The sequence below is a fragment of the Girardinichthys multiradiatus genome, chromosome 20 (assembly GCF_021462225.1).
Source record: "Girardinichthys multiradiatus isolate DD_20200921_A chromosome 20, DD_fGirMul_XY1, whole genome shotgun sequence".
Lineage (NCBI taxonomy): Eukaryota > Metazoa > Chordata > Actinopteri > Cyprinodontiformes > Goodeidae > Girardinichthys > Girardinichthys multiradiatus.
In genome coordinates, this window is record NC_061812.1 from 43,468,495 (window position 1) to 43,529,442 (window position 60,948).

Below are 60,948 nucleotides of genomic sequence, written 5' to 3' on the forward strand. Positions count from 1 at the left end.
CACCAGTTAAGAAAGGACAATATGGTTTGCAATTAGATGAATCCACAGATATATGAAACTCTGCCCAGCTTCTTGTTTTCGTCAGATACAGTTTTAATGGCAAACTTTTGAGGACCTGCAGTTTTGGACCCCGGTGGAGGTAAGGTGCACATGTAAGGATATTCTCATAAAACTTGACAATAAACTAAAAGGACTGTGTAGTGATGAATGTATAATCATGTGCTGCATCCATGCTAGGGGGAAAAAAAGGAACTAAAAGCAAGAACTTTTCCAGTGGCGACCCACGTAAACTTTACACACGCTCAACCCAGAGCCCAAAGCTGTTCTTGATATTGTAATAAAAAAAAGTCAATTACAAAAAATCACATCAGAAAAGCTTGCAGAGTTCTGGATTTTCAGTCAAAGAGAATATCAACAGTTACCCAAGGCTGTGATGGATGTATTGATGCTGTCTTTATATTAAAAATAAGTACAGATCTTGCTAAACGTGGAGGATGATGTCCGAGTGGCCATCTCCACCTGCTGTGCTCCACCCATCTCATTAGGATGGTGAGATTAACCATCCTAATGAAACATTATAGTAATTCTTCAAATGTTAATTTACCACAACAACAGGGTTCACATGTTTAATCAGTGTCAGAGTGTATGATATCACTTTGGTTGGTATATTGTTACGCTGATATGGAAATGAAAGTATTGTGTCATATATGTTCACTTGTAAGTGATTCCTCTGACTGTTTTTCCCAGTTGCTCTATGTAAAAATCACATCATATTCTCTGTTCTTTGATGTTGTGGTTAAGACTGTGTTTTTTTTTGTGCAAGCATTCTGTGTGAACATTTTCATTATGTTTCAGTCAAATGTGGGGCTAGAGGGGGTCGCCAATCTCAGGCATGATTACTTTGGGGGTCATAGGCTGAAATTTTAGGAAACTCACGATTTAGATCACAGCATAATCATGCATTAGGATGGCCAAGTCAAAGTCCAGGCCTGAATTCAATGGGGAATATGTGGTGAGACTTAAAAAAGTATTTTCACAGTCTTTCAATTGCCCCCATTACATCCAGCAGGGTCGCGGGGGCACGGTGGCGCAGTTGGTAGCACTGTTGCCTTGCAGCAAGAAGGTCCCGGGTTTGATTCCCGGCCTGGGGTCTTTCTGCATGGAGTTTGCATGTTCTCCCCGTGCATGCGTGGGTTCTCACCAGGTACTCTGGCTTCCTCCCATAGTCCAAAGACATGCCTGTTAGGTTAATTGGTCACTCTAAATTGCCCTTAGGTGTATGAATGAGTGTGTGCATGGTTGTTTGTGTTTTGCCCTGCGATGGACTGGCGACCTGTCCAGGGTGTACCCCGCCTCTCGCCCATAGACTGCTGGAGATAGGCACCAGCTCCCCGTGACCCACTATGGAATGAGCGGTAGAAAATGACTGACTGACATCCAGCAGGACCACTGGTGCTGTCAAGTTAACCACATGTACAACACTGAAACTGCCCATCTATCCATGTCACAGATGCTTTCTGCCATCCGGTACAAAAATAACTCCTGGCCACGGTTTCAATCCCAGATTAGCTTGTTTGTGGGCTCCACCACTCCCACTCTTCATTCTTTATTGTAGTCTTTAGGCTGACAACAGACTGCCAATCTGGAGATAGTCAAAAAGAAATCAAGAAAAACGATAAAACATCATTTAAAACAATTTCCACTCAGCTTCTCCTAAGTCAACCTAAAGTTTGTCAGCATTAAGTGACCAGATCAGCTGTAAACGCAGCCTTGTGAAAGACAAATTACTTCTGAGGAAAACTGATGACTAAACTAATTTATTTCTCTTTTCCTCTGCGCTCTAACTTAATCATATTGTTTTTGACAAATAACATTTTGCACTTGCGCTACGTGACTTTGGTACAGCTTTTGATGTCACCTCATGCAGGTGTCTACCTCAAGACAAACTGTGAAACACATCAGGAAGCAGAACACAAGCAGGATTAGATAATCTAACAAAACAGAACAAAGCAGAAACATCTCTCACACCATTCAGAAACAGTAACAGTGAAATGATGGTGCACTTTTAAATTGTTTAATTGTGAAACTATGATTAATTCCTCACTGTTTCTTATACAAGTTATATTTTTGAGTTGGTGTGTGTTTAGCCTACAGAGTTCACGGTTGAATAAACTGGTTCATGAGAAATGAGTCCTGTGTATTCAGTCGGGTTCTTACTCAACTAACTTTCTCTCACTTTGTCTCTGAAAGTGCTAGCAAGATAAAAAAAAAAAAAAAACACATTAAGGTGTCTTGCAACAGCAAACAGCATGCAGGCGATTCCCGCTCTTCTATTCATTACACCAAACCCGTGGCGGTAAGGTTACGGCAGAGGAACAGCAAAGTGATGTTTTCCACTCACAAATTTCCTCCCAACCATTTGAACTCACCACTGGCTTTGTGTTACAGATGTTTGTTCTGCTGGAGGATTTGGTAGTTTGCAGGGTCTGTGTGAGCCACTGCAGCTTTTCCCTCTTATCTACAAGGGACTTTACAGACATCTGGGCCTACAATGCTCAGCCACTATGTGAAAGCTACAGATGTCTTGGGCCTCACAGGGGTCTTTGGGTGGATTTTAATTTCACGCTCATGTATTACTTCCTTAAACAACATAGGAGCTTAGATAAATGCTGACAAAGATGTCATCAAAACATTTTTAAAATCATTAGAAGGTGCAGAGAAGTCAAAGCTATGCCAAAGAAGTTCCTAACCCAGGTTGAGCCAGAAAACTGGCCAAAAATAATCACGAATGAAAAAACAAAGAGCAAATCCTGTTAATTATTTGGAATAGCTGAAACCTAAAAAGAATCAGCAGGTTGAAGCATTGCAAAACAGGAAAACAACCAATCAAACAAAATTTAAAATAAAACCAGAAATCTCTCTAATTACAAAAACAGCAACTTTCAGAGAATAACTAGATAAATAAAGTAATATGTGAATGTTTGCTTACATATAATGTCTGAAACTGTATGAACAAAAAAGCCTGAAGCAAATGAAAAGATCTGAAATTCCCTTTATTCACAAAAGAACAACAGAGTTAATGCAGCCACCACATGCTGCACATGGTTGGTCCCATCTGCTTCAGCACATTATTTTGTCCAAGGCTCATCTATTGACCCAAATGATAACCAAGACAAACAAACAAACAAAACTAAAAAAACAACTCCAGAGAAAATAACCATCTCTAACTGGGTGGTATGGGAATGAAGCCCCGCCCTGTTTACAACACTAAGAACAAAAACAAACTCCCTCAAAGGAGCCGAGTCAAATGCAAGTCACACATTCTGAGCAGTACAGCCAAACAACAACAATGTCTGAGGCTCCACTGGGAGCGCAGGCTTTCAAACAACAGCAACCCGCGCACAAACAAGGTGTGCATCCCTGTGTGTTAGCAGGAGTCCACAGGAGAGTGAGAGAAACGTTAGTGAAAGACGGAGAGAGAGAGAGAGAGAGAGAGAAAGCGAGAGTTGGTGTGAAAGTGGAATTGGATTGCAACCAAAAGTCAAATACCACCCGCGCCACCCCGGTCTCAGGTCAACTGAATCATCAGAAGTCAGGGAAGATACCGTCACCACCTTCCACGAATAGCTCACAAAACCACATCAGAATGACTTCACTGTTGCTACACGGTACTCTGAGAACATTCTAGCTCAATATCCAGGGCACTGGGAGAGAAGAAGTCATGAATCTTAGTTAACAAGGCCATTATCAGTGCAGGAGCAACATCATCTGGGGGGACTTCAGATTCACAAATCTCTTACATCCAATGGCCTTTTATTGTTGCTTCTAACTGCTCAGGCATGCTGTTAACAACTTTACAAAAAAAGGAAAAAGAAAGTGCTTAGATAAAAGCATCATGAGTTTAATCTCATGCAGTGCATCATCTTAGTAAACAATGAGGCTGAATAAGGGACGCAGGCCCAATTAGCCATCTCTGCTCTTACGTAGCTGCCAAGTGTTTTAACAACTCACATCGGATGAGAAGAGTAGCCTGCAGACTTTCATCTGTGCTCCACCCTCATCAGCATGGCAGCACCTTTGCCTAAACACAGCTCTTCTGCATCTTGGGTAATTACTGCATCCCAATTACCTCCCAGCTTGTAAACATATATCAAATAAACAGGCAGTAACCCGTCAATTAGGAGCAGCCTTTCACAATGGGGCTTTAAAACGATGCTTTATGTACAAACACGGGAAAGCAGCAGTGAGAGAAGGAAGCGCTGAACTTCAAAGTGAACTATTTATTATATGCTGACTGTGGTTAGGAGCACATCTGAAAATAACAGGTTACATCTAGAAATGGACCAATTGTTAAGCAACAGATCGGAATCGGACAGTTTTTCCTTGATCGGCTCTGGCCTGATCGGCGGGTCATACAAACCTATCAAACCAGAACTTCTTTTTTTTACGAATTAAACATCAAAATGGAGGAATCTCACCATTTTAGGTCTACTTTATAAACACATCACACAACAGCGTCTGCTCTGATGTACTTTGTGTCAGTTTAAGCTAAAATCAAATCAAGGTTTGGGACGAATGGTTGGATGGATAAAATAACTTGGTGGTTTAGATGCTGAAGCTCACAGAGTGTTGGGAACATTGTCTAATAGCAAAGAAAGAAAAGCATCAGGAAAATGTGAATTCATCTAGATCATCATCACAGTTTGTAGCAGCAGCATTGGAATTAAATATTTTCTCCATAAAGTGCAGGCCAAACCCAAAACTACTGCTTTGGTCAAGGAACCTGGCATTCCAATCGCTGCCTTTTATCCATTAAAATCCTTAGAACAAAAATAATAAATCTGAATCTGTTGAAATTAAAAATCGGCAGGTCAGACTCAAACAAAAACTGGAAATTGTTACGGGCCAGAAAAGGCCTGATCAGAGCAGCCCCAGATTTAATAAAAACAGAAAGGAGACTGGTTCCTGGCAGATGTTGGCAGGACAGACATAAACAAATAACATCTTCATCCTGGCTTTCAAGGACTAGGCTTTAATGTAGCTAATGCCAATTTCTGGTTTTCTTTAAAGGTCTGACCTTCCAATTTCTTTATCCAATTTAGCTCATGGTTATAACACACAAAAGAAAAAATAATGAAGATGATCTCAATTCATGCATCACAACATGTGTCCTTAACCTATCTGATTGTTTTGACATCAAAGAAGTTGCTGTTGGCTCATGTGTTTACAGACTGAAAATCGTTTCAGTTCTCAGTTTAATTCATATTTTAAATCAGGGTGAAAAAACTTTCTAGTGTTTGACCTGCAAAGAACCGATCAAAACCGACCGAGGGAAAACGGCCAGTTCCGATTTTTGGCCAATTGATTGGTGCATCTCCAATAATCTTGTAAGTCATTCATTTTTACTACCTATAACAAACACAACCTTTCTTTCTTTAAAGTATTACAACTCTTTGGACAAATAAAAATTTGTCCCAAGTGGAATCGGGAGGTCAGACAATAAAGACAACTGGAGATCGGAATTAGCAAGGAAAAGCCACATCCATGCATTTCTAATTAAATCACGTGTGTATTGAGGAAGGTAATGTGTGCTCTGAATTAAAAGTGTTGTGAATGCCAACAGGTCAAACTGCATAACGCTGGAGCCGAGCTTGATACCAAGATAGGGGTTTCTTTTTTCTTTCACAGATGAGTGAAGAGGGACAGCAAGATTGTTGAATTCAAAGGCAAAAAGAAAGCAGCTGCAGTAAGAGTCTGTCAACAAAATCTGCATTGCTGTTCTCTCCTCGTCTCCATTACGCTCTCCTGTCTCTCCTCAAGCCAGCCTGAGATCTGAGTGCTCTGATGGCTTATCACATAGCGAGCAGCGAGCTAAGCCGGAGTGATGCGCCCAAAAGACATGATCAAAGCACGCCAACTTTCCAGCCAGCAACGATGATAGAAGAGCAGGCCCTGCCATGTTGTGTTTCTTATTAGGCTGCGACTGCCAACCGGAAAACAGCCAAGAAGTCAAGGATGAAGGCCCTAAAAATGTCTGCTACAACTTTAATTTACATTACGCCGCCTTCTACGTTTATCAGGGCTTAAGTGATAGTTCATATTAGTAAATGTCAGTTTTTGCTCCTCTCGTTATCCCATTACTCCGATAAAGCAAAGTAATGATTTAATCTTTCAGCCAGGCCACACAGGCTTACAATTTCAAGTGCTTGACATCCAGCTCTGAGCAGCTTTTAAGATCTGAACACTTTGATATAATTGAAGTCTGCTTTTTGTAGCGTGAACAGAAGAACCTGTGAGATAGCGCGAGAAGCCACCACAGCAGAAGAGAGAAAGAACAAAGTAGCAGCGAAAAAGAGGCATAAACAGACAAATGTTTCACAGATCTAACCACACCAGTTCGAGTGACGTGATGGCTGCCAGTGGCAGCACAAAAATATCAAAACCACACAACTTGTTATGAGAGGATCAAAAAAATGTGTTTAATTACTCCAAACTAGGATTTCTGCATGTGCTGTTACATGATTGCTAATTGGTTGACCTCTTGTTAACCTCCATACAACCATCGTGTTAAGCTATGGACTCAATAATTAGTCCATAAAACTGGGCAACACATCATATGCTATTCTAAGTCAGATTTTTTTCTTTAAAAACAGCAAAAAGAAGAGACAAAGGAGAATAAAAAAGTATTGTTTTCTTTTTTCACAACAAATCTCTGACTCTGACATGTGTTATTAAAGCAGCATTACACTTTCCTTAGCAGTAATGGCTTTTCCCCCTCTCCCTGACTGTGGCATGTGTAGTTCAGTTCAACTAGGTTTTTATTCTCGGATGAACCCTTTACATCGTTCAAGCTAATCCACTGTTCTTTAGCTTTAATACATTCAGGACAGAAACTTCACCCAAGTCACCTAATATCCATTCTCTATCACTAAAATCTCAGCTTTGATTTAGATAATGACTGGAATCAGGCGACGAGTGACCTGGAGATCCTGCTTTTGAAAGAATCCAAGTTGAGGGCGTGGTGCAGTGGTAGAGTGTGTGACCCATATACACGATGCAGCAGGTTTACCAGGTTCGAGTCCTGAACTGGAGACCACTGAGGCATGTCTTTCCCCCCTTCCCCACCCCACTTCCTGTCCGTCTACTTTTTTAGGTCTATGTTTGCACAGTTGTAAAGTGGGTACTGCCCGTTAGTTGTAAATGGATTTGCACCAATCAATCAGCCAAAGATTGAAGTCAGCCAATTTTCCCTTGATCAGCTCTGCTCGTTGATCGGCAGCTAAAATGATAAAGGCTGATGTTTTCTTGTTCTATTCATTAAATGCATTAAAAGTAAGAACTCCCACTATTTTCAGTCTATAAAGGCATCAACTAACAGCATGTACTTTGTTGTACCTTTTCTCACATTAATTAAAAAAGTCTGATACTCAAGCATAAATGGGCACTAAGATGTAATTTCTTCATTTCCTAATACATTTGAAACTACTACAAATACAAAAGCAACCAGCAGCACTTTTTGTTCCTTTTTATGCATTTTAGTCTTATTCCATTTTAGTGGAATCTGTCAAAATTAAACCAAAAAAGTGGTGTAGGGAAGACAAAAGGCCTGTAGGTGCTTTTCACTTGTAGAACATCTTATCTTTGGTGTGACCGAGGAACACCGTTAGCGATTACCTTTTCTCTGTAAGGTGTTTGAAAAAAGGCGTGAGTACAGAAGGCACAAGTGGCCACTATGTGACATTGTTTTACCATTTTAATGGTTATTACCTGTCAAACTCTACATGTAAAGTTAAAGTAAAATGATTTAACAAGCTAACAGAAGAGTTTGTGGCTTTATTTCCTACTTAAACATTACTGCAGACACTGCTGCCTTTATTTATAATTTCAGATTAAAGCCTTGTTGTAAGGGTTGTTGGTCCTGCAATCTGCAGCACGTCTGTCATTTCAGGCGCAGACAAAACAAAATGTGACGAAAATATTCAAGCTCTATGGTGTGGTTTATACATGCCAATATATTTAAGTTACAGTTGTCCAGCAACCTGTCTTGTGAAAGTTTATTAAAGTTATTTAAGGTAAACAATTTACAATAAGCTCAGTCAAATTTCTAATTCAAGCAGAATGTGAGACAGATTATATTTTTCACTCTTAGAGAGATATTGAAATTGGCCAAAAGATTAAGATCAGAAGTTCAGAGCTTTACTAGATTTGGAAAAAAAACTCCAATCAGTGCATCTCGTCTCAGGAGCTCAGTGGTTTCCATCAAACCACTTTTTGCTTCTTCTGATGTAAAGTGCCAAGAGGAAGAATTAAATACTGAACACTGTAAAGCTGAAGAAAAACAAAAAACATCACAGTCTATGTTGTAACATAGGTGACCAAATAACTACAGACCTTTATGTCACCACAGAGGCTTAAACAGAAAGAGATCACTCACAGTTCTGATGATGCCAACTACCACAATGGGCTTCAGATTGTTCTCAGCACCACTTCCTCTCCATGTTGTCCTACAATGACAAAAAAACAACGCATCAGAATCCTGAAGAAAAACAGTTTGGTTTCATTGTAAATAACACACTGAAAGAGAGGGAAAATCCCATATAAAATAACTCCGGCTCATCGGTCACATAACACACACACACACACACACACTGGACAGCTGATGCAAACAGGTGCTGAGGTTTCATCTGGCAGCTGAGCACAGCTTGTAGCATATGTCTCGGTCCCAAGTGTCTAGAGGCCTACCAGCATTCTTCTAGAAACAGATAAGAGCTGAGCTGGTTCAAAAATGGTGGGTTTTCAAAGCGCGAGTCGGGGTGTTAATGAAGTCAATTTAAAGCAGTAAACTGTATATATTAGTAACTCCTTGGATGGGGCAAAAGAAAGTAAAGGGTAACAGAACGCTGTACATTATTTTTCATTTTTATTGGTTGGATCATGTTTTTTAAGGACATTTTGAGCAAATCTGGAAATTTATGGGGGGGGGGCAATAGGAAAAGATGAGATTCAATTAGTTATAACATTTATTTCTTTATACATTTGTCACCTTTTTGTCCTTTACAGTGGGTCATTTTTGAATGACCACCTTCTACACAACTGGAAGTCTATTATTGCTTTTGGGTGTGGTGTGCCTCACCAAGATCTTCAGTGACCTCTATCTGGACAAGCTTATGAAAACTTTCGCACTTGATAAATAATGAGCTTCACTAGAGTCTCGAGACTGTCTCCAGTTGTTCTTATTTTGTTTGGAGAGAAGTCCATTAGCAACATAATGCATTTAAACTGAAATTGGTAACGATTCAGAGTTTCCTTTGAGTTCCACCTGTAACACATAGAAGTTGGAGGTTCTTTGATATAGCTGGTAGCTTTGAATCCAACAGAAAATGAAGGAATTAAAAGATTAACCCCATGTATGCATCCAATCATACGTTCCCAAAGTAATGTCATGATGCTAGTTGAGGCTTTTATAAAATCACAATAAATTAAAAGGGAAAATTGGCCGATTTCTATCTCTGCATCTCTAGAAAACACAATTATTGAAGTTTAGAGAAATAAAGAGAAATAAATATGTTTCTACTGAGATATCTTAAAGCCGGGTTGAAAAAAAGGAACATGAACATTTTTGTATTATTTCACTGGTCCAAATGTCATATTACTAATACAACAGCAATGCAACATTTACTTGAAAACAAAAGTTAATGAGCACTCCAGCAGGTCAACGCTATACCTTTATCATTCCAAGCATTGTGTTTTAATGTTGTGCACTGTTTATGAAACAGCAGCTGAAGTAAATTCATTTTCTAACTCAAGTTAGGTGATTGTAAGTGCATGCTCCCTCTTGGTGTGAAAGTTCTTGCCTGTATCCTTCCCTTTATTGAGGACAGATGACGTTAGGAGACAATAATTAATGGCTGCTTGAGCTAATGTCCGTCCTGAGCATCCGACCAGCCCCGCAGGGCACACAGCTCACCTGAAGCTGTCCGCTGTCTGACCGATCGCCTTCTCTGGCCAGGAGGAACGTCTGTCAGGGTGCGCCACGGGGGCCCGGACACACTAACCTTTTACCCTGGAAATATTGTTCAGCTTTCCTTTGTTATCGCGTCCATTTATGTAATGAAGCAATAATAAGCGTGTTGCTTTGGTGTTAATACTGTGGGCACGTTTCCTCCCTTTTTTGTGGTCTGAATCAAACGTGCAAAAAATAAATTAATAAATAAATACTACCACAAATTAATTTAGCTGAAAATGTCCTTTATTCATCCATCGCTTGTCTTGCTTTCGATACTATGTTGAAAGCGTGCGGTCTGAGGGTACTGCGTCTCTCAAGTCAAATGAAGAGTGAATGAAATAAACCCAAAAAGAAACAATTGAGCAAATGAGGCACCTTATTCCCACACTGGGCCCAAAATAACTCCCTTTTATCTGCAAGCAGGGGTGCTCAGCCAGTTTACAGCCCCTCGGTACCCAGCACAGGGTATTTCAATGTGTGTTCACAAATACTGAGCAGTCAGATGAAAGAGAGAGCAGCTCCACTCAGGGATGGGAGTCCACTCACTGAATGCATGAGTGACTGATTACTTTCTTAGCTGCTCAACCTGAGCTTTGTACAAAGAAGAGCCTTAGCCTGAGAAGGCTGAAGAGGCCAAACTAGACATAAGGGCTTTCCAAATAACACAGAAATCACAGATCTTGTGTCGTAACAGTGCGCTTACTCAAAGTTCAAGATCTTCCTTCCTTTCCACTGCTCCACAGCCAGCTTAGTATATATTCATTTAGCGAGGAAAAACAGCATAATTATCTCGAGGGACAAAGCTAAGTCATCTACATCTGAAACAGGAAAGCCTGTATGTGAGCGTGTAACATCCATGTCAAACTGCAGGCCAGGAAAAGTTGCGAAGAAAACCCATCCTGCACCCTAGAACCTGGGTCAGCATTTGTGAAGGTCCGTTTCTGCATAAGTGAGCACACAAAACCCGAGCGCCTGTTCAAATAGTCTCTCTCTCTCTCTTGCAGCTCATGACAACAGCCCAGCAGCAGCACTGTTTGATCTCCAATGTTTTCCTTAATCTGGGTTGTCAAGGTTCGCTTGTTTGAGGCTGTTTACTTTACTTCTCCTACAAAAAAGTGTCTTTTTTTTTTCTTCCTCCCCTTCAGACAATGACTAATCCCAAGAACCAAGAAGGAGGGTGCACCGCCAGCAAAAGTTGTTAAAGCTGCAGTTTCTCTTTTGCAATGTTTCCAGTGGTTCACGTTTACTGTATGAAACACTGGAACAATTGTTTAATTTCTGCATGTACAATGTTCTAAATAAAACAAATATATTTGCTTATTTCAATTTACAGGTAATATAATAATCATTTCTGCTGCAAATGCATGTCAGATTTTGGTTAGGTTAATATAAATTCTGTATTAGACAGTGTAATAAATATTTAGGAGGTCCATGAGCAATAAACCTGTGAAACATCTGAGAATAAGCATTTGTCTTCTACAGTGAAAAGAAAAGAATAACATTACTCCGAATGGTGGAGGCACATGGCCATTATATCATGAAAAACTGCTTACAGAGCTTTAATTAATTACTGTGATATTTTCTTTAATTTTTTAATATATATTCATAAGAATAAGAAAGTCCATAATTTAACTTGGTAAATAATATCCACATGGTGAAACTTTTTACAACCAAATGCAAAGTAGTCACAAAATATACATAGTTAAAAAAAAACAATGTTGAGGTTTAAATGTTACACTATAAAAAGGAATTTTGGTGGGCATGAAAATATCAAGCATTAAAATTATTTCAGCGTTTTTTAATCAATCACATTAGTCTGCAGTTGTAATGTTCAATTATAGTTTCATTCTAACATCAATTTATTTTGGTAATAAATCCTACTTAAAAGTTTGGAACTGAATTTACCTGAAGATTTAGCAAGGTCAGCTGTTATTCTCTAACAGTAAGGCTGAAATGTTTGGATGGGTGGTGATACTTCAAAAAACTGTAAAATATGATTCATATTTTAAAGTAGATATTCTACATATTTAAGAGCTAAATAAGCCAAACTCCAACCAGCTTTTAAAATGTACTTAGCTGAATTAGCTCAAAACTGACAAATTATTGCTATGTTTTGCTAATCTGGCTTGTCCTCCAATGCTACAAACTACCTAAATTAATGGAACTGACAATACATTTTTTTAATCTATTTTGATAAGGTGGCATTTTACCTTTTTCCTCAACAACCACACAGAAGAAGTTCATCATGCTTGTTTTCAGGGCTCTTGTTAAACTAATTAAAACTGAAAAAAAAAAACATAGTTCTCTCGTTCCAAGACAAAATCTTTCTCAATCCCAAGTCTTATAACAGTTTTTCATTTTTACCAATACAGCTCATAGAAACATATCAGCCCCAACATTAAAAATTGGAACCGCAGTGACTGAATCAACCTCTTCAGGTAAATTCTAATCAAAATGTTTAGATTGGATGAGCTAATGTTGTTCAAAAGTAACTATTATTGAACATTGCATTTACAAACAAAAATGCCAAGAAAAAAATATTTTTCTAAACTGGTAACGTTTATTAATACCTCATAAAATTCCGTTTTTTTTAGTACAAGAATGAATATGTCAACATAGTGAAAGTAAGGAACTGTCATGAAACTTGTGGTCGAGAGATTTTATGGATCAGAGCAAGAACTGAAGTTTGTATCCACTTGCAGCTTGTTTAGCAATAGTGCTAATGCTAAGGTTAAACTTGCTAGCAAGCTCAGCTTCTTAACCCTGAGGCAGTGGTTGCCAATGAATAGCATGTTAGCTCTGGATTTCAGTGGAAAGACTGACATGGTACCTTGTTAGAATAGAATGTTCATTGCTATGTTAGTAACATTGTATACCCTAATCACAGAACAAATCTCGTTTTGTTTCTATTGACAACAGGAGGATAGAGTAGATTAGAAAAATTATCTTAATAATTAGTTAGAATGTACTTAACTTATTTGAGTAGGAACATTTAAAAAAAAAGGTGGTTTCAATTTATTATATTTAGTAAAATATTTATTAGCTGTTAAATTCACATATTAAAATCCATCTACACTAATTTGATTGGTAAAATCTATCTGTGGAAATTTTCATTGGTTTTATTTGGTTGAAAAGTTGACAATGAAGCGAATATCCGCTTTAGAACTGTGCGTAGTCTTATGCCTAGTAGACACGCCACACATAAAAATACGGATTTTGACGCGCAAGTGATGGACAGTTAAAAGAAAGTAGCCGAAGTGCTAGTAAATGTATGATGAATTGTAGTTAAGTGCAGTTCAAATACTTTTTTTCTTGTGCTTTTTATGTTTGGGGGACAGCTAACACGTGGGGAAAAAGCTCATTCCCTGCCAAAGAAATCAATGCTAACTTTTCCTTTCCACCGAATACAGTTAAACGTTGCGGCGAAAACTTTTCTTATTCTTCGTAGGTAACTTCAAAATGACAAGCTGTGTGGTCACCGCTGGACCGTCGCTCTTAGCATCTATCCAGCTGTAACTGCGACTTTATTCCCCCCCCGCCCCCCAAGCGTCTCACGAGTAGCCTCAACTTCTTTTAACTTTCAGAAAAAAACAAAAACACCACACCACACTAACAACCGCGACAATAGACTGTGCTATCCACTAAGTCATAACAACACTGTTTGGGAGTTTGTTTCGCTATGTCTAATAATCCAGCGGCGAAGTTAGACTCGGTGCGAGAGTGTTAGAGCAGCAGCAGCAGCAGGTATCTACGGGCGAAACAAAGCCAATGTTAACATGATGAGAGCTGTGAAACTTACCGGGAGGAAAAAACGCTTTACAGCGGCCAACGATGGTTAAAGAGGAGGTAAGGAGTGGGGGGGGTGCGAGGTGAGGGGGGGAGCGGGGGGCGATTTGCTAGCGTGAAACAATGAACCTGTGCACGCGAGCTTGTGTACCGCGGACGCGTGCGACAACAAATCACCGTAAACACCAACAAATATTCCTCCGCTCGCCTCCGCGTTGGTTACGGGCTACCGCTGAAGGTGAGGAGGAGGAGGACGGCGGGAGGGGGTTCTAACTTAACTTATCTGCAAGGAGAAAACGATCATCTTACCGAGGGCGTCGAAATATGGCAAATCGTGGAGTTTCGGTCTCGCCGACTCGCCAGTGTTGCTCGCAGGAGAGGGAAAAAAAAGGCACGGGGTCCAGGCTTTTAATGTTATTAGATTTTTAACACGCGGGGAGAAGAAGTAGAGAGAGAAAGAGGGGGGGGGCAGATAAACGCGGATTTGGATGTTTTTGTTTTGATGTTCCAAGTCCGTGACGTCATATATCCACCTGCTGGGCAAAACAAGGTTTATTACGTTGCAGATGTTTTACAAAATGAAGTACATTTAACGAAGCACTTAGGTGGGTTCTTTCTATGGATGGGGAGAGGGGGGCAGGGGCTGTAATGATGTGCATTAGTTTTAGCTGGAAGTGTGACAAGAAAGAGGGTGCGCTGTCAGAAAAGCCGAAATGCCCATGCCGACGAATAAAAGCTGAGGAAGAAGGAACTTCTGAAATTTCAGAAAGTCCTCCCCCGCACCCCACCCGTCTTAATCATTCACGAATAAAAACAAAATACTCTAATAAAACAAACTAGTGTGTTCTAACCTGTGAAATATGTAACAAATTGTATACATTTTATTTGGATGGATTTTAAATCATGTTTTTAAATAGTAGTGAGCCAAGACTGCACATGGCTCTCCCTAAGTGAATATTCACTTCATAGTCAACTTTCCATTAGGTCAAATCATTTCTGATCTAATTTGTTTTTGTTTTTTTTAAACCCTCTTAACTTACAGCAAATAAATATATAAACTCACTGTTAGAATTTAACCAATAGAATTGATGCAACAATTTGCAGAGATCTAATTTGGATAGATTTTAAACAAAATTTATGAGTAAAAATTATTGAAGTTTAACAGCTTAAAGACATTATTATAAATTTTCAAATGTACTTATTCAACTCAATTACTAAGTTAATAATCGGTATTGAGATAATTAGTTTTTGCCCTCTATGTAGTATCTGTGAAAGCTGCCATTGTAATATATTTTAGTAATTTACTTGAGTACTAATTTAAGGGGTTTCATGGAGTTTGTCTTCTCATGTTATAAAGAGACAAAAAATAACAATTGCTTTGTGATCTATCATTAAAAGGTGGTATGTAAACTCCTCCCTGACAGCCACAACTAAACTCTGTCACGTGTTGGCATGCTAGCAGGTTTGACTTTAGCATTAGCGTTGTCGCTAAACTAGCTAACGCTGGATAAAAACGTAAATCCAACAAAGGCAATTTTTTCGGACAAGTTAATCGTTAATAGTTGCTATCAGCTCATACAAACATATGACACATTGGAATAAAAATAGACTAAATCATTAACTTCAGTCAGTCATCTTCTACCGCTTATTAGTGGATCGCGGGGGAGCTGGTGCCTATCTCCAGCAGGGGACACCCTGGACATGTCGCCAATCCAAAGCAGGGCAACGCACAAACAACCATGCATACACCTAAGGACAATTTAGAGTGATCAATTAACCTAACAGGCATGTCTTTGGACTGTTGGAGGAAGCCACAGTACCCGGTGAACCCCCGCATGCACGGGGAGAACTTGCAAACTCCATGCAGAAAGACCCACCCGGCCGGGAACCGAATCCAGGACCTACTTGCTGCAAGGCATGTGCAGTGCTACCAACTGCGCCACCGCCATCGTTTAAGCGTTTGTCATATTAGTTTTTAGAGTGTAACTCTTCAAAGGTAGCGCTCTAAAATTCAAATACAAGATAAAAAAATATGTTCATAACCTCTAGTTTGTGTTTGACCTGTTTAAAGAGATCTGATATGCTTTTAAAGAAAGGACAGTGGCGATAAGGAGAGCGCAGGGGTTTTTTTTTTTTTAGTACAATGGAGCCACAAATGTGTGGGCCAGGTTTTCTCAGTTCCTAAATGTCAGCTGAGAAGATTAACAAGCACTCTGTTTGGACTGAAAACTGCATTAAAATGTTCTGCACACTTTATGAGAAGTGGGGGGGCAGATCTCTCTAAAACATTTATCTATTGTTCAAAGAGAAAAGAAAGCACCAGCTAAATTGATATCTTTGATACCATTGCAACTCCTATTTTATTTTTTATTTTTTACTTGATCTGGGTTAAGGGAGGATTGATATCACTGAATGGTTGTAGCTTTATCATAGCTACATCTGAGAAGAGGGCGGAAGCTGAGCCCACTCAGGTAGGACTGTTTCTTGGTGAAGAGCGCCACCTTCTGACCATTGTTATTATTACAAAACATTCGAAATTTAAAATGTGGCGTTGAGGTTTACAGTAAGGTTAATAATCCTAATAGAACCCAGATTATATTTGACAGACATTATTCTGTTCTAAAACTGTTTTATTGTGCCAGTGGTTTTACACATGTTCTCAGAAATATCATGTTTAATTACTCTGTGTACCAGTTATAGGCTTCAAATACTTCGGAAAATAACTATAGCTCTTGAACTTTTCAACATTTTTTCAAGTTACAACCCCAGCAACATTGTATTTAATTAGAATTGTATGTGATTGACCAACACAAAGTAATGCTGTAATTCAATGTTCTTAGAAGTTCTCAGAGGTTTGTTAAAGAGCATTGGTGAAGCAACAGCATCATAACGACCAAGGAACATGGCAGAGAGCTCAGGAAGAAAGCTCTGATGAGATTTAAAAAACAGTAAGTGTACAAAGCAACTTGACAAGATGTGAACATCTCAATGAGCACTTTTTAAATTCATCATTTGAAAATAACAACAGTATGGGACAGCTGAAAACCTACCAAGAAATTGCTGTCCACTTAAATCGACTGGTCAAATGAAGAGAGCATTAATCAGAGAAAAAGCCAAGAGGTCCATGGTAACTCTGGAAGAGCTGTATAGATACACACCTCAGGTGGAAGTATCTATTTGCAGGACTACTAATAATTTTGAACCCCACAAATCAGGTCTTTATGGAAGAGTCGCAAGAGATTAAAACGCATGGTGGAAAACTAACGCTGCACATCACTCTAAACATTCAGGAGAGGCTGAATACAGGATTCGCACCAAACTTTTCTGATTTTTATTAGTTGAACACTTTCAAAACCATGTTTCATATTCCTTCCACTTCCCAATTATACATTGCTTTGTGTAACAAAAAATGCCACTACATCACATTGAAGTTCTTGGTGGTAATGTGACAAAATGTACAAACTTTCAAAGGGTATCTGAGCTTTTGCATGGCAAAGTCGAAAAATTGTTGTGGCCCACGATGAAAACCTACAAAATAATCTGTTGATTGTGAGGTTTTTGCACTGCTCAAAACCGCAAGGCTCAAGACCTTTGGGTCGTGTCCACATCTGCTTCTAAATGTGCCACTGACCTCTCAGCAGACCCTTTTCATTTGGCTTCCACTGTCAAACAGCATAATCCAGCAGGGCCTGGCACCTGCCCACACTGCCAAAGATAGCAAAAGCTGGTCCAATAACCATGGTGTTACTGTGCTTGATTGGCCTGACCTGAACCCCATAGAGAATCTATGTGGTATTGTCAAGAGGAAGATGAGAGACATCAGACCCAACAATGCAGATGACCCGAAGGCCGCTTCCAAAGCAACCTGGGCTTCCTGAACACCTCAGCAGAACCACAGGCTGATTGCCTCCATGCCACGCTGCATTAATGCATTAATTAAGGCCCAACCAAGTATTTAGTTCATAGCAACGAATAGACATTTTAGGATCCTGCAATGCATGGGATGGAGCTTTGCTCTTCATAAAAATTATGGTCTTCTTGAAAGATGCAGATGTTTTTCTGCACCATCGCTTGAAAAAAAAACTGGTGGTAGGTTTTGTAGTTGATTTGTGAGCCTATCTTTAGCCCGAAAAGGTCCTTTTTAGTCATCCTAGTACCTTCACCTTGCTGGAATCTAAGTCGAAGTGGAGTTCTGTGCCCTTGCTGATCCAGTCATGGGTCCATTCATCTGCAGTTGAGGTTTTTTTTAGATATTTCTTGGTTCTGTCTTGATGTTTCATCGTATGTGTCTTGTTCAGAGGTGGTTGGGTTTCACCCTTCAAACCATGACCATGTCTCTGAGCACTGAACACCTGGTACTTACAGGAACTCCAGGTAGGTTGCAGTTCTTTACTGACACTATTGGAGGAAAATGGGTTCCTGGTAGCTTCATGTTCGAATCTTCTCAAATCTTTAGCAGTTAATGTGGGTCTCTTTAGATGGCAAATGGGGAGGACCTTAACTGGATAAAATCAGCCTCTGTTTGGACTTGTATTTAATCTGCTTAGCTTTGTCTCTAATGAACCCCTAAGTTTACTTTAGCTTTGTTTTTGGTGGGGAAAATATCTGAAGTGGAGAAAGATAACAGGAAAAGCTTTGACATTTAAAGCAATTACCCACTGAACAATGGAAATCCTGTACAAAATCCTGCATGTAATTTCCATATCGTGATGTCACTAGGCACTGTATTTTCCACTAAGCCGCAAAATACTATTGTCTGATGTAATGAATTAAATAAAAAAGCAACAAATGTATGAACTGTTTCAAGAAGCAAGTTAAAAGGATAATCTAATTTCTCAGTAATTGTTCAGTGACTCAATCTGCATGTCAATACAGGATCAGTGGAGCCCAGGAGCTGACTCTGAATTTATTATGGTGTTCAGTTTGTGTCATGCTGCAGATGCACTGTGTGGATTATGGCCCTGACTTGATGGAGTGTGGTCACAAATTAATTGTGGATCACCATCCGTTACATAACAGCCTCTTCACGTGTTTGTGTGCACACAACAAAGTAATTAGCTTTCTGTTAATTAGGTAATTAGCTAATGAACAGGAGGTGCTTTTGATTTCCAAGGGGGGGGGATTGAATGGGTTTCAAATGCTGTTCTGCTGCCGAGGGCTGTGGCATGCACCATGTGCTGAAACAAGGAGATTTCCTGTTGGAGGTTCACTGATAATGACGAGTAAAAGAACCAAAGTAACTCAAACCAGGTACTGCGTTACCTCAGGCTAATCTCTGCTTTCATAAATATAACTTGGTTAGATTAGTTTGCCTTTTTCTTTAATTGTCTAAAAAACGTTGAGATATTTGACTTCTGTTACAGATCCTCCTTTAGATATTTTTCCAATTTATATATCATTTTTTTATTCATCATGTCTTGTAGACTTACTATACAAATCGGCTCTAATTTATTTAGTCCAATCTATGTAATGTGTGCCATTACATGCCATAATCAGGTGGAGGAGGTGTTTATTTTTCTAAATAAAACAGGCTGGAACAGTCTAGATTAGGGGTTCCCAAAGTGGAGGTCAGGGCCCCCTGGGGACCGGGTCGCGAGATGATTTTCAGGATCATAGTGATGTGACCCCCTGAGGTGTATGCAGGGCCAAAAGGAACAAAGTTGAATAAAATTATAAAATAAATAAATACACCATTAAATGTCCCATTAAATAACTAAATGTAGCATTTATTTAATACATTACTAAATAATTAATTATGCCATTGTTGGGACCTACAGCCATGGAAACAACATGAAAGATGCGGTACAAACTTTTCTGGAACTTTCAAAATAAATTGCATTTAACCTACTTCCAACATTTGGAAAAGTGGACTTCCCATGATGCCACTGCCCTTATGGTCAGATCTCTTCAGCACGCTAATGTCTCTTTACTGGCAAACAGACATAAACTCTTCAACTGGATCCGACAGTGTGATACGATCATCGATCATATGCACTAAGATAAGTACAAATGAATCACTGTTCGTGTATCCGGTAGATTCATTCAAGAACGGGAATTAAGGTACAAGGACTTTCTCTCTGAGGCCTGCAGAAGCAAACTGTGTTCCAGAGAATTCCCTGCAGAGACGCTGTCTCTAGAAGCCGAGTGGAGCGGTTTTCCCAGTCTGGAAAGAGGACAACAGAGACCGCATCACCGTGGCAACGTGCAGCTTGGTCGGCAGACAGTGAGCCCCCCCAAACAGCTTCAAAGGTTAGCTGATGCTAACCTTCTTTATGATCTGAACGTTTTTCATTTTATGAAGTTTGGTTTTGTTTGTGTTGAACTCTGCTATCTTAATGCTAGCAGGCTATCTGCAGCACACGTGCTCAGTTTTGTGTTCAGTGTTTGTGTGTTTTTAAAGTTAAGACAAACTTTATTTAAAGGCGTGATTTTAAACATAGAACATTGATCATAATGCGCCATCTGCGCTTATGCATTTTAACCCTTTATTAACAGTATTTTAAATGTGTGTGTTTGATTCTGGTGTTAAGCTATCAGCTTCTTTTGTTAGCTTTTTCTGCTAACAGCTAATGAAACACCATTTAGCCCCATATCTCTAGAAAGATTTGGCTCTTTTCCAAAATATTCCCTTAATAATATTTCTTTAAATATTGATTTAATAAATAAAGGCAGCTAATGAGACACCGTTGAGAATTAGTCATCCAGAAGGTTAGTTTTATTCAGCAGATCATTCTTTAAAACATTATTTTATTAAAATAATTTTATCTGATCTCGCATTGTGATTGGTTGTCTAAACGTTTGCTGATTATTGCCTAAGTTGGTTCCAAGACTAACTTAACTTCATTTCCAGATTCTTCAAGATAATCCTTGGTTCTCAAACATAAACATTGCATGGTAATGTTGCATCACTCTTTTGGTCATGATTTCAATCATCTTTAACCAACTTTTTTATATTGTACATAGCCCATTAGTCTTCGTTATTCTTTAATTCTGCTTGGTAGTTTAGTTGGATTATTTTAGCATAGTAAAGAGTTTGTTGACTGAAATATGTTTGACTTTGAGTTGACTTATTTTTGTTAATAAATTCTTGTATTTTAAGAAATTGTGTGAATTCATCCCCTGTGTGTGCAGAGTTTTGCTGTTCAATAATGTCAGAGCTTGGCTCACCCTTTTGATTTTGTCCTAATACCATCGCCTTACTGGGCTGGTATTCACAGTACAACCCTTAACAGACCGAAATATTATTTGATAAAATATTAAATAATATTCTCAGATTCATAGTCACAACACCATTAAATTATGAAATGCACAGTCCAAAGACATGCCTGTTAGGTTAATTGGTCACTCTAAATTGCCCTTAGGTGTATGAATGAGTGTGTGCGTGGTTGTTTGTGTGTTGCCCTGTGATGGACTGGCAACCTGTCCAGGGTGTACCCTGCCTCCCGCCCATAGACTGCTGGAGATAGGCACCAGCTCCCCCGCGACCCACTATGGAATAAGCGGTAGAAAATGACTGACTGACAATTAAATAATTGTGTCCTACTAAATAATTAAATATACCTTTTAAATACTGAAATTAAATAATTCAAGTCTGTTTTTTAATTCATTCATATACATTTTTTTAGGATGTCGCCAGTCTATAGCAGTTATTTTGGGGGTCACAGACAGAAATAAAAGATAACATGTGATTTTAATTCACGCACCAGACCAAGAGTCCCAAAAGCATATAGCATGAGCCACAAACTGGTTTAATTCACTAGAACTTTGAAAAGTTCAATTATCTGTAAACAATGGAAATAGAGTTGTACAAACCACTTTTGAAAATGTAAAAAGTAAGAGCTTAATAAACCATTTCATCACTTTTTCCAACTTTATTGTAAAATATAACCTGGATTATTTGACTAAACAAATCTGTTGGAGGAAAACATTTACAAAAATAATAAAAACTACTTTAACTTGGTTGTATAAGTGTCCACATGCTTTAATATTATTCTGAGCCAGCTTTTGATACAATTCCAACACTGAGTCTTCTTTGGTTCACACCTATTGTGAACATCAATTGGGAGAATGTGATGAACTGTAAATAAAGTTTAGCTTTTCTGGTAGGATTTTGTTAAGATTTTCTCGCTAAAGCCTTAGTTTTCAGACACACTACAAGGGATCAAAAAGGGTATTTTGTGCAAGGGTATCAGGAAGGAGAATAAAAAACTAAACACACCATTATACCACTATAGCATCGTGAAGAGTTGTGGTAATTTCTAGTGAGTTCTGGTTGTTTTCTATAGAAGTACCTCTTTCCAAAGAAAGGATCCAAGCCTTGCTAAAATCTCCCAAAACCTGATAGAAAAATGTGTTTTGGTCTGGCATAAAAACAACACAGCATGTCACCGCAACATAGTAGTGGCAGCATCATGATGTGGGGTTTCAGATGGAACTGCAGTTTTTGAAATCATGAATAGCTGTAAACCAGTTTAGATCCAAAACTAGCAAGAAAGCTAGAAATGACAAAGGACCTTATTTTTAAGCATGGCTCATCAATTATATGTCAAAAATCCCTGAAGGGCTTCAGCTGAAAGAAATTCTTGTTTTAGGAAGAACCAGCCAGAACTCAGAACTAAATCTGGGAAAAAAAACCTGAGGTAACTTTAAGAGATTTCCTCCCAATCTGACAGGTTTGGAGAACTTTTGTAAGGTAGGTTATAGAGTCAAGTCAAAATCTAGGATGCTGACAGACTCCTACCAAAGAAAACCCGAAAAATAAATCGAAACAAAAGGCGCTTCAAAAGTATTGGTTTAAAGACAAACACACGTAAGCAACAGTGTTGTTAGTGTTATTATTTTTCAGGTGAATTATACAGGATTTACTCTATGTGCCAATAACGGTTGAAAAATTAGGAAACAGTGTTGTAGTTATTACATCCACATTGTTCATGAGGTCATATTCCTATCAGATTTTTATAGATTTTATCGCTTTTTTTTTTTGCTTTCTGATTGGCTGCATTTTTAAATTCACATCTAACAAGATCAGCAACTTTAGAAATTCACATCAATATGCTTTCTAGGCAGCTTATTATAGTGTTGTTGCACCACAAGAACTACTTTAGTAGGATTTACTAGAACAAAGATCTCTTAAAGGTGTTTGTCTTAACAAATCTAATGCAGGTTACAAACCATTCAGCTGCATCTCCAGACAAATTTTATAGGTTGATAAAATTTCAATGCAGAGATGTTATAAATGCTACCTTCCCAGTTGTTATTCACGACTGTGGACCAATCATGCTTTGGGAACCTTTCACTAGCAGCATTTTATTTCTACAATGAGCAGTTACGCTATTGCAAAACTAGAATTTAATTTAAAGCTTTTACAGAACTCATAAAACAAATACAAGTGGAGCAGGCTGTCTACAGAATCAGACCCAATCATAGTCAGATTCAGACCCAATGACAGAAATCAGTTCAGTCCAGATTATATCTCTGGATAGTCAAATTCAGTGGATTATATGCCAAGTAGAAAGAAGTGATCCATGTAGGGAAGCTCAGCTGATTGCATCAAGTCACTGATTTTAAAGGTTTGGATTCTAAACGTTCCAAATCAAGGAGAGCCTGTAAACAGTAGCAGAAGATTCCTTCTCACTTCACAGAACACTTAAATTCTGTCAGAGCAAACAGAAGCGTGGAACTAGAATAAATCTGCACCAAACATGCCCGCATGAGTGACAAATTTTATGTATTTAGATAGTTCTACGTTCTTATTGAGAAGACTCTTAAAAAAAAAAAAAAACTCCAAAGAAAAGATTTTCAGCTCCGTTTTATTTCATCTGTCCATGTCATTGCAAAAAGGCTTTACAGAGAGAAAACAAATGCTCCAACCTGACAAGAGATCAACTACAAGAGTGATGTGACAAAAAAAATACCAGATGACTTGAACGTATACTTAATTAAAACCAAGCCGGAGTAGGTGTTAAATGAATGGCGCAGTTTTAGAGAGTAAACTGACCTCCTTGAATTTCAGGCGTTCTTGCATGGACGGGAGCTGATCTCCTTATTGGTTGTTTTCCTTTTATCCCCCTAAGCAGCAGTCTAGATAAAAGTCAAGTCTCTTCCTCAGCTTTCTTAAAGCTACACCTGAACCTAAACGAACATACCACTACACGTGAGAACATTATGACCTATGTCTTTTAGTGAAACAGGAGTATGTCCTCCTGCTTCCTTGTGTGAAGTGGTTACAGTAATACACAGGGGGGGGGATTGGCAGACATTAGTGGCAACATGTAGCGGCAGGTATGAAGGAAAAAAAATGTGCAGCATTACCTTATCTAACAATCAGTAACTAATGCGACGGTGGGGAGGGGGGGGGAATACAAATAAAACAGTACCAGTTATTAACACTAAAAAAATTCTTTCCATAAAAATAAAGCTTCAAAAATAATTATGGCCACATCTTTGCTGGACTTTACTTTGATCCATTATGATGGCTTTATGTTGTGTGGACTAACAAATAGCCATGTGCAACATTTCTGGATTAAAGTTCACACTTGATGAATATTTAAGAAAGCAAATGTTACATTCACTCCATCTGAGTGGGTAAAGCCCAGCGGGATAAAATACTTGAATTAGGACGACACAAACATCTTAAAACAGCAGAAGAGTGCTTTGGCACTGAACGAGCAGAATGGATCATGATGTGAAGGCAGTATCAAGCAGAACATACTAGATGGTGCAGCTAATACAGTCATATTCAATAAAGTGGAATATGTGTTCCAATAAGGCTCGTTTTTTAGATTAAAAGTACCTTTTAAAAATAACCTTTAAGTACGTATTAAACATATGTTTCATTAAGCCCAAATTTCTTTATTGGTCTGATGTAATATTGTAATCTGAAATGTTGTGTTTTCATTAGCTATAAGCAGGAAATCATAATTAACAGAAATAAAGGCTTATAATCATCAGTTTGTGTGTAATTAATCTATATAATGTGTTTCACCAAGTAAGTTAAAAGGTACTGATATAAATGAACTTTTCAATATCCTAATTTATTGAATATGACTTGTACCTCTATACCAGGACTGACAGGAGTGGTCCCTGGAATATGCAGAAGACCGGGCCATGACAGAACAGGAACCCTTACTAGTTAATGCATTTTGGATGAGATTTACACAGTTTCAATTCTCTGAACCCCTCAGAGCTTTAGGACCCATATTATGATTAAAACAAGGCAGCAGTCATTAAAAGATATAAAAATATATTGATAACCTTTCCTCATTGAAAGCAAAAATACTATCCTTAACTATGTTGTGGACATCACCTTCTGGGAAGGCAGGTACAGAGTTCAGGTTTAAAAAAAAAAAAGTGCTTTACAATCTAATGTCTTGAGCGTCCTCCCTCAAAGGCATGATGGTCCATATGAGCTGAAAGAGACAGAGCGATTTCATTTCATTATACATCTGCTTGACAAAAGTTTCTGAACATGAAGGACACAGTAAGTTCTAGATGCTAAAATAACAACTGCAAGGTCAGGGTTTAAAAAATTCACCATTGGAGATAAAGTTTATGGATTCAGTCTTTAATAGAAGGGATTCTTTTATAGAATATCGTGGTTGTCAAAAATTCTTATTTTGAAGGTTTTACGTATCAGGACATGACAGAACAAAATATCAGTCAATGTCTGAACTGGGGTAATAAGTCGGCTGGTGACAGAAATCAGCCAACTTTAACCTTTATCAGCCCTGTTTTCTGACTGGCTGGTGGGAGACTAAAAATCCATCCTGTTTTCAGATGTGTGAATGCACCACGCTCCAGCGCAGTTAAGGCCCCAACAAAGTCGGGTGCGCCTCACTCCGTGGAAGTAGACGTGATGACGCCATGGCAGATGGTGTGTGAACTCTAGGGATTTGTCACTAGAAATGTGGGATATCTGAAACGTCTGCAGACATTGTGCATGCAGAGTCCATGCTGCTCGCAGTACACGCTCAGTACACCAGACTCTGTGGGAGCTTTAAGATCGTACTGACAACGACATTCTTTGGTGTGAAAGGAGTTACTGAGGGAAGAACAGTTGGTGAGCTATTCTCAATACCAGTGATGTGTTTAAAAATTAAGTTAGAGGAAGAACTAAATACTGGTTTTTATGGAACAATGTTGGCTGTTCATTCACAGTCTGCTATTTTCGTCTGGGGGTTCCACTTCAGCAAATAAGAAGCTGAACTTATCACAGCGGAGTTGTTCTGTTTTATCTATTCGAAGGGTCCAATTCCATCTGTCCACAAAATGCTGAATTAGGAAATGTTGCAATCTTTAGGAAATCTCAGTTAGGGTAAAGGTCTACTTTCAGTATTATGCAGGAAATAGACTGAGGTATACAGTTAATACTGCGAACTGTACAAGATGCTGATGTATGACTCCAAGGACAGTTTATAATTTTGTCATAGTTTTGAAATTCTTGAGAAATCCTGTTCAATGGCAGAGCTGTGTAATACAAAGCGGTCCTCCTCTCGCACAGTGTGACATCACCCTGTTCCCAATACGAATAATTAACGTTGCAAAGTAACCATGACAGAAGGGTGCTTAAGGCTGATGCATCGTAAATGAATAAATGATCTAACAGTCTAACTTTTAACAGCAAATCAGACTCTTTTCCTTCCATCCAAAGACCAATGCTATTTATTTTGAAATGATTAACAAATGCGGATGTTGTGTTTCTGCATTTCAAGGTGTGCAAAAAAACAAAATAATAAAAATTTGTGAGCTACCTTCTGTCTCGTCAACGAATAGAATGGTCAAGCTTTAGTCATTTTAGCTCTAAGTTTTATTTAGGCACCTCTGTCCCACAACCTGTTTTACAGTATTTGCAGGTTTTCAGAGAGAGAGCTACACATTGAAACTGTTTTTGAGAAAATATGGTTTTATTTTACTACGCACAATAATTGGTTCCAAAATATATGTATTTTGGAAATATTTATTGTGCCTTACCATACAGGGCAACCAATTTACAGCTAAAAGCCAAATACACAATATATGGAAAAATAAAGCATATACTTACGCTTATAAAAAACTGCTTTAAAGGATATATATGGGAGCAGCTCATAGACTTTCCCCAAGATATTTGCTTCATTTGCAAGAGTTGCATCTCTGTTCCATATTTGTACAACATCCTCCCGATCTCGAACACTAACACTGACGCCAACAACCTCATCATCTGGAGAACAGAAGAGGGAAAAACAGCAGAACCGTTAGCAAAAGAACCATTTGTGAAATTAAACATCGCCATGTTGTTTTTAATGCATTTATCCCACTGTACCTGATGCACAGTAATCTGCAAACTGCTCCCCTATAGTAGCAAGTAACAACTCTTTCCAAACTGTAGACTGAAACACAAAGAGGTGCTCATTACCAAGTCAGCCACATCAGTATGAGAAAAGCAGGCAAACCGTACACAGCACGTACACTGTTTTCTTTTGGGATTTTCATCTTCCATACCCCTCCTTTCGCATTACTTTCTTCTTCCCTGGTGGTGTAGGAGATAAAAGTGAAAAATTATTACTGAGAAAATGTAGAAGATGGATCAGTTTACATTGTAAACAACAACTGAAAACAGGTTAGATGCTATAAGAAGAGGAAACATTTTATATTAATTTATCACATAGAAATAGTATCCTCCTAATGTCATCAGTACTATACAACATGTATAACTGATTTAACATAGCGATGTAGGAACCTTGCAGAAAAATGGACTCACCATAGCGGTCTCCTTTCTCCACGCATTAAGTGGTAGCTACATCTCAATGTCAGGGCTGTGACTGGAGGGATGTTGTTATACACACTCCAGAACATCTGGAAAAATTAAACCCGAAAAAACAAATAGATAAGTAAATCAGCATCAGGTCTGGATTTTTCCTGTATTCAAACTTTGCCCCCATGAGCTGTACACCACCGCCCTCTGCTGGACAATCAGCAGCATAGAGTCCCAGAATCAGTTTTCCTCATCCACCGTCCCGCCACATGTATATTAATACAGAGACAAGGAGCATGTATAAGGAGTTTCACCACAGAAGCGGCTGTGTTGGAAATGTTTCCGACTATACACTCGAGTGGCCAATGAGAATCTTTCAAGGGGATGCCAAACATCACTCCCTTGAACTTTGAAACAACCATCATACGAACTGGTGCTACAACATTTACTAGCAGTTTTGTACGTGCTTATTGCCAGTCTGCTCTTTATAGAGTGACCTCAATTTTAACAAGCTGCCAACTATTTTATTCACTTTCCACACCACAACTGTCTGTGTCAGTTTATATTTCCAAAGAGCTGATTTCTTTCTTGTTTGCAAAGAAGTGTACGAGGCTAATTTCTGCCAGCTGGCCTGCAGTGTGTAGCAATAATTGTTCTATGCTTCATACAGCAGGAGAAAACTCCCGTCACTACAGCACCTTTCTCTGGCGAACCGTTAAAAGGATTTCAAATGAAGTAAGAGTATGAATACTTGTCTTCAGTGAGGTTGAAGTCCTAACTTTAACATCTCGGTACACATCGATAAGAGTAATCAGCCCATGCATAGTTAAAACTTAACTGCAATGGCACTAAAAATTAATTTCCTGGTAACTGATTACATATTTTTTTTTTGCGTGAAACTGAAAGCGTCACCATTGAACTCTTCTAAATAAAGCTTTACAATGAAAGCACTGTCAGCACTGCAGGGGAAAAAACTTTCATCCAGTCGGCTTGTGACAAATGTCATGGTTGTTATGGGTAAAGAGGATAAAGTCTAGTTTCGTTTAGGCAATGCATAAAAATGTACATCTTAAATTTCCATCAAGGTTTGGTGTATTTTTCTCCCCCAATGATTGAGTAAATATAAGCCTGCCAGCAGCACACACCTAAAACATACAAATAAGAGCCAGCGTGAAATAATGTCACAAGCTGTTTATGTTTCATGAATATCAAAGGGGAGCCCAGCTGTCAGGTGCCGTGTTTTCCAGGATTTTTCATGCTTGATTTAAATCAGGCCTTCCTGAAACCTCGTTGTGTGCGATTACAGCTTTAACGTCACACTCCATTTCATTATCCAATGCATTTATCTGACGGCAGCTCCTGCCTGACTGCCCCGCTACCAAACCTTAGAGACATCACAGCAGGAAATCCAAAATGTTTCATTACCATATTTGTCTCCTGGCTTCAAAGCAGGGTCTACAGAGGAGCTGTCAAACATTCTGAAGTTTCAGTCTTGCGTTTGGTGACTTGAACCGTTTTCACACATGATCGGAATATTTCTGGAGAGCGTGTGGAAAATTCCGTCTGGTCTTTCCTTACAGTTGTTGCTCACACATGCAAGAGGCCCCTGCTGGCAGAGGGAAAGATGCCCACTCGCATGAGGAAAAAGTCCAGGGTCACAAATGGTGCCTTTCCCTGATGACTGAGGTGTTATCAAAATCAGACACACGGTTTCACAAAAGCAGCACATCTAAAACGGTGGTGCCGTATGCCGAGCCCTAACCCCTAATAACCCCTTGCAACCATTTGAAATCTCTTGTAAAAACTTTGTTCATCATTGGCTGGTCATATTTCCAGGCTCCTTCCTTTTCCATCAAGTCAGCTGACTGCAACCCAGCAGGCTTGGGAAATGTTATTCCCTCCCATCAGGGAGTCTCCTCTTAAATAACTCAGACTTTCAGCCCAGTCATGCTCCTCATCTCTTTGCTCTTAAGGTGACGAAGCTTTGTAAGCTGTCAGCAGATCTCACCTGAACAGTTTGCACAGTGTAGATCTTCTTTAGGTTGGATTCGCACTCTGCAGCCGTCGTGCCCGGTAATGACCTGGAACAACAAGGAAAAACTGTTTCAGTTCTAGTGGAGGAACAAAGACGTAGAGACCGTCCTGACATGCACGAGCGGTTTTATGTGATGTCACATCACGTTGTAAAGGACTGGTTTTTTTTGCTGTAACCCTGCAGGCTTTTATAGGTCAAACGAGGTATATGGTGCAGGAAGCATGCAAGGAGTAAATATAGACTTATGTGCAACAGCCTTTGGATACAATTTCAATTCTGAAAATAAAAAGACAGGTTAGTAGAAGCAGAAAGAACACATTTATTTTGGGTTTCTAGTACATTGTTCTTTATAAAACATTGTTTTCCACTCAAATTTCATCGTTCAAATAACAATCATTTACCATAAATCTGCTTAAAAGTAGTTGGGACTTATCTGTGGATTCCATAAATAAGGAAATAATGTTGGAATTGGGTTCCAGTTTTTGGAAGGTGATATAAGGCCATTGACTGCTTGTGTGGCATATGGACTACTTCAAACCCAACTTAAGAACCATTAAGTGTGTATCCGGTCAAAAACCAAAGCACTGATGGTTGAAATGTTAAAATCAAGGTGCGATGTGGCAAGTCAAAGATAAGAGATGTCCGTTTAATATAAACGACGTGAAAACCACTAAAAGCATTAGATGTTATTGGATCTTTGTCCTTTAGAAAATACAGTAACAAATGAGTCTGGAAAAACCTTTTTCTGTTGTCAATTTTCTTTTTTTCCACACTTGTCTCCGGACTGAGACAAAAAAAAAAAAAAGAAAAGCTAATTCCATTCTTCAGGACTGGGGAAACTTTTCAGAATCCAGGTGATTACACTGTAACACAGAACTGTCTGTCAGACTGAGGCTCCTCATATTCAGACATAAACAAAAGAAATAAACATCGAGTTACATAAATGTTACTGAGCTGTCTGTTTATACCAGGCATGGGTCTTTACAAGCATCATGGCAACAAGGTTTTAAAAAGCGACAAGTCCTTCTGTGCCGAGGCTTCGAAGTGTGTGGCGAGTAACCCAGGATGATTTTAGTGAAGCACGTCTCGGGGCTCGTGTTGATGTTGAAGCCTTAGAGACGGCAAGATGACCGATTTAAGAACTGGGTCGCCAGTTCGAAATATAAGGAGTAGGGCTGCAACTAGTGATTATTTTAATCGATTAATCTGTTGATTATTAATTGGATAGCAAAAGGTGCGTAATAGGAGATGTTTTACAAAATTTGAACCAGGGGAAGCTAAAACTATGCCTCTTGAGTTCTGGATCGAGCATATTTAGAGGCAAAGAGTTTTTCATCCTAAATGCAAAATGTATATATTTTTTGTACACTTGTGGCACTGCATTGAATGGGTTCTTCTTTGAGCAAATGGCATGTTTTAGAGTGTGTATTATTATATAACGATTATTCGATTACTGAATTAGTTGAGGATTATTTCAATAATCACGATTATTCGGATTAATTGTTCCAGCCCTAATAATGCGCGACAAAACGTGGCTGATTCCCAGCTTGTATAAACTTGATGTTGCATTTCTGGCGAGTCTTGCTTCATCTGTGGCCATGTGAAAGGGTATTTCAATAAAGATGGATAAAGATACATAAAGTATTGTCCCTAGTTACATAAGCACGGATACAAAGCAACAAGCACATTCACATCACAATCCTCTCCCGTTTGTTATTACACCATATTCAAAATGTGTGTATTTGGCATCACAAACATCATTCATTTATTGATTCAATTTAAAACTGCACACAGCAAAGCCATGTTATTATAATCACTCTGCCTGTTTTACATTCATTGTGCACTTGATGGCGCAGTAGAGCAAATGAAGCATCATGAAGTTTCAGTTCAGGAATGGACAGATTGGATGGAAAGCTTCAGGGCTTCACGAACCTTCACCTCGCCGTCACTACCTGTTAAGATGCCATACAAAGGGATCTAAGCGTTTGAAGCTGTGTAGAACTGTGTTTATGGGTTGTGCTGCCCCTCCCCTACCTGTTGCTAAGCACTGCTGCTCAACCGGCTAAAAAACGGCTACTTTGGGCTGTTGCAAATAAAGACATTCAAATATCCGTTTTTAAAAATTGCAGGTGTGAATAATGTGATGGCATGGTACATTTACTCAAAATTGACATACCTTAACAACCTTATACTGTCTCCATTTCAGGTCTAACAGGTATGAAGCGAAGTCAAGGCCCTACCTTGTCTCAGAAAAATACAAGGATTTTTTAAATATGCTCCTGATCTCAGACAAGTCAAGAACACACTTGGTGAGATATATATATATATATATACATATATATTATTCGTAGATGAGATCTAAATGACCACACATAAACCATGACCTCAGGAAATGAACGGAAGAAGGCCCAAACCCAACACTGACTACACAGCACCCCAACACAGAGTGCATTAGATTAGCAAGGTAAAAGGTAGGATTGCTTCTAGAACAGGAGACAACAGTGTCAGTTTGCGTCCCCCTGCTGGATAACACAGCGTAACTTCAGGTGGACAGCGGGATAATTACAAAGAGGGGTCCCCTTCAAGCCCACTTGTGCTGCGTGGGACCCATTTCTATAGACAACACAGAGGTAAAAGTGTTCAATTGCACAACCTGCTGGCGTGTTGGGATTAGTAACCTGAAAAGGGTCAGAAGAGCCTTGAAGGGGAATATTTCTCCCGATACCTTTTGCTCCGGGAGGCCTGAAAGCTGTGGCCTTGCCTGGTGTTTGTCCTGCTCGTCCCGGGGCTCCTAACGCCCAGACATGGCGATTAAAACTCGAAATATTACCTGTCCAGCCAAAAGGTCCAGGGTGAGTGCAGAGGCAGCGTCGCTGTGTCGTCTTCTCGCTGTTTCTTTGTGATGTTTTCCAACTCTTTCTCGTCGATGTCAATGTTGTCCTCAGAGGAGACCGTCTGGCCGCTCAGGGCGCCTCTGTCCATCTGGACATCCGTCTGACCCGCGGGAACCGCCATTAACGCTGGAGACGAACCGGGTCTGTTCCTTTGTGTTCTGGGTAAACCCTCCGGATTAAACGACCCGGTTTGGTTTGGGCTTTATCTTCAGATACCGAAACACACTGTCGCTTTTCCGCCCACCGACTGCTGACGTCTTTGCGTCACTGGGTAGGAACGTCGCAGCTGGTCCACCCCAAAGACTAGGAAAACGTAGTGAAGGCTCACTCTTGCCCATTTTCTAACTAATGAAATATGGACATAGTGAATTACGGTCTAAATTTATCATTCATTTTGCAAAAATGTTTAATTTCAAATCAAATGTTGTTTTTCAAGAACCTAAACTACTTTACTACCAAGCTGGTAGTAATAAGGGACCCCAAAACAATGAAAGATAAGCAGATGATACTCGTTTTTAGGGCCAGCCTGAGGTATAGGCAAACTTTGTGACTGTGTAAAGCAGGGAACCCGCTTTTCTATGGGCACCAGGGCAAGGATGGGCACGGTGCAACTGTGTCACTGTTGGCACTCGCACCCTTGCACTCTCTTCAATGGTTCAAATATAAACCTATCTTTAGCCTTCATTATCCCTGTAAATCCAGCTGCTAAAGGTCGCCTTGTCTCACCTCAGGATTTCAGTTAGAGTTTAACCTAAAGTTATCCAATTTCCCTAACAGATTCTCACTATTTGAACAATGTTATTTACCCAGAATTCTTATCCTCATGGATCAACACTGTGGAGAAACAGAATGATCATCTTCAAAGGGAAGTCTGCTTTAAAGTGTGGCCGGTTTGCAAATGGACATGGATCTGCTTGATAGAAATGGTAACTTGTTGGATTATCTGTCATGTTAAGCTAAGTATCATTTAAAATGGACACAGGAAAACAATAACATGTATAAAGTAGTACTCTATGTAGTTCAAAATTGTGTTTGAAAAGACAACAATGACAACAAATTAATTAATAAACTTTTTTCAAAATGCAATTATAGTTCATGATAGCCAACTGGATGGACAACCGTCTTTTAAAATCAAAATCAAATCACATTAAATTTGTCAAATAGCCAATATCGACACAACTTGTCCACTATGTCCTTAAATTCACTCAATAATGCCAGCATTTTTAATCAGGCGATATTTTCATGTTGCTATTGTTTTTGTTTTGCCTCTGTATAGCACTAAATGTATTACTTTCCATAGTAATGTTCCAATGTTAATGCTGGATTAAAAATTATAATTTGGGCAGTGGTTAATTAGTATATGTACATGTTTATTGCTACTGCTATATATACATAGATTTGTAGCAGTGTATTAGTTCTTTTCAATGTGTGTAAATTTACTGTCAACTGGCTATTACTCAAGGTTAATGTCTTATTGTATTTGGTTGATAGAGTCAAGTTGGAGATAAAAATAATAATATCCTGTGCTCAGTGTTTGCCAAGTTCATTGCTGAGCATTACCTTCAAAAAACTTTTTTCCACTTGGAATAAAGAATTGTCTTCTTTAAGTCATGACAATGAACAACAGAACTCTTGCTTTGGAACTGATTATGGGTTTTATTTCCCTTTGTCTCATGCATGTGTGACTGTACTGGGAAAGACAATACCCAACCAATTGAGATTTTGTGGAACATATATGAAACATGGGAGTTACGTCGTTGTCAATGTAAATGAACAATGCAGTGCAGAGGGCTACAAAACTACACCCAAGACAAGACTTACAATCAGTTTTAACAAACTGATTGTAAATCTTTCTCAGAGTGAGTCATCTTCTTGTTGCAGCGTTTGTTGTGCTTTGGTTAAGGTACCTCTTATGGTTCTGCAGATGAGTTTTTCTAAAAAGCAATGCATAAACTCAAATTACAATTTTCTAACGTCATGATGCTGTTTGTGCACATGTTTTTTTCCCCTTTTGCCTGCGTAACATTACTTGTTCTTTGAAACATTTGCAGTTTTCCGCTGCAGCTGTAAGGCTTAACATTTCAAGTCACTAACAGTTTTCTTGAGGTATATCAGTATTTATCTTGAATCTCCATCCTCTCTTGTCATGTCTTTGAACTTGTGCATTGTCTGAAGTTCCATGAGTTTATTCACTCTACATGTATTCTCTTGTTGAAGCCTGCATGGAGCTGGTTAAAGGGGGGTGTTTAATCCCGGCAGCAGTGAAACCTTGTCACATGATGGCAGCTCTGGCTCAAAGTACAGAAGTCATGCTGAGAGCAAGTTCTGATCACCAAGCTACCATTTTACATGTTCTGTTTTAAAAGCCAATTAGCTCTTTTCTGTTTATTCAAACGTTACCAGGCACTACTACGTTTGATTTTCACTGAGGACTTTTCAGGAACTGAAAAACATTTTTTTATTGAATTTCCACATGTGCAGACAGGAACCTTTGTAGTTCCAGTTGAACGATGTTATATAAGTGTGTCATTTTCCTGCAACCTTGAAAGAAAAGCCATTCAGTAGGCCAGAAGCCTGGATCTATAAAGAGTGTGTCACTCAGACATGTACACACATTAATTATGGCCATGAATGTCATATTTACTTTGGACTTTTAATGATGCATTTGAACTGTTCGGGTTTTAGGGTGGCATGATGATGGTAAAGACATCACAAATGAATTTTAAAAACAAGAAATGGGTGCACAAGTTTGAATTTATTGTGGATTTCCTCAAATCCAAACAGACTACTAATTATTACTGATCTTTGTTGAGGATAATTTTCATGTTGGAAACCTAGCTTTGTCCAACATTTAGTGTATACGCTGTTGATGGTAATTAAGAATTAGGAGGAATTCCTTCATTTTTCCTATCTTTGTTTTGTTCAAAGCCTTGTTACAACTTGCAGTAAAACAGTCGTCAGGCATGATGCTGCCACCACCCTGCTCGACAGTTGTTATTATGTTCTTTAGCTTGGAACCTTTAATTTAACTCGTACAAACATTATTCTTGCTACTAAGGTGGAATAACAAATGTTTTGCCTTGTCTGCCTTTCCATGTAGGCAGTGGCAGATTTCAGTTTTGCTCTAAGGTGTCAGAGGCTTCTTCTTGCTCTGCACCACCTCTGTCCAACGTGGTGATTTGGGTCAGACGACCTTTGGAATAGATATAGTTGATTAACATTAAGCTTTTGGAAAGCCAAACCATATTGAACAATTGTGGACTATATTTAAACGTCGGGATACAGGAGTCCAGCTCATTTCAATGAACATTACCAAACTCTGCCAAAAAGGGTGGTCAAATGTCCTGTCAGAGTTACAAATAAAGTCTGTGTTTTCTCTGCAATATGCTAAGAACATTTAACAAAATACCAGTAGTGGGTGTATTGTATATACACTGCTCAAAAAAATAAAGGGAACACTCAAATAACTCATCCTAGATCTGAATGAATGAAATATTCTCATTTAATACTTTATTCTGTACAAAGCTGAATGTGCTGACAACAAAATCACACAAAAATCATCAATGGAAAACAAATTTATTAACCGATGAAAGCCTGGATATGGAGTCACACACAAAATTAAAGTGGAAAAACACACTACAGGCTGATCCAACTTTGATGTAATGTCCTTAAAACAAGTCAAAATGAGGCTCAGTAATGTGTGTCATACAGGCCTCCATGTGCCTGTATGACCTCCCTACAACGCCTGGGCATGCTCCTGATGAGACGGCGGATGGTCTCCTGAGGGATCTCCTCCCAGACCTGGACTAAAGCATCCGCCAACTCCTGGACAGTCTGTGGTGCAACGTGACGTTGGTGGATGGAGCGAGACATGATGTCCCAGATGTGCTCAATTGGATTCAGGTCTGAGGAACGGTCCATAGCTTCAATGTCTTCATCTTGCAGGAACTGCTGACACACTCCAGCCACATGAGGTCTAGCATTGTCCTGCATTAGGAGGAACCCAAGGCTAACCGCACCAGCATATGGTCTCACAAGGGGTCTGAGGATCTCATCTTGGTTCCTAATGGCAGTCAGGCTACCTCTGGCGAGCACATGAAGGGCCTTGCGGCCCTCCAAAGACATGCCACCCCACACCATTACTGACCCACTGCTAAACTGGTCATGCTGAAGGATGCTGCAGGCAGCAGATTGCTCACCACGGTGTGTCCAGACTGTCACATCTGTCACATGTACTCAGTGTGAACCTGCTTTCATCTATGAAGAGCACAGGGCGCCACTGGCGAATTTGCCAATCCTGGTTTACTCTGGCAAATGCCAAGTGTCCTGCACGGTGTTGGGCTGTGAGCACAACCCCCATTTGTGGACGTCGGGCCCTCATACCATCCTCATGGAGTCGGTTTCTAACCGTTTGTGCAGACACATGCACATTTGTGGCCTGCTGGAAGTCATTTTGCAGGACTCTGGCAGCTCCTCCTGTTCCTCCTTGCACAAAGGCAGAGGTAGCGGTCCTGCTGCTGGGTTGTTGCCCTCCTACGGCCTCCTCCATGTCTCCTGGTGTACTGGCCTGTCTCCTGGTAGCGCCTCCAGGCGCTGACAGACACAGCAAACCTTCTTGCTACAGCTTGCATTGATGTACCATCCTGGATGAGCTGCACCACCTGAGCCACTTGTGTGGGTTGTAGAGTCCGTCTCATGCTACCACGAATGTTAAAGCACCACCAACATTCAAAAGTGACCAAAACATCAGCCAGAAAGCATAAGTACTGAGACGTGGTCTGTGGTCCCCACCTGCAGAACCACTCCTTTATTGATTGTGTCTTGCTAATCGCCAAAGATTTCCTCCTGTTGTCTATTCCATTTGCACAACAACATGTGAAATTGATTGTCAATCAGTGTTGCTTCCTAAGTGGACAGTTTGATTTCACAGAAATTTGATTTACTATTTGCTATTGTGTTGTTTAAGTGTCCCCTTTATTTTTTTTTTAGCAGTATATAATTTTGACCATGTGTGGATTATAAAGAAATCCACAGAAAATTCAAACTTCTTTGTGTTTTAGTTTTTAAAAATCAATGCTGTTATTTGTTGGGTAACCAGTCCACATTTTCTTCATTTATTAAAACAGGTTTTGAAAGAAAAGGGGCTATTTAAACAAGAAGAGTCACATTTTTACAGAACAATACATAAAAAACAAAAAATCTTATGCGAGGATAAATATGATGTCTCCATCTTTGGAGAGAACCGGGGACTATGACTAGTAATGGTTCTTAAGACTTTATGTTTAGTAATCATAAAATATTTAGAAATATGCTGACTGTTCTTTAAAATTGTTTGAATATTTAGCACAAGCAGATGATGCAAAGTCCACACACACTCTCACACACACCCACACTTACAAATGTGCACATGCACACTAGCACAAGAACAACCTCACAGAGACAATGATGTTGATAAAGTAAGTAGTATTTGGGGGAGTATTGAATATTTATTTTCCTTTTGATCCAATGGTCATCAAGGATGTACTCTGATTTATTTAGGCATAAAATGTAAACATAGTAGTTATAGTCAGGACTATTTTATTATATAAAAGCCAAGGTAAACTTTATTTTTGTTCCATAATATGTGATTAACTGCGGCAACCTGCACGCACATGACTGTGCACCATAATAACCTGCATCCCTCAGTTAACATCTGCCTCCTCCCGGGGACACAGACTGATCGGGGTGGGCACGGAGCAGCAGATGAGAGTCCTGACTGATCCCAGGCCTGCTCACTGGATCACAGCGGACGTGCGTCGCATATAATAGAAGACGCTGCTGCTCCCGCTGTGTGTGTCGAGCCCATACCGACGCCCCGAACCTATTACCTTGGTTCCAGCAGGGAAAGAAACACCCAAACATTGTCAGTTTGTTAGTAATTTGAGCAGCAGGTTAGCCGGGCTGGGCATGCGTGATTCCCGCGGAGCGCTGCTGTTTGACGCTGTGTGGATTTTCATCCTAGGAGGCGAACCGGAGAGTTCTGCCGCCATCGGAGGGAAGCTCTGATGCGCTTTCTGAGCGGATTGTCGCCTGCTGTGTGGACGCCCTCTGAAATGGTGTATAATCCCAAAGCAGGCTGCCTCGACTCTACAGCGATGAGTGACAGAAGGGAAAATGGGGCTTTTTACACCGGACGCTTCTGAGATGAGGGATAAGAAGAGGAAGAGAAAAAAATTGCAGTTTGGTTTTAGGTGGGGATTACAGCACATCGAGATGGAATCTATTTATGAGTAGGTTTTTTTCATTGTTATTTTGTTGTGTTGATTTTGTTTTCCATCCAGCCCTGGGCGGACAGGAGGGATGATTTGATGAGGGGATACGCTCTGCCTCGGCAGCATTCATGGCAAACACAAGCGAGTACGGGGAGAGCAGCGCTTCCTTACAGAGCTTTGCGTCCACGGCCTCTGCGGTCAAGCTGGCCTCCCTGGGGCTCATCATGGGCATGAGCCTGCTGGGAAACGCGTCGCTGTCCCTGCTGCTCCTGAAGGACCGCTCGCTGCACAAGGCTCCCTACTACTTCCTGCTGGACCTGTGCCTGGCGGACGTGCTGCGCTCGGCCGTCTGCTTTCCCTTCGTGATGGCGTCGATCAGCGCCGGCTCCGCCTGGCCGTACGGCACACTCAGCTGCAAGATCGTCGCCTTCATGTCGGTGCTCTTCTGCTTCCACGTCGCCTTCCTGCTCTTCTGCGTCAGCGTCACCCGCTACATGGCTATCGCCCACCACCGCTTCTACTCCAAGCGCATGAACCTGTGCACCTGCGTGGCGGTGATCTGCATGGTGTGGACCCTCTCCGTGGCCATGGCCTTCCCGCCCGTGTTCGACGTGGGCACCTATAAGTTCATCCGCGAGGAGGAGCAGTGCACCTTCGAGCATCGCTACTTGAAGTCCAACGACACGCTGGGCTTCATGCTGATGCTGCTGGTTATCGTGGGGACCACCCATGTGGTTTACATTAAGATGCTGTGCTTCGTTTACGACCACCGCAAGATGAAGCCGGCCCAGCTGGTCCCGGCTATCAGCCAGAACTGGACCTTCCACGGGCCCGGAGCCACCGGGCAGGCTGCCGCCAATTGGATCGCCGGCTTCGGGCGCGGACCTACGCCACCGACGTTGGTGGGTATCAGGCAGGCGTCGCATCCTGGCAACAGGAGGCTGCTGGTGCTGGACGAGTTTAAGACGGAGAAACGCATCGGGAAGATGTACTACTTGATCACACTGTCCTTCCTCATTCTGTGGGCACCTTACATTAGCGCCTGCTACCTGAGGATATTCGCGCGGGGGCCCCCTGTTCCGGAGCTCCACCTGAGCGCCGCTGTGTGGATGAGCTTCGCCCAGGCGGGGGCCAACCCCATCATCAGCTTCATGTTCAACAAGGAGCTCCGGATGAGACTCAGAGCCTGTTTTTCCTGCTGCCTGGGAACTCAAACCCCCATGGAGCCATACTGTGTCATTTGAGCCCCCCTTTCCAACTATACAGCCAAAGACAAATTTATACACTAAAAACTGCTGGGTTAAAATAATCGAATCTGGATAATTTTGCAGACACTCAAATAGGCACTTGGGTACAGGATTGCGTTATTGGAGCAGCATACACTGATTAAACAAATTGTTAGGATTTCACAAACAAAAGTGTTGTAACAGATTGTATACATTACATTTGGGTAGATTTAAATCAGTATATCGGAGTAAAAATTCTAAATCCGTTCAATGCCATCAAGTTTTGAAAATGAAGTTAATCAACTAAATTAGATACATTCTAACTAATTAAGTTCACTTTGCTTATTTGGTTTTCCTCCAAAGTTAAAAAGAAACAAGAAACACTAATTAGTTTGTAATTATGTCGTAAAATAGTATTATGTTTGATCATTATAAATAGTCATAAACAGGAATGTGTCCATGCCGGCTAACATAAAGATACGAAAAGGTTCACATAAAGGAGATTTGAAAAGTTTATGGGAAAACTAGAAATCTTTTTTGTAAATTTTTTACAAAATATGTTTCAAAGAATCTGTGACCAGCATGGATTAGTCCAGCCCAGGTTTGACAGCTCCAGTTATGTGGTAATTGTTTCGTCAAACTCTAGGGGGTTGTAATGATAAAACAGATTGAAATGGCTTCCTTTTGTGTTTTGAAAAATGTCAAACTGAGTTTTAAAGAATTTAACTTTCTGATTTTTGATTTGGTTTCTTTTCAAACAGGGAAAGCCCAAAGTGAACCAAAACCACTTGAGAACATTCAGGTTGTGTATTGGTCTAATGTGTCCGGTGCGGGAGTACCAAGTGTGAATACACAAAGCAGATGCAGTCTCCTGAACTAGAAAACATGGAGAATTTATTCATATCATTAGTGTGTTTCTGGGTACTATGTCAGGCCAAATTATAGGAGAGTATACTGAATGATTTTGAGAAGACATCTTGAAAGCTGCACAGGGCTTTATGCTTCACGAAAAAGACATGCAGCCATTGTTTATTAATTTGTTTACCCTACAGCATCCCACAATGCAACGCAAGCCCAGCTATGTGGCATACACCCTTAGATTTTGAATTAGACGCGCAACTTAAGTCCAGGTTCCTTAAAAACCAAAATAGTGTTTTACTTTAGCATCAATAGGAAATTTTGAAGGAGATGCTAACTTTCGTGTCGTTAACGACTATTTGCCACACTCAGTATTCTCACAGTTTTTATAAATCAGTTGAATCTTGCTAGTCGCTCCATCTAACAAGATACAGTTATAATCTGTCATATCGTCACCAAACTAACATAATGGCCTAAGTCATTTTTTCAGGTTTTTCAGGAAACACCAAAACTTCACAAAATATATATAATATTTATTATCAATTTCACCCAAAAAGGTATTAACAACACATGAGTGTTGACATAGCCATTTGTTATGGTCCTTTTTATTAACCTACATATCTTTCTCGAATAGATAATATAATGTGGAAAATTAAAAGAAAACAGTTGATGAAGTAATCTTGAAAAAAAATAAAAATGTTGACAAAAAACGATTACTTGTTACAGCCTATATTGTGATAATCCTTATCACTTATCAATAGGGGATGAGCTATAATGAAAATGGCTTTAGTGGCTCAGTAGTTTTAGGTTTTTCCTGAAGCGGTTGCCATTTTGAAAAGCCTGTAAAAAAAGTCACTCTTTCGACGTAGGCCATTACAACAGGCATGGAACTGACAGTTTTACAAGAGGTGGTTAGCATCATGAGGAGATGATTTAGGCAAAAAAAAAAAAAAATTTTGGCAAAAATGGCTATTATTTTAGAAAGGTGACGAAATTTCATCAGGGTTAACTACCAAACGGATCTGAATCACAGTCACTGGGAACAGGAGTGTAATTTAAAGTTCTGGATAATTGGCTAGTATACAACTGAGTTAAATTTTGAATGAGAATTTATCTACATAATTAATTAAAATACTTACAAACAACCGAAAATAAAACTGGTATGTGATTGTTTAAGTATATTGGTGGGAAATGATTTGTTTGAAGGTAGAAAATGAAAGTAGGAAGAAGGAATTAGCAATGCATAGGTATGAAATGGGGGTACAAATTAGAGAAAGAGAATTTCAATAGTCTTTCGATAATAATATTAATAACAAACAAAATCAATAATGTAACACTACCAAACAAAATGAAATGACAAAAAAAAAAAAAAACACTGTATAAAATACTTCCTGTCAATACTAACTTTATTACCAGTTCTTGGTCAAAGTGTGAAACTTGAACTTAGCTAGCACTAGCTTGTACCAACAACTTAGCAGCTAAAAGGCTTAAGTAAAAAAACTGGCTGTTTATTGGGAAATAAAATCAGTAACACAAACCACTGAGATAAATGTTATTATACTGCATCATTTTACCATCTTACCATTACATTTTCACGTGGAAGAGGACCAGTGACGTCAGATTGGGTTGTTTACAATGTTCAGAATGGCCGGCTGTGAAGAATGATGGTCTCTTCTTTAACCAAACAAACTTTTTTTACCCACTGTTTGGTAAAAACTACCCAATTTCTGTCCCTCCAGAATAAACCCAGCATCTGATATAAAACATAACCCAGCAGTTCTTGTGTGTGTAGCTATGCTGTTATATTGGGCTCTCAATACACCGTAAATATGGCAAAGGATGTGGAAAGGTTGGAGAGGGGCAAGCTCACTTTAGTTTCAGCTCATTTTTATTTGTGGAAAAAAACTTTTACTCATATTAATCCACAAAGGTTTACTATGCTCTCTACTAATTCTATACTTTAAGTTTTAAATTCAGATTGGTTCTCAGCTGGTGATGAAGTACATGTAATGAAACAATATATAGAAATGCACCATTTAGAGGGTTAATTTGAACTGTCTGCATGTAGATTAGGTGACATTTAAAAACTTCCTTACACATGTGTGAAAAGTGGGACTTTATGTCCTGCTTTTTCAGCACAAATGTCCCATGTCTGAATTTCCTTTTGCTCCACAACAAAACATGCCACTGTGGCTTTTTGTACATTCTGAAATGATTTCCCAAGACTTGAAAGAGGCACTGCAGCCAGAGCCGGCCTAAGGCATAAGCCAACTTTGCAGCAGTTAAGGGCCCGAGAGAGTTATAATTTAATGCTCTTTGTGCACACTGTAACCTTTTTGAAAGTAGAGGAACAAGTGATACCCATTTTTTTCAGTGGTTGCTTGTGGACATAACATACAACTCTACAGAGTTCTTGAGATAGCTTAAATAAACTATCCAGTGCTACAACCTTGATGAAACTCTGACTGTGGCATTAATTTATCTTCCAACTTTGGCATTTGTGACATATTTCACTTTGCATTTGATTACCCCTCACAAGGTACACATCTCAGTTTATTTTAAATGAAGCTGATGCCAATAGCTACTGTATATACTGTAAATCTCCATCACCCTTTATTTCTAACTTTGCTTTAAACTGTTGGTTTAGTATGTTGTATATTCCATCATTTAATCTTGGTCTAGACCAGGGTGTTCAAACTCATCTTAAAAATAATTTGCGAACTCTTTTCCAATCAGTTGCGTTAAAAGTCGACTCATGTTGGCTGCAGGACACAGACTCTTCAGTCATTGTCCATTTTTTCATGGATGTGTCTAGGACTCTGAACATTTTGGTGCTTTGAAAAGATGTTTGCATTTCTTAGCAAATAAATAGAAAAAAGGAAGAAACAATTCTTTGGCTCCTTTGTCTATTGTGTTGGAACTCTTGCTAAACATGTTTTGTATTTTGTCTTTAAATATGTTTTTATTCTTTATTAGCTGACTGGTCCCAACTAGTTCATAAATTAACTGTTCCCAAAAAACATTCAAATGAGGGTTAATAATTAAAGCAGACTATCAGTATTGCTCCAATTTCAATTAGTATGCCAATTACCGTGCTCTTGATAATATATCTTATTTTCAAGAATGCATAAATGAATGTATTACATTCTATTTTTAAGTACAAGCTAGATTTGGTGTGGAATTATTGAAGGGTCCCTTTGGGTGGTACATACATTGATTTAAGAGATACTGTCTTTTAAAATAACCAAGACCTATATTTTTATGCCATGGCAATTTTAGCAACTAAATGTCTGCAACATATTTTTACCCTTTCTTGCGGGCCACAAAGACTTAATAAAACCTTTCTAAGAACCAAGGTAGGTTCTACCACTTTTGTTTCTGTTGCAGCTTCCGGTATTAAACTAGAAGATTTGGAGGATAAATCCAGCCCGGAAAAAAAACCCTGGAAGGGTGGTAATACATTGACTTTACCCTGAACCTAAGGGGAGGAGCTCTGGGCGTTGGAGGGTGGCAGGTATTTCTAATTAATTGAATATTGCAGCGTGCTGTCTCAGTCATCCAATTCCAGTATCCTCTACCGCTCAGTGTTTTGTAAACTCCAACTAATGAATGCCTTAATGAAAATACTTTTCTGTTGATTTTTTATATATATATATATATATATATATATATATATTCCTTTTTGGTGTCCTATTTTTAAAATTAAAATCTAAATAAAAACAGATAAGCATTTTTTTTTCCAAAACTGATGGAAATATGTTACAGATTTTCAGTGAATTTGGAGTGATTTGGCATATAATAGAGCATCGTCACTGTAGAAGACTTGTTGGTTATTGTTTTATTGCCGTTAAATTCATGTTTTTATTTTGGTGACTGCAGCTTTAATTCTCTCTCCAGAGATGGTAAATGGGGACAATTCATTTAAGATTTTAAGCTTTTTCAGACATTTTCCTCCAATTTGAAAACGTGCATTTTCCATGAAAATAAAGACATTTTGGTTTTCTTAAGAGACAGAGCTTTCATATTTGCTAAAAAAAAAAAGTTACATGTGTACCAACAGTTTACTCTAAGTGGAAACTGTGGGAAAATTATTCTTGAAATTTATTGAAGGGTTCTCTGAATGACTCATTTTAACTAGAGGATTTCTGAAAACATACAGCCAAAATGATAAGTTTACTAAAGCAGTAGAAGGTAGAGTAGCACAGTGTTGTAAAGTGGATCGAATCCCTTAAGTCTAACATATATGGTGTGGCACAAACTAATGAGAACTTTCTTTAAACTCTATCCTAGCAACTCTTTCAAACCCAACCCCTACAGTTATCTGTAAAATTGAGTTGATGCTGAATCAATAGGCAATTCATTTCTAAAGAGTGGGGTGATATTTAAATACATATGTACACATAGTATATTTTAGGTTGATTTCAGGAGTTAGGAGTTCTCTATAAAGTTAGGAGTTCAGGAAATTGAAGTGGAAAAACTTAGTGGAATAATTGCACTGCTCTAAGCATTATAGAAAAATGGAAGACTTTAAGTTAAATTTCAAAATATCAAACGTGACTGTTAAATAACTAAACAAAATATAACTTTCTGGGATGATTTTGACCTGTGGTTGTTCATGCTCTGGTTGTAACTATATATCTAAATGTGTTGCAGATAAACTCAATCTCATAACAAATGTATGTACATAGAGTGGATAATTTTTAATGGATATGAGAAATTTAGGGCAAGGGCTGGAAAAAGGCTTTATTGCCCTTTCCAAAAATATCTAAATAACTGATGTGATTTACAACTCCCATGTAACATGGATCATGACTCAAGTGGCTAAAATGAGCTTCATCCAGATTGGGGAGCATTAGTTACAAGGTTAGGAGTTCCATCACCGTGGTTAGAACAGGAGGTTTGCGTTCCAGAGGGTACACAAGGGGCCAGGTTTGTATCCCACAGATTGCCACTCTGGGTCCCTGAGCAAGACCCTTAGCCCCCAGAATGCTCCCCGGGCGCCGCACAATGGCAGCCCACTGCTCCCTATAAGGGATGGTTTAAATGCAGAGTACAGATTTCGTTGTAATGTACATGTGCAATGACCAATAAAGATGATGATGATCATATAAGGGAGGCTCTGAGTTGAGATGGTTTGGGCATCTGATCAGAATGCCTCCTGGGCAACTCCTTTAGACAGTTTTCGGGCACGCCCCTCTAGAGTGAGACCCTGGAGCAGATCCATTTTGCTGGAGAGGCTATATATCATATCTATATCACATCAGGCCTGGTTATGCCTTAGGATGAATGGATGGATGAATGGATGGATGGATGGATGGATAGATGGATGGATGGATGATCTAGAGAGTGACATGTTTGCCATTTCTTCTTCGTACAATATCTCAAGCTCAGTCTAATAGGATAGATTGTCTAAGAACATCAATCTTTAAGTCCTGCCACAGTCTCTGCCATAGGGTTTCACGTGGACTAAGACATGAATCTGGTTAGATCCAAACCATTTAATTGTGAGTCTGAATGTGTGGTTGCGTTTGTTGTCCTGCTGGGAGGTGAACATCCGCCCTACTTTTGTCAAAATCCTTAAAGGAGGAGTTGTCTGCTTGTTTCATACACTGGATCAGAACATACTGTCACAGGAAATCAAAGACTGAGTAATAGAGTGGGGAGGTTGGGCCTAAGCCACCCCCCACCAGATAGGAGCCAGGATCAGATGGTCTCAGGTTGCCAAGAGCTGTCAAAAATAGATAACTGACAGTTAGGGAAAGTCATTGCTGTAATTGCTGCTACAGTCTCTGATCTGACTTTGAAAATGCACAGAACCTAAAAGGGATTTGATGGAGATGCGGTGCTGCTGGTTGTCCTCTGCTCCTTCTCCACACCTCCCACTAAGCACACACAGGAGCAGAAAAACACTCTGCAGACAAGCTCCAGAGGCAAAATCTGAAGGTGGCACATAAAGGTGTGTGAGTTTAACTCCAAAAGCCTCTCATTCACGGTTCTCAGCAGTGCACTCATTCAGCAGGTAATCACACACTTTCAGTGCACTGTGTGGCACCTACCTTTAATTCTACACGCTCATTAGCTCCCTTCTCCTAAAGCATTAGTAGCCTATTGATTCAGTAATTGCTGTGGTAACTGACACTGATTGCACCTTTTAAAGTCTGCCAAGATCCCTAAATGTACAGATAAAAGAACTTGCTTTAGTGAGGCGTTTCTGAGCCGCAATCCTTTCATACCTATTGCAATCATCACATACCTGCTCAGTCTAAAGGGCTAGATGTGCTCTGCTTCTGACCTGCAGAGATTTCAAAAAGACACCCACCTGCACAAGTGTTTGTTTCTGCATGAAAGAGCACATTGAGTTAGTGGAACAGGGCATGTACTCTGAGATTTATCTGCTGACTCCATCTTAGTATGTTTATTCTTTCTGACCTCCAGTTAATAACAAATATGTAAATCCTTTTACTGAGTAATGTACAGACTGTATTGGCTGTGGATGTTTGTAGCAATGCATAAAAAAGGAAATGAATGATGGAGGACATTCTTTAATGGGTGTCTTGCTTAATTCTGCAAAACAAAACGACTAAACAGTTACATTAGCATTCTGGACCTATATGCAATAAATTGATCCTTGGTGCTGGGCTGGCCCACGTGCTGGCACATACGCAGTATGCTTGCAGTCAGTAGAAAGTAATGCACACTCGCATAGCATAATGTATGCTGACCAGTTTAATAAGAAGATATCAACAACAAAGGCGGATTGCGGAGTATTGTTCGTGTTGCTGACTATTTTGAATGTAACAAGAGTTCTAGAAGAAAGTGCTCATTTTCCATCCCGTTTTTGTAAGCAGGGAGTGTTTCTAAGAATATACCGCCTACTAGTGTTGTGACAGGGAAATTACACCATTTTTAACACCGACTAGTGTGTTGTGCACGGAGATTGCACATAAAACATTGTCATGTAGATGTGTTAACAGAAACAATAACAATCCTGTTTTTAATGGATTGTTGTCATGTGCATGGCGCATCAATTGTACAGCTGGAGTAACTATGGAAAAGTAAGACATTTATAAATTAGTTAAATAGAACTCACCTAAATACCTATAATGTTATATGTTTTTACACCACTTTACTTTTTTCTCTATTTATTTGAGAAAAAGGTGACAAAAACATGACTGTTAGGTTAATTGGTCTCTCTAAATTGGCCTTAGGTGTGAATGAGTGTGTGTATGGTTGTTTGTCCTGTATGTCTCTGTGTTGCCCTGCGATGGATTGGCAACTTGTCCAGGGTGTACCCTGCATCTCGCCCGTAGACTGCTGGAGATAGGCACCAGCTACGCCGTGACCAACTATGGAATAAGCGGTATAGAAGATGAATAAATAGATGAATGAATGTTTATAACTTTTTCCATATATATTACTTCCCAATTTTGTTTTATTGATTAATTCCTGAGTTCTAGGCTGCATGGTGGCGCAGTTGGTAGCACTGTTGCCTTGCAGTAAGAAGATTTCTGTCCAGGGTGTACTCATATGTAGACTGCAGGAGATAGGCACTCCCTTGACCCTGTATGGAAAAGGCGGGTATGGAAAATTAATGTATGGATGGATGGCTCAGTTTTAATCCTTTTATATAATTATTCTGCTCATCTTTTCTATAAATATTATCACAAACTAACAAACAAACTAACATCATTGATCAATAATCCATTGCCTGTACTGTTTATTATGTCATTACTACATATGCTGTTTATTAATGTTGCATCGTGAGCCGTAGGCCTACCAGGTCTAGGAAGTTTTTGGATATAGTCCCATGCTGTACATTAGATTTATAGACTTTCCTTTAAGTTTATGTTTAAATCATTATCATTGTCTTATGTTGCTAATAACACTTAGCATAATAATTAGCAAATGCTCAGGGTTCTCAATGGTGTTGTTCATTTCATGTGGAATCCTTCTTTGTGCATCTCCAGAGCTCACACACTCAGCCATGTCATTGATGTCCTCTCCATGTGGCTAGCACAGTGCATCCCAGTCTGTAGCCTCAAAGCAATCTCACAGGGCTTTTCAGCTTCTTGTGACCATCTTCTCACTGCTCTCTTTATTATAGATTGCCCCTAAACAAGGAATTTGTAGAGAAAAACAATATTGTGATCTGATTTGCCTAGAGGAGGTGTATGAGTCCTAGACATTTGCAAAAAACAAATGAAATGTTTTATTTTCCCTGCTAGAGCAGCTGACAAACTGTTGAAATGTTGGAAGTGTAGCAGAGAGTGAAGTATAATTAAAATGACCAAATACAGTGCCTTGCAAAAGTACTCGGCCCCCTTGAACTGGTCAACCTCTTGCCACATTTCAGGCTTCAACCATAAAGATATAAAACTCTAATTTTATTTGAAGAATAAACAACAAGTGGGACACAATCGTGAAGTGGAATGAAAATTATTGGATGTGTCAAACGTTTTTAACAAATAAAAAACTGAAACGTGGGGCGTGCAATATTATTCGGCCCCTTTACTTTCAGTGCAGCAAACTCACTCCAGAAGTTCAGTGAGGATTTCTGAATGGTCCAATGTTGTCCCAAATGACTGATGATGATAAATAGAATCCACCTGTGTGTAATCAAGTCTCCGCAAAAATGCACCTGCTCTGTGATAGTCTCAGGGTTCTGTTCAAAGTTCAGAGAGCATCATGAAGACCAAGGAACACACCAGGCAGGTCCGAGATACTGTTGTGGAGAAGTTTAAAGCCGGATTTGGATACAAAAAGATTTCCCAAGCTTTAAACATCCTAAGGAGCACTGTGCAAGCAATCATATTGAAATGGAAGGAGTATCAGACCACTGCAAATCTACCAAGACCCGGCCGTCCCTCTAAACTTTCATCATGAACAAGGAGAAGACTGATCAGAGATGCAGCCAAGAGGCCCATGATCATTCTGGATGAACTGCAGAGATCTACAGCTGAGGTGGGAGAATCTGTCCATAGGACAACAATCAGTTGTACACTGCACAAATCTGGGCTTTATGGAAGAGTGGCAAGAAGAAAGCCATTTCTCAAAGATATCCATAAAAAGTCTCGCTTAAAGTTTGCCACAAGCCACCTCGGAGACACACCACACATGTGGAAGAAGGTGCTCTGGTGAGATGAAACCAAAATCGAACTGTTTGGCCACAATGCAAAACGATATGTTTGGCGTAAAAGCAACACAGCTCATCACCCTAAACACACCATCCCCACTGTCAAACATGGCGGTGGCAGCATCATGGTTTGGGCCTGCCTTTCGTCAGTGGGGACAGGGAAGATGGTCAAAATTGACGGGAAGATGGATGGGGCCAAATACAGGACCATTCTGGAAGACAACCTGTTGGAGTCGGCAAGAGACCTGAGACTGGGACGGAGATTTATCTTTCAACAAGACTATGATCCAAAACATAAATCCAAATCTACAATGAAATGGTTCACACATAAATGTATCCAAGCGTTGGAATGGCCAAGTCAAAGTCCAGACCTGAATCCAATCGAGAATCTGTGGAAAGAGCTGAAGACTGCTGTTCACGAACGCTCTCCATCCAACCTCACTGAGCTCGAGCTGTTTTGCAAAGAAGAATGGGCAAGAATTTCAGTCTCTCGATGAGCAAAACTGATAAAGACATACCCCAAGCGACTTGCAGCTGTAATTGCAGCAAAGGGTGGCGCTACAAAGTATTAACTCAAGGGTGCCGTCCCACTTTTCAGTTTTTTATTTGTTAAAAAAGTTTGACACGTCCAATAAATTTCATTCCACTTCACGATTGTGTCCCACTTGTTGATTCTTCACAAAAAATTTAAATTTTATATCTTTATGTTTGAAGCCTGAAATGTGGCAAGAGGTTCACCAGTTCAAGGGGCCGAGTACTTTCGCAAGGCACTGTATTGCTGCAAAGGCATTGGGGTGTTGTGTTTGTAGCTTAACAACAACTGAGCTGATAACACCACATGCATTGTTGGCAACAGCTAATGGTGGAACGTAAGCCGTTGCCAAATAAACACTGGCGATATCTCTGGGTAAATAATATGGACGAAAACTAACTGCTAACAGATCAATATCTGGGCTGCAAAGACACTTCAAAGGAACTTGTCCTGGACTACACCAGCTGTTGTTCAAAATAACTGCTAATCCACCTCCTTTGCCTTTGCCGCTTCTCTTTAAATCTGTCTGCTCATATGGTCAGAAAGCCTGGCAGAGACACGGTGGAGCCAGGGATATAATCCTGCAGCCATGTCCCGGAAGAAAACTTGTTAGAGGTTTCAAAAGACCTGTGGCTGGGCGGAGGTTCACCTTGAACTCAACCCACTCAAGACTGTGGAAATGGTGGTGGAATTTCGGAGAACACCACCCATATACACCCCCTCACCATCCTCAACAACACCGTGTTGGCTGTGGACCACTTCAGGTTCTTAGGAACCACCATCTCTGAGGACCTGAGATGGTCTTCACACATAGACACTGTTCGAAAGAAGGCCCAGCAGAGACTGCACTTCCTGAGGCAGTTCAAGAAGTACAACCTTCCACGGGAGCTGCTGGTCATCTTCTACACTGCCATCATACAGTCTGTCCTGTCTTCATCCATCTCAGTTTGGTTTGGCCCATCCACAAAACAGGACAGGTCCAGACTGCAACGAATAATCAGGACAGCAGAGAGAATAATCAGGGCTGACCTTCCCTCCATCCAGGACTTATACAGGTCTAGGGTCAGAAAAAGAGCTGCAAAAATCTCTGCAGACCCCACACAACCTGCACATAAACTGTTTAGAGTTTTACCTTCAGGCTGCCACTACAGAGCACTGTTCACTAAAACCAGCCGCCACAGAGACAGTATCTTCCCTCAGGCTGTTTCTCTGTTGAACATTTAATAGAGTACCAAACAACAGCATACAGATGTTGCAAATGCACCTTTTTATTTATATATGTGTATATTTGTATATTGTATATATGTATACTCTTTATGCAAAAAACAAAAACCAGAGAGCAAAGTGTACCGGAGTCAAATTCCTTGTTTGTATGTAGGAACTTGGCAATAAAGCTGATTCTGATTCTGATTCTGATTCCAATAAGGCAATGACCCAATACACACAGCTAGAACTATAATGGAATGGTTTTGATCAAAGCAGATTTCTGTTTTAGAATGGTCTAGTAAGGGAAGGCGGGGAAACTAGGATTTGTGCACCCATCCCCTTGTTGTGCCCCTTCCCATAGCTAAAAACCTGGATAAAACATGAACTCTGAACTGGTAGGAACCTTTCTGACCTCACCTTTAAATTAACCTACTCCTTATTCCGCCCCAACAAGGAGGAGTCACAGCTGTAATCCCCATGATATTATACAGCCACTAACTCAAAAATACTTTGCTGGCCAAACTTTGTCCTCTTCAGCTTCTCCCAGAGGCCTGGACAGGAGAGGCGACTCGCGTGAATGTCCAACTTGCAGGCAAGCTGGACAAATTCTTCAAACTTGGATCCAGAGTGACTACAATCTGATGGTCGAATACCCGCTGAGCGAGTGCAATCGCAAAGTTAGGTATGAGTTGTGCCCTCCCTTCTTTTATCCTTCTAAGGGTGTATTCACACCAAGAAAGTTCTTTGGTGCGCTTGTTTAGTCTGGACCAAAGGCGGACTTTATTTTTTTTTTGTTTGGTGCGGTTCACTTTCACATTGTACTTTTTGCAAGTAAACTATAACTTGTAAACAAAGCCAGGCATGTGACCATCTTTGTTGCCTTTGGACAGGGCGGGACAGAGCACAGACCCAGAAACAGAGGAAAACTATCATGGAAGTAATGCTTGCTGCATTTCTGTTCTGCATATTTGTGTAGTATCTAATTTTGGAGCAACATTAGTGAAAGGAGATGACGTGCTTTGCGTACCCTGACCCAGAGCACGCTGGAAGCAACATTTCTAAGCAAAACACAGCACGTCAGATATGACTTCAGTGCATTCACTATTCACAGCATTTGTTACAGTGGCTTGTTAAGTTCTAAAAGGCTTATGTTTGCTGTGGTTGGGTAGGATTGAAGCCAGGCCGATTCATATTCACATTCCATTTGGAAGCGGAATGAGACCACTTCAAAAAGTGGGTCTTGGTCCGGTTGTTTGGTCCGGACCAAGGTTCACTTGAGTGTATTCACACCTGCACAAAAGATCCAGAACAAGGGGGGAAACAAACTCTGCTCTGTTTTAAAGCGGCCCAAAGTGACAGGTTTGAATACACCCTACGTTTCTGTGGATTGGGTGCTCTAAGGGTTATAAGTGGTTATTTAGTCTTATTTGCATTTTCAAGTAGTTTATTGAAATTGTATTAAATTTTGAAAAAGCTCACATCAATTGTTGATACAGAAGATTAGAGCATTTTTATTACATTCAATGAGTCATCACTTAAAATTTAAATTGAAAGAAACTGAATGTTAATGTTCCACCTTGAAAAACAAATCCTTTGGAACAGTATGCATTCATGAATAATCTTAATATGACCATTTCTAGTGTGAGGCCATCTGCTTTTAAGGTCAGATCATTATTCATTCACAGACATCAATTAAAATGCCCTCAAGGTTTTTCTTTGTATACGGCATGGTCAGAGAGCTTAGCATGTAATGTAATTTTCAGCAGAATACAGTTTTCTGTTCATGCTTTCATGAATAGGAGCAGAGACGTTTGCCAAAACCTGTGAGTCCTTCAGAGAACCCGATTTTCTGATGATGGCTTGTTTCCATGTCCTTTTTTATGGAACTTTATAAAAGTACTACCAGCCTTGAAAGCTTCTCTCTTTTTGTCACATTAAACCCTCTAACAGGCAAAGAAAATGTCTAATACAGATGGTGAGTGGTGAAGGAAGAAAAGAGAAACATGACCAGCAATGTCTTGCTTAAACATTTTAATTTTAGTAGAATCAATGTGATGGTGAGTTTAGAAATATATCTCTATTCATATAATAGAAAACAGTGAAAATAGGTTTTATTAAGAATCCAAAGTAATTATGGTATAGGTATAGCAAATACCAGACGTTTAGATCCTCAGAGGAAATACTCTGGATACTCATAAGGTGAGAGACATTTGGCTTTTCCCTGTCCAACCACAATACAAGACAGATTGGGCAGGCAGGGGCAGGTATGGTGGAGTCTTTTCCCAAAGAAAGGAACCTATGAGGGGAGACAAAGACGCAGCTCTAGTTTGTGAAATGACTCTTGCTTTATGGGACATTATAGAAGCACTTCACAAGGCTTCTTCACATTATATATGTCAAAATTTCATACTCTTCTATACTAAGGTATTTGCAGTTCTTATGGATGGATGGATGGATGGATGGATGAAAAATGGATAGATACAATGTTTAGACAATGTGACAAGAAACAAAGCATAAAAAACTATTTTCCCACACACATTTCTTTTTCCATGCTTCTCGAGACATACTTGAATCTATTTCCATCCTTTTCCAGAATGTGTAGGAACGCAGAGTTTATGTTGATAAAATAAAAGAGGAAATTAATATTTTTGCAATGCCACCGATTTCCATCCAATTACTATAAATTATACAAAATAAAGGTCTAAGACTGCCAAAACAATTTCCATTTTTGGCAGTGGCTACAAAACAACAGATGAGAGCCAAACAATGATACCTGGTCATTTGCATCCTGATCACCACACTGTTGCAGATATGTGACATCTTACTGATGACAGCATGGAGCAGAGAGCACAGGCTGCTGCAGAAGCATCTCACCTTATGGCTCAGAGGATGGCAGTTGGCTCCTTCCAGTCCCAGGGGCATACATATACGCAGACTAGGGATCCATAAACTCACTGCACAGCACATCCCTCCTCCGCACTGAGAGTCCCTCTCACAGGCCTGCACACGTGCACATGCCCAGTTACACACAGAAGTGCATTAACGGACCATTATTTTATTTACAGTTTCCAAAAGAAGTACTGTTATCAGTTTTTATTAGCACCGTTATTTTCACAGACTTTATATAGCTTTAGTGGAATTTATAGAAGGACAATTTTATCAGCTGGCTCACACATAAAAACATATCTGATTGAACAGGTATTTTAACAAGAAAAGGCAATGTGATATATATATACCCAAAAGGAATGCTTCAGAATATTACAGGATTGGTGTCCATTTATTTTTTGAGTGTTTGGATGTCAAGCTGTGAGACAGCTTTCACTTCTGATGAGATAAAGGGAACAAGATGAGGAGGACAGGAGTGATTTTAGGTGACAGACGCTGGTCTATGTGTTATGGCTTCATCAGCTCAGGGCCAGAGACCTCTGGTGACAGATATGACTGTTCTGTCACCACAGATCACAGAAATGGTCTTTACATTGTCAACAGCTTGGACATATACAAAAAAAAGAAAAAAAAAAGAAAACTAAAACATGGATGCATTTTAATATGCATGGTAAAACTCTATTTGCATTTTATTTCACATTTGTGTTGTGTTGTGTCATTTATCTTAAATTAGTATTTTGGGAATGTTAAAGTAAAAAATTCCCAATTTTATATTTTATTTATATATTTTAAGCACATGATATTTTCATAAGTTTGCTTTTACTAGATCTTAAACAGTCAATCAACAGATTAAGGCATACAGTGGATTTTTGCTACTTAAATATTTTATTATAGTATCTTTCCTTTCTACCTGGAGAGGTTAAAGGGTTATCTGTTAGAGCAGATCCAAGCAATGAAATAAAACCCATTTCCTTCTAATTTTAAGGCTACTATTGCCAGTAAAACAGACATTTCACATCATAGCTTTCCAGTGTCCTCTGAGGCATCTACCTATCTGCTTCTACTTACCCCTGTGATAACTGCTGAAAATCCATGGGACACCAAGAGCAAGGTGAGGAGCAGAGGGAAGAAGGACCTCATTATGAAGAGTTGAGTGTGTTCCTTTTCCCTCTGGGTTCCGGAAAAATAGAAGGATGTTGCAGCTAACGGACCTCACTGCGTGTGCATCTGTGACAGACCGCCGAGCAAAGTGGCCTTCAAACTTCTGTGTCGAAGGCTGGTGAAGGTTTATAAACCCAGCCCGCCTTTCAGAAGCTATGTGACTCATTCACACCAGCATTCCCTTGCAAGAACTGCTAAAAAGAAGACCAAGGTAAACATTCACATGACAACGCACCTGATGTTTCAATGCTGATGATGAAGCACTTACGTATGCTAAAGCTGACCCGGGATCAATGCCAACAAATTCGGTCCGGTCTGGTTTCTAAGTCCTTGCATCTCTTTCCCCCACTCCTTTCACCTTTTCAGATTCCAAGGCCAAAGTTTTGAATATTCTTTGGAAGCTACTAACAATGGTGATTATAATGAAACAAACGGAAAGGACATGAATATTAATGGTCAGTATACACATAAGAAAGATACACTGTAACTGACTTCTCATTTTAGCCTGTGATGCGTTGTTATTTGCAATAATAGTAGTACAGTGCCATGAAAAAGTATTTACCCCCACACAGTTACCTTGTTTGTACTTTTTGTCATACCTAAATGCTTCAGATCAAACAACTTTTAACATGAGACACAAAAGCTACAACTCTCTTGGTAAGAATGATATTAATGTGATTCACCACATGTTTCTGTAAAGCTGAGCTCAATTACACTAGCCACATTTGCAATACTTGTCGAATTAAGAAATCACCTAAAAAAAGTAGGGTAAAAGATCTCTAAAAATCCTTCCCAAATCTTTCAATTTTAAGGACGAATGAGAAACAAAGTTATTGGCATCCATCAGTCTGGAAAGAGTTGCAAAGCTCTAAGTCTTAAGAATCACAATGCGATCAATTATCCACAAATGGAGAAAACATCAAGCAGACCTGAACATTTCCGGGAGTTGCTGGTCTACCAAGACTTACTTCAAGAGAGCACTGACAACTCATCCAGGAGGTCACAAAGAACCACAAACCTCACTTCCCTCAGTTAAGGTCAGTGTTCATACAAGAGACTGGGCAAAATTTGCACCCATAGGAAAGTTCCAAGATGAAAACCAACAAGAAAAAAAAAAACCTTTGTCACATTTTCCTTTTGAGAAAATTATAGATGGACTGACGAGACAAAAGTGGAACTTTTTTGAAAGCACTTCAGAAAAATAATGGCATGCCAACAATCAAACAGGACTGCAGGAGGACTGCAGACAACCTCTATGCAATTAAACCAAAACCAAAAACACCATGACTGAACTTAAATATTGTGTCATGTTAATAAACATAATAATAATAATAACTGAACATCTATAGGCACCGGAGACCAGAGAAAGGGACACTAATGGAAGACTAAAAAAATGTCCTGGGAGCTCCTTAAAGAGTACACCCTTACCTTGTCTTCAAAATAAATTTTTATTTATTTTTCCCCCTCAATGTTTTTTTACAGACTCCATATTAGGCTCATTCATGTTGAATTAAATAAACATGTTATTAAGGGCCTATCTTGGTTCTATAAAGTTATTATCGGTTCCCTCACCTGTAATCATATTATCATGAGCTTGTTGAAAAAGTTAATAGATCCTCAAAGGTTAAAAGCTAAAACTCTGGGGTTAAAGTCTAATTTACTAATGGGAATGTACAGCCATGTAGGATTTTGTAGACAGGATAAAAGCCAAAGCTGTTATTACTCTCTCATCATCTAGCTCTATCTTTCTCTTCTCATTTCCTCCAAATCTAAAAACATGTGGGACAGACATATGTCAAATGGTTGGAATTATTTTTGAATATGTCATTATTTGTTAAGCTCCTTAGATGTCACAATGTTGCTGTGCTATGCTGCCCAATGTTCCTTCTGCATCCAAACATGCACCACATAAAGTCAGATTTCTTTACTGTATTATTGTTCATTAAAAATTTGAAGCAGATAAAAGCCTAAAAGACTGCAGGGCGGAGCTTTGAACAAAAGGCGGAGGTAATATACCATTTTAACTGGACACATACTTTTTTGTAAAGTTTTATTGCATTTAATAACAGATAAAATAAACATAACACATTTAAATATGAACTACACAAAAAATGTAGTGGAAAGAAGGAAAATCTTGAGGTATTTGCATCAAATGAGCTGTTATTGAAAATTCTATGTAAGATTAGTTTGCAATTATTTTAGTCTTTCTTGCTGTCAGATTAGTATTTTTTAGAGAGGGAATGGTGGGACTGATGCTGCTACAATGTTATGTACTGTTTGGCTGCCAGGCTGAGTCAGTCATTGTGGTTCTACAGTAGAAATACAACAAATAGATAAATACAGCCTATCTCTGTTGGAGGAAAATAAAACCCATAAAGCTGTCTGTAGGCATGTTTACATGGACATAAGTATTCAGAACAAAGCGCCAATTGGAAAAAAAATGTGTCATGTAAACGTTGCCAATTCTGATTCGACTCAATCGGAAATAAACTGTATTCCAAACAAAAGGGTGGTTTATGCCAATCTAGTTTGGGGCAAACTGACCTGACTGCCCATACGTGGCCCATATCAATGTTATGCATTCATCCACTGGTTTCTGGTCATTGGTGGAGGAAGGGGCAGCAGCGCCATACTTGGAGGCAGCACAAAACTTGGAAGGATGTTCATTTCCTCCCGCTCTCTCATCCTGTAACGCAGGAATAGCAACATCATGTATTGCTGAGCCTGTAGCTTAATTATGGAAAGCAATAATAACGGCCCAACCTCTCTCAGAACCTGGTGTAGGTCCATTCTGGGCGCTCAGAACCAACAGACTTCCGCGTTTGTACAGCTTCTTCTTCTTTGGTTGTTTTTGGGAAATTGGGCATGTCAAAGTGCTTCTATACTGAAATAAACGTGGTGCAGGTAAACGCACATCATGATTGGACTATTTGATTTTCCGCCCATATAAATGGTGTATTGAAATAAGTTTTTTTTGTTCAATCCGAACATATTTTAATCAGATCAAACATTTTGCACATATAAACATAGCTTGTAAGAGATCCTCTTGCTGCTTGGGTTTGACGCAAAAGAACCAAACTTAATAGAGTTTATTTATTGCACACAGTTCTTTAAATTAACTGGTTTAAAACTTATCGATTTTCTGCAATAAAATTCTTGTATTCAAATGGCGCATTATGGTGTAACTGTCATAATCTGCCTGTTTGGGGTTTTGAGTTTGTGTTTTGTTTACTTTCTCAGCTCTGACAGGTTCTTCAGTTGCTTTATTTCAGTTTATTTAGGCTTAGATTCATTCTGGTGTTTAGGATTTTGTTACTTCCCTGGATTCCCATGTTAGATGTTCTACTTTGCATTTACTTATAGATCTGGTTCCTCCCTGTTTATGTTCTTTTGGTGGTCTCATTGTTTACTTATTTCAGTTCATTTAGATGTTTTCTGTTACCTCCCTGCACTCCCTGCTTGGCATTAATTAGTCATTCTCCTCCAGCTGCTTCTCATTCCCTTCTGATTAGCTCCCTTGGTTCATTGGTTCATTCTTCACTCTTCCTCAGAATTTATGCTCTCCAGTTGTCATTACTCTCTGCTAGTTCCTCCTGTTAACTACCCTGTTTGCTGCCTGCTCCATGCCTGTTATCGTCATGATCCTTTCCTGTATCAATTTGTTAGTCCTTTTGTTATTATTATTAAAGACTACATTACTGACTTGTGGCTCCCTCGGCGTTGTCTGCATTTTGGTCCAACATCCATCCTGACAGTAACATACTTTAAAAGAGTTGAAACTGCGTTGAGTATTTGTTTAAGCCACTGAAGTAATAAAATGTTTTTATGTGTGTTTAGCCCCTATAAGCCTTGCCTCGTTAGGCACTCTAGATACATGCTCCAAGGCAAGAGGTGAAAAGAACAAGTTCTGGATGACAAGGTCCTCCTCAGGCAAAACTCCATACATAAAATTTTCAGGTAAAAAAAACCCCAGATTATACACAGGATCAGAGCAAGGCAGAGATCCAACAATGTGACTGGATAATATAGTGCTTTGCAAAAATATTCACACCCTAAACTTTCTTACCTTTTGTTACATTACAGCCACAAACCTTAACATGATACATGAAGTTGGGAATTCTGTCACCGAAGTTAATACTGCAGAACCACCTTTTGCTATAATTACAGTTAAGTCTTTTTACACTTGATCTGTTCCAGCTTTGTACATCTAGAGTCTGAATTCTGTTGCTCATTTCTCTTATCACAGCAGCCCAGGTACAAGCAGATTGGATGGGTTCTGAGAACAGATGGAGGAGGGGTTTTCGGAGTCATTTGGGACAGGAGGGTGGAACAAATGGGCCTCACACTGAGGAGGTTAAGGGTCTTCTAAAAGAAATTGATTGCACTGGAATTTATTTAGGTGAATCAGAGTATAATGTGCTGAATAAAAATGCACTATCATGAATTTTAATTGTGTATTTTGATTTATTTTGGGATTTGTCACTCTTTGCTTTCCACATTCAATTCACTCCTAAATTTTAAGATTCATCTTGCTTTCGTTCTGTACTTGGGTTTTTATATGTATTTATTTTCTCCTTAGAGTTGCAATTGGTTTGGGACATTTTTCTTCCATTTCCTCAGTTCATCTTCACTTACCTTCCTTCAGTCACCAGCATAAAACTCATATTGTCTCTGGTTTTTTGTGCATTTTTGATTTTTCTTATTTATAAGTAAAACTATTTTCACTTGCCTGCCTCCTGCCTCCTCTCTGCATTCACCTCTTCCACTTCACCAATTCATGACACAGACCACACTGAAATTTGAAAACCATATATCAATATCCTTCAACTCTACAGAAATTGACTCTTTTGTGTGGGGTAATCTTATAAAATGTCAGTAAAATGCACAAAAGGTTTTGTTTGTAAGGTCAAAAGGTGTGAGGGGTAGGTGTAAGAGCCATCTTTCTTTCAGGGCTTGTCTTTTTCTACTGTATCTTGCTGTGTCATCTTGTACTGGAATCAGATCCCCACTAAAGTATGTTTACCTCCCTCTGCAAACACATTTGTTTGAGGAGGGATAAGAACCTGATGCATAGCTCCATCCAGGAAGGCTGAGCTGCATGTCAAACGCTCTCAGTGAGCAAACACACTTGACATCCTTTTCGAAAGAACTGGAAAAGCACTTACAGAGCATAAATATGCAGACAGGTCCACAGATAGCTCTGCTGGGTGTTAATGAGTGGTGTGTTACATGCACAGATTTACAG

At 39.5% G+C, this 60,948-nt stretch overlaps 4 protein-coding genes across 9 annotated transcripts in view; 1 reads left to right on the forward strand and 3 right to left on the reverse strand.

Annotated features, from left to right (window-relative positions):
* Window positions 1-14,239, reverse strand: part of foxp1b (forkhead box P1b) — a 217,816-nt gene extending 203,577 nt beyond the window's left edge. For 4 of the 6 annotated variants that reach the window (XM_047346873.1, XM_047346872.1, XM_047346871.1 and 1 more), the window contains exons 1-2: window positions 13,806-13,838; window positions 8,435-8,504 (exon numbers count right to left, since the gene is read on the reverse strand). The gene's annotated coding sequence lies outside the window, so the exon portion shown is untranslated. Of the gene's footprint in view, window positions 1-8,434; window positions 8,505-13,805; window positions 13,839-14,101 lie in introns of those variants that run through there. The other 2 variants (XM_047346868.1, XM_047346867.1) reach the window with 1 other exon arrangement.
* A 9,343-nt stretch (window positions 14,240-23,582) lies between these two features.
* LOC124856683 (eukaryotic translation initiation factor 4E type 3-like) lies at window positions 23,583-33,796 on the reverse strand. Its single transcript, XM_047347420.1, has 7 exons — window positions 32,387-33,796; window positions 29,530-29,602; window positions 27,528-27,622; window positions 27,236-27,296; window positions 27,090-27,156; window positions 26,832-26,987; window positions 23,583-25,200 (listed from the first exon to the last, which is right to left on the reverse strand). Exons 1-7 carry the CDS (start codon window positions 32,569-32,571, stop codon window positions 25,154-25,156), a joined length of 684 nt encoding a protein of 227 aa, XP_047203376.1. The 5' UTR covers window positions 32,572-33,796; the 3' UTR covers window positions 23,583-25,153.
* Window positions 33,797-37,343: 3,547 nt separating this feature from the next.
* gpr27 (G protein-coupled receptor 27) lies at window positions 37,344-43,674 on the forward strand. The gene is made up of 2 exons (XM_047347419.1): window positions 37,344-38,680; window positions 38,771-43,674. Exon 2 carries the CDS (start codon window positions 38,830-38,832, stop codon window positions 39,943-39,945), a length of 1,116 nt encoding a protein of 371 aa, XP_047203375.1. The 5' UTR covers window positions 37,344-38,680; window positions 38,771-38,829; the 3' UTR covers window positions 39,946-43,674.
* A 9,998-nt stretch (window positions 43,675-53,672) lies between these two features.
* prok2 (prokineticin 2) lies at window positions 53,673-55,815 on the reverse strand. Its single transcript, XM_047348719.1, has 3 exons — window positions 55,611-55,815; window positions 54,531-54,656; window positions 53,673-53,952 (listed from the first exon to the last, which is right to left on the reverse strand). Exons 1-3 carry the CDS (start codon window positions 55,680-55,682, stop codon window positions 53,827-53,829), a joined length of 324 nt encoding a protein of 107 aa, XP_047204675.1. The 5' UTR covers window positions 55,683-55,815; the 3' UTR covers window positions 53,673-53,826.
* Between the last annotated feature and the right edge of the window lie 5,133 nt (window positions 55,816-60,948).

Bases quoted from the DNA above. Each gene is read 5' to 3' on its own strand.
- LOC124856683 (XM_047347420.1), bottom strand. From the start codon at position 32,571: ATGGCGGTTCCCGCGGGTCAGACGGATGTCCAGATGGACAGAGGCGCC. The intron at 27,623-29,529 runs GTGAGATCTGCT...TAATTTTTCCAG, and splicing joins ACACTGTGCAAACTGTTCAG to ATGTTCTGGAGTGTGTATAA. The intron at 26,988-27,089 runs GTACAGTGGGAT...TCTGTTCTCCAG, and splicing joins TGCAGATTACTGTGCATCAG to ATGATGAGGTTGTTGGCGTC.
- gpr27 (XM_047347419.1), top strand. From the start codon at position 38,830: ATGGCAAACACAAGCGAGTACGGGGAGAGCAGCGCTTCCTTACAGAGC.
- prok2 (XM_047348719.1), bottom strand. From the start codon at position 55,682: ATGAGGTCCTTCTTCCCTCTGCTCCTCACCTTGCTCTTGGTGTCCCAT. The intron at 54,657-55,610 runs GTAAGTAGAAGC...GCACGTGTGCAG, and splicing joins TTTCAGCAGTTATCACAGGG to GCCTGTGAGAGGGACTCTCA. The intron at 53,953-54,530 runs GTGAGATGCTTC...CTCCCCTCATAG, and splicing joins GCCATCCTCTGAGCCATAAG to GTTCCTTTCTTTGGGAAAAG.